Source organism: Rutidosis leptorrhynchoides, chromosome 10 (assembly GCF_046630445.1).
Source record: "Rutidosis leptorrhynchoides isolate AG116_Rl617_1_P2 chromosome 10, CSIRO_AGI_Rlap_v1, whole genome shotgun sequence".
In the NCBI taxonomy this organism is placed as follows: domain Eukaryota; kingdom Viridiplantae; phylum Streptophyta; class Magnoliopsida; order Asterales; family Asteraceae; genus Rutidosis; species Rutidosis leptorrhynchoides.
The window spans coordinates 309,111,167-309,183,255 of NC_092342.1; positions in this window are offsets into that span (position 1 = coordinate 309,111,167).

Consider the following 72,089-nt stretch of genomic DNA (forward strand, 5'->3'; position numbering starts at 1 on the left):
AAATGAGATCGATTTTAAACGTTTCGGTACCAAACACAACATTACAATCTTTACACACATCAACCCCTAGCACCGTCTTACCATCCGCTATTTCAACTTCTAACGGATGACTTAACTTAGCTAGTGGTTTGTTAAGCTTAGACACAAATCGAGGCGACACGAAAGACAAATTAGCACCGCTATCAAATAATATCTTTGCCGGATTAGAGTTAACCATGAAAGTACCTAAGACAACTTCATTGCAATGCTTGGCCTCATCATTGGTCATCAAATAATTCCGCCCCTTAGCCATGCCCACCGCCTTTTCTAACCTCTTAACATGATCACCCCACAAGTCAGGACACTCCGACCGCTTATGCCCTTCTTTACCACAATTAAAACAAGTGAGCTTGGTTGTGGATGATTGTTTCGGGCACTCACGAGCCATGTGCCCCCTTTGCCCACAATTGTAGCAAGCATAAGTAAAATCACCGGAAGCACCCTTCTTAACACTACCAACACTCTCGGAGCCCTTATTGTGCTTCTTGTTAGAAAAGTTCGAATGACTAGTAGCTTCAAACTTCTTTTTGCCGAAAGTAAAGCCACTCTTTCTCAAGATGAGCGACTCGAAACCTTTGGCCATATCAAACAACTCATCAAAACTCTTCACCACATTCACGCTTATCTTCTCTTGATAATTATCATTCAAGATTCGGTAAAAGTCTTCCTTCAACATTTTATCATTCCCGACATACTCCGGGCAAAATTGGGTTTTTGACAAGTAAACGGATTTAAGAGTGTTCAAATCCATCGACCCTTGCCTCAAGGAACGCAACTCGTCCTTAAGCCTAGTAAGATCGGCCGAAGTTCGGTACTCTTGGAAAAACTCCGTTTTGAACTCATCCCAAGTAAAATCCATGCATTGTTCTTCACCATAAACTAGGATTTTTTCATCCCACCATAGCTTCGCATCACCTCTTAACATGCTACAACCATACCTCGTCTTTTTATCAAGAGGGCATTCACAAGTTCGAAAAGCCCCCTCCATATCGGAGATCCACTGGGCACTCTTTAACGGGTCTCTTTCTCCCTCAAAAGTAGGAGGTTGAGCATCCTTGAAATTCTTAAAGAAAAAGTCACGCCTTCCCACATTATCTTCATGGAGAACGGCCTTAACTTGTTCCTTTACTACACCGACTAATTGTTCGTCGATTGAATCTAGGAACATCTTCTTAATATCCACGAGGTACTCCGCCTTTTGAAGTTTAAAAATGGCCTCAACCTTGGCCGTAAAATCGGCATCCTCGCTCGTACCTCCATTATCATGTTCGGTGTCGTGTCCGTTTCTCATCTTCATTCTATAAAACGAAAAAGATTAAACAACGAACAAAAGACATGACACACATATATATACCCATACACACCACAACGCCCCAGCTTGCTCAACAATCGTCGTACATCGCTCGTTTGACACGATTTAGACCCATAACAATGGTAGCTAGTCATAGCTACGCGAGCACGTCACATTAACTTGCTAGTACAACGCCTATCTCGCTTGATGATTACAACTACAACACAAAACAATTAGTGCAAGGTTAAATCACATAAACCTAAGCACTAACAATTCCCGATTCGACCCGAAGTCCTACAAGTCCCGCATAAAAGCTCATACACAATAAAGTCTAAGTCTAGGCACCTATCTCAAGTCTCCTAAATCCCTTAGACCATGCTCTGATACCACTTGAAACAACCCAACCCATATTCCATACGATAAATTTTTTTTTTTAGATAATACACATTTACGCGCCAATTAAATATGTAAACCATTCCACAAGTTCCATTTAAACGTACCACAATTTAAATGTTTACAAAGGCACGAAGGCCATTAATTAAGTTTATTACAAGTTTGACCCACTACAAATGATAGTTTATAATCCAAACGACACTTCGAGCATGGTTTGGGACTAAACTACCCAAAACGTTTGGCCAACTTCAAAGCTCCAACAAAACATCATCAAGGGATACCTAATGCCCGATAACCCCTTTGCCCTTGTCTGTACCTGTGATAAGGCTAAAAAGGAACATATATTTCATAGCATTATCCCCCAAGAAAGACAAGATTTTAGTTGCAATTGTTCCATTTTCAAGTAATATTCGTTTATTTTAAATAAGTGCGAAGACAAAAGGTGAAAACGACGATTTGAAGACAAAAAGGTCCAAAAAGCTAAAAAGTACAAGAACAATTAAAAAGGTTCAAATTATTGATGAAGAACGTCTAAAAATGACAAGAGTACAAGTTACAAAACGCAAAGTACAAGATATTAAATTGTACGCAAGGACGTTCGAAAATCCAAAACCGGGATATGAGTCAACTCTCAACGCTCGACGCAACGGTGTAAAAATTACGAGTCAACTATGCACAAGAATAAAATATAATATTTAAATAATTCATAATAAGAATAATATTAAATAATAAAAAGTTGTTAATTGAGCATAGTTCAGGGGTCATAAGTGAAAATTCAATTTCATATTTTGCCTATAAAAGGCGACGTATTTCGTTGAAATGGAGCATACCTTTTTTCTATCATATTTCTATCTATATATCGATCCATCTATCTATTATCAATATCAATTATCAATATCTATATTCTATATCTCTATCATAATGTTAACTTAATAAGATATAACAATAATCTTAATTTTAATTTTAAATTATGATAATAATAAGATTTATGATAGAGATCGTTTGAGTGTGTAAGTCGAAATTCTGTCCGTGTAACGCTACGCTATTTTTAATCATTGTAAGTTATGTTCAACCTTTTTACATTAATGTCTCGTAGCTAAGTTATTATTATGCTTATTTAATCCGAAGTAATCATGATGTTGGGCTAATTACTAAAATTGGGTAATTGGGCTTTGTACCATAATTGGGGTTTGGACAAAAGAACGACACTTGTGGAAATTAGACTATGGGCTATTAATGGGCTTTATATTTGTTTAACTAAATGATAGTTTGTTAATGTTAATATAAAGATTTACAATTGGGCGTCCCTATAAATTACCATATACACTCAATCGGACACGATGGGCGGGGTATTTATATGTACGAATAATCGTTCATTTAACCGGACACGGGAATGGATTAATAGCCACTAGAATAATTAAAACAGGGGTGAAATTATGTACAAGGACACTTGGTATAATTGATAACAAAATATTAAAATCTTGGGTTACACTCAGTCGACATCCTGGTGTAATTATTAAACAAAGTATTAAAATCTTGTTACAGTTTAAATCCCCAATTAGTTGGAATATTTAACTTCGGGTATAAGGATAATTTGACGAGGACACTCGCACTTTATATTTATGACTGATGGACTGTTATGGACAAAAACCAGACGGACATATTAAATAATCCAGGACAAAGGACAATTAACCCATGGGCATAAAACTAAAATCAACACGTCAAACATCATGATTACGGAAGTTTAAATAAGCATAATTCTTTTTTTTCATATTTAATTTCCTTTATTTTATATTTAATTGCACTTCTAATTATCGCATTTTTATTGTTATTGTATTTAATTGCACTTTTAATTATCGTACTTTTTAATTATCGCAAGTTTATTTTATCGCACTTTTATTATTCGCAATTTCATTATCGTTATTTACTTTACGCTTTAATTTAAGTCTTGTATTTTTTTTTTTTATATTTTACATTTGGTTTTAACTGCGACTAAAGTTTTAAAATCGACAAACCGGTCATTAAACGGTAAAAACCCCCCCTTTTATATAATAATACTACTAGTACATATATATATTTTTCTATTTTTCTATTTTGTATGCGTTAAACTTCTCGAGCTTTCCCTGTGGAACGAACCGGACTTACTAAAAACTATACTATAATACGATTAGGTACACTGCCTATAAGTGTTGTAACAAGGCTTAAGTATATCCCACTCGATAAATAAATAAATAACTTGTGTAAAATTGTAGCATATTTAATAGTATTTCGCACTAAAAATAATACTATTTTGTATTCACCCCCTACAACATCAAGTATTTTTGGCGCCGCTGCCGGGGACACGCCGAAGCGAAACGCCACATAAAAGTTTTTTTTTATTAAGTTTTTTTTAGTTCTTGTAAAATATATATATCAAAAAAAAAAAAAAAATTGTATAAAAAAAACGTTTTTTTTTAAGAAAAAAAAAATTCGTTTAAAAAAAAATGTATAAAAAAAAACGTTTTTTTTTTAAGAAAAAAAAAATTCGTTTAAAAAAAAAAAAAAAAAAAAAAAGTGTTAGTGTCCCAATCACAATTTCACCCACTTGACAAACGAGAATATTTATCTCCCATTCTTCAAATTTCTTTGCCTTTTGATAATTAAAAGCATTCTCAATTAATCATTGAGCCACCCACTTCCATTTTCTTCAGCCCACAAACGGACCTCTTCAACCCAAGTGGCGTAGCTACTTGTGTGGCACTGGGGTCAATTGACCCCATTCATTTCACTCGAAAGTCATTACATATGTATGTAAGTAATGTATACAGAATGTGACTATGAGCACGTGACCCCTTCCCAAACTTAATTTATATTTGTAAAAAAAAAATTAAAAAAAAATTATATTTTTAAGATTTTGTCTATAAAATTAAAAAAAATATATATATTTTAAGTTTTATTACCTTTAGTTTTTTTTTAGACTATAGTCACAACTTTTAGTATTAAATTTAGTTTTTTTTGCCGTAGTTATTTTTATACTACCAGATTTTTAGGCTTTGCCGTAAAATCCCTTAAGTGCTTATTCCTTAGACTAAGTTTTAGGTGCTTTAGAATTTTGCGACGCCATTTTTCGCGCTATTTTCTTATTTTTATTTTTCGACGCCGTTTACCTATGTATCAATTACAATTCCAATTAGTGATCTCTATTTGTAGTTTTAATTTTAAGATAGTGATAGTTATAAGGTTGGATTAACCGCGTGTTTACAAACCACTCTTCGTCTTTTTCATTTTTCGACACTTTTCGACGCGCAATATTTTTCTCTCTTATTTCTCGCCATTCTAGTTTTTAGGACTTAGAATTTTTTCTACTTCTTCTCTAAATTTCTTAAAATTACGAAAATTTATTTTAAGTGGTTAAATTGATAGACATCAAAATTTTCTGGTTCGTAGTAATAGTTGGATTTGTACGTGGACCGGGTTATTGGAGCCAAACAGTCCTCAATTATATTGAGACCAAACGAATCCTGCCCCTCTGCTGCATCTTTTGGCTATTCGAAACGTGGGCAAAATCAGAAAAGTCTATTGATTGGATAACTTATATAATTTTTCTTTCCTTTTTAAAAACTAATAGGATATTCAGTGAATGCACCGAGCAAGACGTTCACCACCTTTTGTACGTTCACCACCTGTAACTCGATCAAGACATCTAGCAAATATTGTCACCGTTGATTTTTCTTTAGAATCGTCATCCAGTCGACCAAGTACTCCAATTCAAATCTCCGATAATCCATTTTTTGAACCCAACCTCACAATTGAGAATCCAGAGAATATTCAGGAACGGTTCGTAGATCCTGAACCATTAAACTTTCCTCCGGAACCACCAATCATTCAAACAGAGATTGTTGAGGAACGAACCATTAAATCAGAATCATCTAGTGATACCGATTCAACAAATTCAATTATGGAGAATCTGGAACCTCTAAGTATGGAAGACCGAATGAGAGCTAAACGCACTGGCCAAGGTCACGCAATTACTCATCCTGACATTAATGCGCCAGATTATGAAATCAAAGGACAAATTCTACATATGGTGACTAATCAATGCCAATTTAGTGGTGCGCCGAAGGAAGATCCTAATGAACATCTACGTACCTTTAATAGGATCTGCACACTATTTAAAATCCGAGAAGTGGAGGATGAACAGATATATCTCATGTTATTTCCCTGGACTTTAAAGGGAGAAGCCAAAGATTGGTTGGAATCGTTACCTGAAGGGGCGATCGATACATGGGATGTTTTAGTTGACAAATTTCTTAAACAATTCTTTCCTGCATCTAAAGCCGTAAGACTTCAAGCAGAAATTGTTACGTTCACACAGAAACCAAATGAAACTCTATATGAGGCATGGACAAGATATGGAAAGTTGTTAAGAGGATGTCCGCAACATGGTTTAGACACCTGTCAAATAGTACAAATATTCTACCAAGGATGCGACATCACTACTAGGAAAGACATAGATATAGCAGCTGGTGGTTCTATTATGAAGAAAACCAAAACTGATGCTTACAAAATTATTGATAATACTGCTTCCCACTCACATGAGTGGCACCAAGAAAAAGATATCGTTAGATCATCTAAAGAAGCTAGAGCCGATTCTAGCCATGACTTAGATTCCATTTCCGCAAAGATAGATGCTGTGGAGAGACGAATGGAAAAGATGACTAAAGATATTCACTCAATACGAATTAGTTGTGAGCAGTGTGGAGGACCACATTTGACAAAAGATTGTCTCAGTATTGAATTAACAATGGAACAAAGAGAGAATATTTCATACATAAACCAAAGGCCTGGAAATAATTATCAGAATAATTATCAACCGCCAAGACCGATTTACTTTCAAAACCAGAATTATAACCGAAATATTCCATACAACAACCAACAAGGTCTTAGCAATCAACAAGTATCCAATAATAATTACAATCAGCAAAGACCGAATTTTCAAAACAAACCACCACAACAAACCGATGATAAAAAGCCGAATTTAGAAGATATGATGACGAAGCTAGTTGAAACTCAAACGCAGTTTTTCACATCTCAAAAACAAACCAATGAACAAAATGCTCAAGCATTTAGAAATCAACAAGCTTCTATTCAAAATCTGGAACAAGAAGTAAGTAACCTAGCAAGGTTAATAGGTGAAAGAAAACCGGGAAGTCTACCTAGTGATACAAATGCTAACCCCCGGAATGAAACAGCTAAAGCCATTACCACAAGAAGTGGTACAACACTTAAACCACCGGAAATACCTGTAACTTCTGATGAAACTATTCCTACTCCACAAGAACCACAACCTGATCAAGATAAGGAAAAAGAACCGGTAGTTGAAAAGGTTAATGAAGATAACATAGTTAAGGATAAACCTTATGTTAAACCATATCAACCACCACTTCCTTATCCGAGTAAAATGAAGAAAGAGAAACTTGAAGCCGAGCAATCCAAATTCTTGGATATGTTTAAACAGATAAATGTAAATCTTCCTTTCATTGATGTGATTTCAGGAATGCCTAGATATGCTAAATTCTTGAAAGATCTAATTTCAAATAGAAAGAAAATGGAAGAACTCTCGGCTGTTACTATGAATGCTAATTGTTCAGCAGTACTGTTGAATAAGATACCAGAAAAACTATCTGATCCAGGAAGTTTCACAATTCCATGTTTTCTGGGTAGTCTTAGTTCAATAGAAGCATTGGCAGACTTAGGTGCTAGTATAAATCTAATGCCGTATTCACTATACGCTAAACTAGACCTTGGAGAATTGAAACCAACCAGAATAAGCATACAACTAGCCGATAGATCAATAAAATATCCTAGAGGGATAATGGAGAACATGCTAGTTAAAGTTGGTACTTTAGTATTTTCAGTAGATTTTGTTGTTCTGGACATGGAAGAAGATTCTCAAGTTCCTCTCATATTAGGAAGACCATTCTTAAACACGGCTAAAGCAATGATAGACGTGTTCGGTAAGAAACTGACCCTAAGTATAGAGGATGAGAGTGTTACCTTTTCAGTTGATAGAGCAATGCAACAACCACAATCTGCAGATGATACATGTTATTATATTCAAACTATAGATGCACATGCAGAATTATTAGAAGAATTTCCAGAATTACAAGGAACAGGAGAATGTTCTTTAGGAGAAGGTAATGAACCAATTGATGAAGCTGAAATGTTAGCTACACTTATAGCTAATGGATATGAACCAACAACAGAAGAAATTCAAATGCTAAAAGAAGAAGACAGATATCGATACAAATCATCGATAGAAGAACCTCCGAAATTAGAGTTAAAGCCACTTCCAAACCATTTGGAATACGCTTATTTACATGGTGAATCTGAATTACCTGTAATAATATCGTCTTCTCTTACTGAAAATGAGAAATCACAACTCATTTCTGTGTTGAAAGCCCATAAACCAGCCATTGCATGGAAGATTCATGATATTAAAGGAATAAGTCCTTCATATTGCACACATAAAATCCTTATGGAAGAAGGTCATAAAATGTATGTGCAACGCCAACGAAGACTAAATCCTAATATGCAAGATGTAGTTAAAAAAGAGATTATTAAACTGCTAGACGCAGGTCTAATTTATCCAATTTCTGATAGTCCATGGGTAAGCCCAGTTCAATGCGTACCTAAGAAGGGTGGCATGACTGTCATTACAAATGAGAAAAATGAGCTTATTCCTACTAGGACTGTAACAGGATGGCGTGTGTGTATTGATTATAGAAAATTAAATGACGCCACCAGAAAAGATCACTTTCCCTTACCTTTCATTGATCAAATGTTGGAAAGATTAGCTGGAAATAGTTACTATTGTTTTCTAGATGAATTTTCCGGATATTTTCAAATTCCAATAGCACCCGAAGATCAAGAGAAAACCACATTCACGTGCCCTTATGGTACTTTTGCTTACAAACGCATGCCATTTGGACTTTGCAACGCCCTTGCAACCTTTCAAAGGTGTATGATGGCGATTTTTCACGACATGATAGAAGAATGCATGGAAGTATTCATGGATGACTTTTCAGTCTTCGGTGATACATTTAAATCATGTCTAGTTAATCTGGAACGAATGCTAATTAGATGCGAAAAATCAAATCTAGTACTTAATTGGGAGAAATGCCATTTCATGGTTAAAGAAGGCATCGTTCTTGGTCATAAAATTTCAAAAGAAGGAATTGAAGTGGATAGAGCTAAAGTAGATGTAATTTCTAAACTTCCACATCCCACCAATGTTAGAGGAGTTAGGAGTTTTCTAGGGCATGCCGGTTTTTACCGACGTTTCATAAAAGATTTTTCTAAAATTGCCACTCCTATGAATAAACTCTTAGAAAAGGATGCTCCATTCATCTTTTCAGATGAGTGTATCAAATCTTTTAATATTCTTAAAGAAAAACTCACTAATGCGCCGATCATGATAACACCAAATTGGAATCTACCATTTGAACTAATGTGCAATGCAAGTGATTTTGCAATGGGAGCCGTTTTAGGACAAAGGATTGAAAAACGATTTCAAAATATATATTATGCTAGTAAGACGTTACAAGGAGCACAAACGAACTATACAACTACTGAAAAAGAACTCCTTGCTATTGTCTTTGCTTTTGACAAATTTCGATCATATCTCGTTCTAGCAAAAACGGTGGTCTATACCGACCATTCTGCTCTTAGATACTTATTTTCAAAACAAGATGCTAAACCAAGATTAATTCGTTGGATCTTACTCTTACAAGAGTTTGATATTGAAATTCGAGATAAAAAAGGAGCAGAAAATCTCGCCGCTGATCATCTTTCTCGTCTTGAAAATCCTGAGTTAGAAGTTCTAAATGAATCGGCCATACAAGACAACTTTCCTGATGAATATCTATTGAAGATAGATTATAAAGAAATCCCATGGTTTGCAGACTATGCAAACTACTTAGTTTGTGGATTCCTTGAAAAAGGATTATCGTACCAAAGACGAAAGAAATTCTTCAGTGATATAAAACACTATTTTTGGGAAGATCCACATCTGTTTAAAAGTTGTCCCGATGGAATAATACGCCGATGTGTATTTGGAGATGAAGCTAGTAAAATATTAAACCATTGTCACACAGGACCAACAGGAGGGCATTATGGGCCTCAACTAACAGCAAGAAAAGTTTATGATGCTGGATTCTATTGGCCTACAATTTACAAAGACGCACACTTTCTTTGCAAATCCTGTGATGCTTGTCAAAGGGCCGGAAAAATAAGTCAACGTGATGAAATGCCACAAAATGTCATCCAAGTATGTGAAGTATTTGACATTTGGGGTATTGACTTTATGGGTCCATTTTCAAAATCTCATAATAATCTATATATACTCGTAGCCATTGATTATGTATCTAAATGGGCGGAAGCACAAGCTCTCCCAACTAACGATGCACGAGTTGTAGTCAACTTTTTAAAACGTCTTTTTGCAAGGTTTGGAACACCGAAAGCTTTAATAAGTGATCGGGGAACTCATTTTTGTAATAATCAACTTGAGAAAGTTCTCAAACGTTATGGAGTAACTCATAAAATCTCAACCGCATATCATCCACAAACAAGTGGACAAGTTGAAAATACCAACCGAGCTTTAAAACGTATTCTAGAGAAAACCGTAGGATCAAATCCGAAGGAATGGTCCATTAAATTGGAGGATGCACTCTGGGCTTTTAGAACAGCCTACAAAACTCCAATTGGAACCACACCTTTTAGACTTGTTTATGGAAAAGCATGTCATCTTCCAGTAGAAATTGAACACAAAGCATTTTGGGCTTTGAAAACATGTAATCTTGATTTACATGAAGCTGGACGTCTACGATTAAGTCAACTAAATGAATTAGAAGAATTAAGACATGAAGCATACGAAAATTCGTTAATCTATAAAGAAAGAACGAAGAAATGGCATGATAAAAGAATCAGAAGTTCAAAAGAATTTAAAGAAGGAGACAGAGTTCTTCTTTTCAATTCATGATTCAAGCTATTTCCTGGAAAATTGAAATCAAGATGGTCTGGACCATTCATAGTCAAAAGAGTTTTCCCATACGGAACGATAGAATTAATAAATTCAAATGGGATTGAATTTAAAGTTAATGGTCACAGAGTTAAACATTACATACATGGTCCAATGGAAGTCGACAACGAAGTTAATCACAATTTTGACACCACAGCTAACTAAGTGTGGGAAGAATCAAGTCTTTAAAGGATAATATGTATTTCTGTTAGAGTTAGATTTTCTGTTTTCGTGTAGTTCTCGAAAATGGAACCCGAATGGTCTTTCCCTAGCAGACCCTAAAGAACTAGTCTTCTCCCCCCATTCTGAATTTTTATTTTTTTTAGGTTTTTACAAAATGAAGACTGCCTGTGAACTAAATCATGGTCTAATGCTACACGCTTTGATCACTAAACGTAATAATGACATACTACCGAGTGAAATAGTATCAGTAATCAGAGAAAGAATGGACGGAGTTAGAAAAGAATCCAGATGCGAAGATAATAAGTTACAATTTGGTAAAGGGAAATCAAAATCCGCAGCGAAAAGAAGAGCACGACACCTTGAAAGATGTCACAAATGCGGAAAATGGTCACATGGAGGTAAATGTTCAAATAATCAAACCTATTCAAATACCGAATTTGTTACTTTATGCAGAGACGGACCATTCATATGTTTAGAAGAAAAGACACTGAATGCTCGAGGTTACGCCTATGTAGCCATGGAAAACCAATTAAACCGACTATCTTATGAATGGGATAGATCATATAACTAAGAAATCTATTTCACAGGTATGTCTGTACAGTTTTTATTTTTATTTTTAACCTTTTGATAATAAACGCTAATTTGTTCGCTAAAAAGTATTAAATTGGTATTGAATAAAATTAGGTTTGGCGACCGAAATTATTGATATCATTCAAAAATTTATTACGTCACTGCGAAATTTAACGTTTATTCTTAAGGTATAAATCTCTTTAATCAATCAACCCAAAAAATTTCAAAAATTCGTCATGAGTTAAATTAGGTCTTGGAACCGAAATTACTTTACCGAAAAGAGGGGCGCATATTTTTGATAATATTTGATTGATTAAAGTGGGATAAAAAGCCAAAAAGATTTTTAATTTTATTTTTACCATATTTTTAAAATTAATATATAAATCTTAAATTAATATTGTAAACTTTGTAAAAACAATATATTTAAAATTGTAAATATTTGAAAAATTAATATAAGTTTGGTGTGAATTTATAATATGAATTTTTAAAATTAAGTTTGGTGTGAATTTTTAATTTTTAAAATATGAATTTTTAATTTTATGCATTTCAAATTTTTAAGTTTGGTGTGAATTTTTAAATTTTGAATTTTATATTTAAATTGTGTGAATTTAAAAACAAAAATTTACTTTATCTCATTAAGTTAAAAATATGATTTTTAAAATTCGTCGTAAGTTGAAGACTAGGTCATTGAACCGAAATTGCTTTACCCGAGGGAGGGACGAGAATTTTTATTATCATTATTTTTAATCTTATTGATTTAAAGTATGCCAAAAAAAAAAAATTAAAAAAAAAAATCTTAAGCTTTTAAAACAATCGCTTGAAAATGACAAATTTTAAAATTTTGTCGAGGGCCGGACTAGGGCATCGTTCCGAAACGACCTCGTCCTAAAAAGAAACAAAATTTTAAAATTAATTAATATTTGTTTTATAAGTTAAAGGTTTTATAAAAAAAAAGTATGTATATATTTGTTTGTAGTTTATCTTATAAACAGGGTAAAACAACGCGTTTTCAAAGACTGGCATTAAGTTCAGCAAAAGTAACTAATTTTAATGACAAGATGCAAAATTATATGTGATGTAACAACAAACGGAATGAACAAATGACGTGCACCATTTATCATTCAAAACAAACGCCAATATGTTTGGAAGTTTTGGTAAAATTTAATCATTTTTCTACGCTAATCACCCTCAATAATTTAAATTGTTACTGATTTCTTGCAAATGAGGGCATTGCAAGATCTTAAGTGTGGGAAGGGGTTAAATTCTTTCGGATTTTAAAAAATTTTTGATTTAAACACTTGGTTACCAATAAAAATACTAGTAACGCAGTAGTTGTATTAGAATCTAGTGCTCTCCAATAACAAGGAACAGCCCTAGTCTTATATACTGACTACCCAATTCTAGTAAAAATTTTCAAAATTTTCAATAAAATGAACTCAAAATCATGTTTATACATATTTATGAACGATAAAACTAGGTTTTAACACCGAAATTATCGTTACCTCGGAAAGGACATAAATTGAGAAACAACCAAAATGTTAGAATTCATTTAAGAATGGAATAAAGGAGAAAAAGGCAAAGAAAAACATAAATAAAAGCCAAGTGTGGGAAAACTTTACCAAACTATTCAAAACATATATCACATATTTTTGTACAAATTTTTGAAAATACTTTTGTTTTGGAATGATAATCAACTGTTATATCCGATGAAAGAAAAGAAGAGATAGATCTACACGATGAATCAATTCCATCATTAAAAGGAAGTAAAGTCTTCTGAAAAAGACACGCGCTTCTTGATTTAGGTCATGAAGTTGTCGTCCAGACCAGCTGTAGGTTGACGAAAAATCTAGAAAAGTCATCACTAAAATCGGCTGGAAATCCACTGACCTCAGCATCAAACAGGGTCGCCATGTGGTCAGATTTATCCTAACCATGAGAAGGATTTATCTCGTACAATGGGGAGGCACCGTGCAAATTAGCTTGATAAGACTAATGAATCAGATCTCCAGAAAGGATAATCTCCTTAAAGATTAAAAATCAGCTTTTAAGACTGATATTATTCAATCCTAGAGATTGACCTTAAAGATTGAGAATTCAAACTCATGGAATTCAATGATATCTAAACTCGAGCTTGAACGAGAAAATATTTTGATCAAAAATTACAAACCGATTTGTTTTCTGAAAAACCATTTTCAATGCGTTCATTACCATTGAACGTAAAATCCTAGGAATTCACCTGGAATTCATTAGGTCACCTGAACCAAATCGGGTGTCAACCGTAAGAACGGTGGTTGCATAGCATGGTCGGAGACAGGACCTTGTGCCAGACCGAAAAATTATAGGATGATCTTTACTATTGCTCCTACCAAGGATAGTTCTAGCATCCGACACGTAATTAGACCATGAACAAATACATGTCATTAGACATTGCCTTAACAGTTTCTTGTTCATCGCTTTCCTTTACAACCGGACGGTAGTTTACCGAAAGGTAATATACGGAACAAGTAAACTGGATGTGTGCTATTCGATACCGGGATAGCAGTGGATTACATGAACCTAAAAGTTTTTGGCCAAAATATTGATCCACAAACATATTTTGCAACACCGATGGTGGATCAAATCAGAAAACTTGTCTAGGGTAAAATCTAGCTTGAATTTTCAAAAGATCAAATGTTTTCATAAAGATCCAATTTCCTTAAAGGATCTAAATTTTTATAGTCATGTGGGACTGTAAACCGCCTTTCAAATGTGCACTTTGCTTTGGAAACCGAAAGTAAATCGGCTATTTGATTGCAAGTGTCATTGACCTAAACCCAAGGCAACTGTGGATGACACATCCACCTTTAACCATATCGTTACTATCATTGTTTATACCGCCATATCAAAATCACTGATGTATAAAGTGTGAAGAATAAAGAAGTGATTTATATGTTTTTATTTCAAGACTATATTGCATGAGGACAAGCAACGCTCAAGTGTGGGGATATTGATAAGGCTAAAAAGGAACATATATTTCATAGCATTATCCCCCAAGAAAGACAAGATTTTAGTTGCAATTGTTCCATTTTCAAGTAATATTCGTTTATTTTAAATAAGTGCGAAGACAAAAGGCGAAAACGACGATTTGAACACAAAAAGGTCCAAAAAGCTAAAAAGTACAAGATACAATTAAAAAGGTTCAAATTATTGATGAAGAACGTCTAAAAATGACAAGAGTACAAGTTACAAAACGCAAAGTACAAGATATTAAATTGTACGCAAGGACGTTCGAAAATCCGAAACCGGGACATGAGTCAACTCTCAACGCTCGACGCAACGGTGTAAAAATTACGAGTCAACTATGCACAAGAATAAAATATAATATTTAAATAATTCATAATAAGAATAATATTAAATAATAAAAAGTTGTTAATTGAGCATAGTTCAGGGGTCATAAGTGAAAATTTAATTTAATATTTTGCCTATAAAAGGCGACGTATTTCCTTGAAATGGAGCATACCTTTTTTCTATCATATTTCTATCTATATATCGATCCATCTATCTATTATCAATATCAATTATCAATATCTATATTCTATATCTCTATCATAATGTTAACTTAATAAGATATAACAATAATCTTAATTTTAATTTTAAATTATGATAATAATAAGATTTATGATAGAGATCGTTTGAGTGTGTAAGTCGAAATTCTGTCCGTGTAACGCTACGCTATTTTTAATCATTGTAAGTTATGTTCAACCTTTTTACATTAATGTCTCGTAGCTAAGTTATTATTATGCTTATTTAATCCGAAGTAATCATGATGTTGGGCTAATTACTAAAATTGGGTAATTGGACTTTGTACCATAATTGGGGTTTGGACAAAAGAACGACACTTGTGGAAATTAGACTATGGGCTATTAATGGGCTTTATATTTGTTTAACTAAATGATAGTTTGTTAATGTTAATATAAAGATTTACAATTGGGCGTCCCTATAAATTACCATATACACTCAATCGGACACGATGGGCGGGGTATTTATATGTACGAATAATCGTTCATTTAACCGGACACGGGAATGGATTAATAGCCACTAGAATAATTAAAACAGGGGTGAAATTATGTACAAGGACACTTGGTATAATTGATAACAAAATATTAAAATCTTGGGTTACACTCAGTCGACATCCTGGTGTAATTATTAAACAAAGTATTAAAATCTTGTTACAGTTTAAATCCCCAATTAGTTGGAATATTTAACTTCGGGTATAAGGATAATTTGACGAGGACACTCGCACTTTATATTTATGACTGATGGACTGTTATGGACAAAAACCAGACGGACATATTAAATAATCCAGGACAAAGGACAATTAACCCATGGGCATAAAACTAAAATCAACACGTCAAACATCATGATTACGGAAGTTTAAATAAGCATAATTCTTTTTTTTCATATTTAATTTCCTTTATTTTATATTTAATTGCACTTCTAATTATCGCATTTTTATTGTTATTGTATTTAATTGCACTTTTAATTATCGTACTTTTTAATTATCGCAAGTTTATTTTATCGCACTTTTATTATTCGCAATTTCATTATCGTTATTTACTTTACGCTTTAATTTAAGTCTTGTATTTATTTTTTTTATATTTTACATTTGGTTTTAACTGCGACTAAAGTTTTAAAATCGACAAACCGGTCATTAAACGGTAAAAAACCCCCCTTTTATATAATAATACTACTAGTACATATATATATTTTTCTATTTTTCTATTTTGTGTGCGTTAAACTTCTCGAGCTTTCCCTGTGGAACGAACCGGACTTACTAAAAACTATACTATAATACGATTAGGTACACTGCCTATAAGTGTTGTAGCAAGGTTTAAGTATATCCCACTCGATAAATAAATAAATAACTTGTGTAAATTTGTAGCATATTTAATAGTATTTCGCACTAAAAATAATACTATTTTGTATACACCCCCTACAACATCAACCTGCATCTAAAAAGATAAACAACGAGAGAGGTAAGCTAATGCTTAGTGAGTGCAACAATTATACGTTTACATATACAACCTACTTACTTGCAATCACTTACGCATTTACCGCATACATGCTAGCATTATAAATAATCATACCATCACAAGTATAATACTAAATCTTCCACCATACGAGCTAGCATAACAATAGCATATAGTTTAAACAATATAATATGCTACAATCCACACACACACAACCATGGTTAACCAATCGAACGAGGGAACGGTGTTTAAAGACCGTCGGAGTTCACAACAACCATTAGTGCACTTAACACTTCGTATACTAACCCCACGGGTGGCATCTTAACACGTCGTTACTTCACCCCGGGTGGTGCCTTAACACTTCGACACTTCACCCCGAGTGGTGTCTTAGCACATCGACACTTCACTCCTTACTTCTCTCGGAGTGGCATCTTAACACATCGATACTTCACTCCCGAGTGGTGTCTTAACACATCGACACTTCACTCACCACGTGAGGAGTGGTGTCTTAACACGTTGACACTTCACAACTCAAATACACAAATAAATACATCATATATGCACGCATATAATTATTCCACTCACCTTAACACTTCGGTGATGATTATGCACTTCCGAAACTTCAAGGCAACGTACCTAATACATAAGTACACATTTAATTACACAACTAGTGGAACTTACCACACTACATAACACTTGAGCATTTAATGACCCATTTGCATTAAATAGCTCACCTACCTCAAAACCGCCCATAAATGGCCAAGACTCATATTAAATCACTAAAGCTAGTGATTTAAGTCTACTAATATTAATTAATCGCAACTTAGGGTAATTCATACCCATTTCACCAAAACTAGGTCAACATTACCCCTTTTGACCCATTTTAACACTCTTTCAACATTAAACAAGTGTTTTAAAGCTTAACAACACCATTAATACTTACAAATCTTAAATCATAAGGCCAAACCCTAGGTTATAGCTATTTAAGATTTCCTTTCACCCACATAACCCAAGTTCACCCATTTTAACCCCAAATGGGTCATACAAGTCTCTAGTGACCAAAACCCTAACCATAAACCAATAAAAACTCGAAACATAGAGTTAGGACTTACCTAGACTATCAATGTGTAGCTAGAGACACAAGGAACAACTTTAACACTTGGGTTCAGGCAAGATTCAACCTTCTTCTTCACCAAAATGGCCCCTCTCACTCTAAAAGTATCACTCTCTCTCTCTAAGATTGATTTTAATTAATTGGAAATGAAATGAATGATGAGAGGATAAGTTTGAACCAGCATTTACTCCCCCAAAACCAGCCATAGGTGAAAAGACAACAAAGCCCTCAAAAGATTCCATTTTAAATGGACAAAATTGTAAAACAGCGACAAATGTCGCGATCCGCGACAACATGTCGCGATACGCGATACCATAACGCGATAAACATTTTTGAAACGCGACACTTTCACAGAAGTGAGAAAACCCTAACCATCTCGTTCTAACATAGTTTGTCACGTTTCGCGACGAACTGGATCGTGACACACTAACCCAAAACGCGACAACCCTACTGTTGATTTTCCCAGATACCCATCGCATTCTAACCTGTTCCGTCGCTTTACACGACACACCAGGACGCGATAAACTCGCTTGAAACGCGATGATATGCCTGATTGAATATTTTCTACATTTTTAACTCTTAACCAAACATAATCAATTACGGATACAATAATTAAACGTTCATGAGGATAAATACGCACCTTACAACACATTCGGAAAGAATGGGATGTTACACGTTGTTAGTCACTCCTCAAAATTTCGGGACAAAATTTTCTTTAACAGGTAGGTAATGTAACGACCCGACTTTTTCGACTTATATTTTTATGCTCTATACTTTCACGAATCTGCGTATACGTGCGTACTGAGCTAGTTTATGCTCTGGGATCTTTATTCCTGATTAATTACTCTCGTTAATATCTTACAATGTGCTATTAAGTGTGTAATCACTTAACTTGATCCCCGAATGCTTTTACGACCGTTAGTGTCACTTGTCGTTTGAAACGAGCTATGTACTTGGTACACGTTTAACTTTGGTCATAATTGGAATATTATGACTACGTAATACTAATTGTTATTTTCTAATAACAATTACTTGGGTTATTGGATGCTTAATTACGCTTAGTAATTTAGTAATGCACACTAGTTAGTCTTGTTGGACTTTCTACCTTATTGGACTTTAGCCCACCCTACTCTAGCTAATGGACCATTTAATTAGCCCAATTTTTATGGACTAATGATCCATTAAGATATAGGACAAAAACCCATTTATAAGAGCCAACATACTAGCATTTTTGTTAACCATTACCACACATGTTGCATGGAATCCTAACAATAAGCACCACCTTTAGACCACCACTAACCAAAAAGCAAAAAGTTTTCCCCTTTTCCCCCATCTAAGGCCTACGGTTTTAGGGCACCCACCACCACCTCCACCACTATAAATACAAGCCTTATTTCACCCATTTTACACTTGATCTCATTCTCATTTTACACACACTTACTCTCTAATTTTCTCTCTAGTCTTTCTCACTCTAAAAAGTGTAAGTTTTAAATTTTCTTCTTCTTCTTTTCTCCTTCATAGAATCGACATCATCATCATCATCATGCAAGGATCAAGCTTTTTAGCTTTTTGATCTTGTTATATCTTGATGATTCAAACTTTGATTTGAATCCTTTAAGAACATGAAAGATTCAAGCTTTCTAGCTTTGAATTTTCATTATTTTGTTGGATCTAAGTTTTCTAGCTTATGATCCCTTTATTTTGTTAAAAAGATCAAAACTTGTGTTTATGATCTTCATGTAACTTGTAGATCTAGCCTTTTGCTTTAAGGATCTTCAAGAACATTAAAGATCCAAGCTTTCTAGCTTAGGGTTTCATTATTTTTTTCAAGATATTAGCTTTTTAGCTTATGGTCTCATTACTTTTACTAGATCTTAGCTTTCTAGCTTATGGTCTCATTAATCTTGTAAAGATCCAAGCTTTCTAGCTTAGGGTTTTCTTAATACTTGAGATCTAAGTTATCATTGTAGATCTCACTTACTTGGAACCTTTTTGTGATTGTTGTGATGATAAAGATCAAGTCTTCATCATCTCATATGATGAAGATGCATAAACTTGTGTCAAAAAGGACAAAGGTTGAAGCTTTATTGTGTTTATACAATAAAGAGGCAACCTTGATGTTCAAAGCTTGTAGAATGTTAGTTTTTACTCTTAGTTGTGTGTTGATGGTTTAAACTTGGTCAAAGTGATGCTAAAACATCAAGGAGTTGTACACTTGAAGCTTACACGCGTCAAGGATGAGAACCGTGATGAGCATCAAGCACCAAAAACCCACCGGAGCACTTGTTTGCTGTTTTTCGGGGTCTGATAAGACTCCTAAGACTTCTGGAAAATTGATTTTCAGATAGTTCGTTTCGATTAGATGACTTTTCGTTTAGGACTCGCCTAAATCCGATATACGGTTTAGTATTTATAGCCTTCCGAAAGTCACTACGCCGATGTAACGACGTGCTGAAAATTCTGACCTACTCGCGCTTGAACCGTCTCCACAGTCAAACGACATCGAGTTAGGATCTGAAAATTGGAGAGCGGTTAGAGGACTCACATACGGAGCCTTTGCAACTGACCATGTGTCTTTTCGGTTTGTATATAGGTCGTAACAGCTGTCCGAAGTCAGCCTTTTGTTTCGATCTCTATTCTTGTTAAAAACTTACTTTATCTTTTACGAATGATGATGATGATGATGATGATACTTAAGACTTAATTTATTCACTTTTAAACCTTTTGGGACAATATACTGACCTAGTAACCTTTGACTTAGGTTGAGGATCTTTTGGATCGACCAACTTACTTGTTTGGACCGACTTACTACTTGCTTACATTGTCGTATCGATTTTACCGCACAATCACTGTGAGTTATAGCTTCCCTTTTTACTTTACTATTTTTGGGATTGAGAATACATGCGCTTTTTATGTTTTACATACTAGACACGAGTACTTAAACTTTATATATGTGTGGGTAACATAACGGCACAAAGATTCCCCTTAGCTCGATAACGTTTAGTCATTGGTTTATGAACCGGTGAACGCTAATCTTAGATATGGATCCATAGGGTTTGACATCCCCACTCGGGCTAGTCGCGCTAGCATTCAACGGGTGTTTAATACTTCGTAAACAGACGCACTCGCCAAGTGTACTTTTAGGGGGTAATAATACGTTAAGTTAGTTACCGGGTGCCCACGGATAAACATATACTTTATCATACTGATTTGAAATACTGATTTAAACTGCTGGTTGAAGCACTGAAATCTCGTGGTCTACATTACATTACTGATTACAAACAAACTATAGCTCACCAACATTCGTGTTGACCTCTTAAGCATGTATTTCTCAGGTGCTTAGACATTGTTGCTTTCGCTGTTAGACTTGCTGTCTTGGTGTTATAGACTTGTTGTTACAGACTCGTTGTGTTAGACTCCTGCTGCATTACTTAGAGATGTCTCAATCATGGAACTTTTATTTTGCATTCACAACTTATGTTATTTTGAATAATGGCTTTGTAACGACCTTTGTGTCACGTTATCTTTTGTAAAACGTTATCCTTTCATGAATGCAAAACTCGTTTTATAACAGCATGTAGTATTATACCGTGTAATGGACCTGTTGTTGACGATTCGTACATGATGATTTTGTACGGGGCATCACACCGTGTAAGATACGGAGTATTATTTAATATTTAATTTAATTTAAGTGTGTTGCAATTGTTCATTGTTCAGTCTCAATTATATACGAGTGTGAACTGTGAAGGTCATATTACCTATTACAAATCAATTCCATTACAATGAATCACTACAACACCAACCAAACTTTAAAATCAATGAATATGTAAACTAGGGGTGTTCATCGGTTTGGTTTAAACTGAAAATCAAATCGAAACCAAGTTGAAAAATCTAAACCGTATGAAGAATAGGAAGTTGGATTGGCTAGTTTGGATCTCGGATCCTTGGTACTGTTTTGTTTAGTTCACTTTTGTAAAGTTACTATCTCTGCAACTCTTCCTAGTGTTTGTTTATTTCTTTCATGTAACAGTTTATAAGCTTAGACTCGTGTTTGGTCCCTTTAAATTGGGCTAATTCGTGTATTGGGCTGCCCGGCCTTATTGGGCTTCGTGATTAATAAACTTGCTTTTCGAAAAAAACTGTATTTGTAAAACGGTTTTCGGATCGAGCGAAACCGAAAACTAAATTAAAATTCGATTTTTGGTTCAGTTTTTGGTTTTGAAATTTCTAAATTTGGTTGACAGAAAATCAAATATAAAACCGAATTCGATTTATACATAAATAAATATATTTTTTTGGGTAAGCAAGGAAACCCTCCTATGAACGAGCACATTGGCTCTCCCATAGAAGGTAAAACCTCGGGTAATCAAGCCCCCTAGCGCGAGACCTGGTACCGGGTGAATTGCGCATTATGCGCACCCTCTAGTCACACTCCATTTTTGAACAATTTGGCATAGCCATGGATTGAACCCGGGTGGTGTGATTCATTAAGTTATTAATATTATTGTACACATGTGTTAGATATATGATTTGAGTAGATAATTTACCTTTTCAAGTCAAATTATGTTTACTAGGATTTAAAATTCTATTTAAATTATTAATTCATATTTTATCTAATTTCTTTCTCCACACATTTTTATACATGTAACTAATTCAAATCGACTTTACCTTAGTTATTAATATGTATTGTAATATGTATTGTATTTTGATATTTTATAAGCTTATATAAGCTTAATGTAATTTGTAAATTTGTATATATATATATATATATATATATATATATATATATATATATATATATATATATATACACACACACACACGTCCGATTATATATATTAGTTTAGTATGATATATTATAAAGTTAATACGATAATGTTTGTTCTCCTGTAGGGAAAAAATAAAAAAATTGATTTTCAAAGTTAAATTCGGTTTTAACCGAAACCAAACCGAATTCAAATTGGGTTTCGATTTTGATATTTGAATTCGGCTTAGGTTTGGTTTTCGATTTTTATTTTAAAAGTTTCAAAATCGAAAAAATCGAACTGAATAATTCGAAAAACCGAAAACCGAACCAATCTAAACTCGTAACTTCGTGCAAACTCAAACGAAGATTCACAAAGTATGATTGAATGAAAGAGTAGTTGGAGAAACATTTAAATTCACATGCAAATGTCCATAGTTATACAGAAATATCATCTATTTATTGGATCCACATGTACCCATCACCTTATTTATATTCAAACCCCCACCCCCCACAACTTCTTTATTTCTCACTTGGACCACAATGACATTCTGGTTCTATAAACTTATAAAAGGGGGATGATTCTCACACACTGTTTTTTGATCCTCACACACCCTTTTACCCTATTATTAGGGAGGAGTTCAAGTAAATTGGTGTGTGAGGATCAAAAAATAGTGTGTGAGAATCATCCCCCTTTATAAAATATCCATTAAATTAAATTATTATTATTTGTATGCTGATATACAAGTATTTAAATTTTAAATCTTTATAAAAACCCGCATAAAGATTTGTATACCATTCATCACTTTCCTTCTGTTATCCCATATGGCAAAAATGACAAAAACTGACGGAGCTTAACAAAGCGTCAGAACTGACGGAGTGAGGCGTCAGTTGGACTTCTAGACGCAAAAAGAAAATTCATCCACTTCCTCCTTCAACCAATCACTGATTATCCTGATTTAATAAATATATATTTTTTTATAATTAATTTATTTTTTTCACCCAATTTCTAATCAGATTTTACCACATCATCCTACCGAATATTTGACAAAAAAAAACTGACACAATAGTTAAAAAATGTCAGAAACTGACATAGCCTAGTCACATTGAAAGGACCCGTTCATATACATTATAAACGATTCACAATAGTTGATTACATCGCGAGGTATTTGACCTCTATATGATACATTTTACAAACATTGCATTCGTTTTTAAAAGACAAACTTTCTTTACAACGAAAGTTGACAGCATGCACACCATTTCATAATACATCCAACTATAATTGGCTTAATAATAATCTTGATGAACTCAATGACTCGAATGCAACGTCTTTCAAAATATGTCATGAATGACTCCAAGTAATATCCTTAAAATGAGCTAATGTACAGCGGAAGATTTCTTTAATACCTGAGAATAAACATGCTTTAAAGTGTCAACCCAAAGGTTGGTGAGTTCATAGGTTTATCATAACAATCATTTCAATATATTAATAGACCACAAGATTTCCGTTTATAAATATATGTACACTCGCAAGTGTATAAAAGTATTCTATAAGTTGTAGGCACCTGGTAACAAGCCTTAACGTTCATGTTTTACCCTCTGAAGTACACCAAATCAGGTGTGTTTAAAATAACCTCGAAGTACTAAAGCATCCCATAGTCAGGATGGGGTTTGTCAGGCCCAATAGATCTATCTTTAGGATTCACGCCTACCGTACATAGACAAGTAGTTTAATGTTACCAAGCGAAGGGTATATTTCTGGTTTAAACCCACGTAGAATTAGTTTTAGTACTTGTGCCTATTTCGTAAAACATTTATAAAACAGCGCATGTATTCTCAGCCCAAAAATATATATTGCAAAAGCAATTAAAAAGGGAGCAAATGAAACTCACAATACTGTACTTCGTAGTAAAAATACATATAACGTCATTTAACAAGTGCAAGGTTGGACTCGGATTCACGAACGTATCAATATTGAGATTCAATATTGCAGGAAAGTACGTAGACGCAACGGAGATGATAAACACTAGATTGACCTCACGAGCATACCCATGAACCATACCCATCACCTCCATAGCTATAACCCATAATTTCCTTAGCTTCGACTCATTCAAAAAAACTATTTTGAAATCACTCGGACAGCACTCCGTCGTAATATTTTATGTATACTAATAATATCTTGAAATAATACAAAGAAAATATATATATGTAATTCGATTGAGAGAGTTTAGAGAAATATATTTTCAAGTTTCTATGAAATAATGAAACCTATTGAATTCTATTTATAACAGATTTTTGAATTATTAAAGTGAATTATTAAAGTATGAATTATTAAAATGAATTATTAAAGTATGAATTATTAAAGTGAATTATTAAAGTGAATTATTAAAGTATGAATTATTAAAGTGAATTATTAAAGTGAATTATTAAAGTATGAATTATTAAAGTGAATTAATAAAGTGAATTATTAAAGTATGAATTATTAAAGTGAATTATTAAAGTAAATTATTAAAGTTAAAGTAAAATAAAAGTAAAGTAAAGGTAAAGTTAAAGTATAGTAAAAGTATAAAACTATATACGTATAATACGCGTATAAGTATATATAATATTAATTTAAATCGTTATATATATTTAATAAAATAAAATATAAATATCGTTATCTTTATCATACTGGTTAAGTAATAAGTTGTCAAAAGTGGTTCTAGATATTTATAAAAGATATATATGTTTTAATAATAAAGTTCTTTTTAAACTGAAAACGTTTTTTGTACTTTTGAAACTAAATTAATAGAATATTATGGAAACCAATTCTCCACTAACTTTTGTCTAACTTTCGTAAATGACACTTTTTGTTTTTATTTATAAATAGCTTTACAAATTATTCTGAATATCGTTAAGAGGAATAGATTTTCTCAAATCATAGTGGACCTCTCAACAGAGACTTGTATTCATAATTCAATGTTTCTGATAATTCAATCATTTAATATATTTTTTAATTTCATCAAAAATCATATTGAAACAAATACGTTCATGTAAAGTATTATACGTTTAATACTTTATTAATATTCTCAAGTTATAATATATATATATACATATACATATCTATTTATATATAACGGTTCGTGAATCGTCGGAATTTGGTCAAGGTTATAATGAATGTATGAACACAGTTTAAAATTCTTGAGATTTAACTTAACAAACTTTGCTTATCGTGTCGGAATAATATAAAGATTAAAGTTTAAATTTGGTCGAAAATTTCCGGGTCGTCACAGTACCTACCCGTTAAAGAAATTTCGTCCCCGAAATTTGATAGAGGTCGTCATGACTAACAATGAGAATGTTATTATAACGATTATAGAGTTTTATCATGTTCAAGAAGCATGGATAAAATAATTCGATTACACGAAGCATGTGAGTGAAGTTATCGTAAATCAATGAAATAAGATAATAGTGATTCGTCGTATCTTTTAACGTCATCACGATTGATCTCTGAAAAGAAAATCTTTGTAATCTATATTGGATTTGATTATTCGGCGATTAAGGAAATTATGTTCCTCTTCGAATTAATGCGATAATCCATTTTGATTTCTCTGTCGGATATTTCACTATAAATCCACCTCCTTTGTTTTCTTACAACTCATACCTTCTCAACTCAAATTTTAAAGTATTTGTCAATATGCTTCATCCAGTGCTGATTCTTGATATACTCCTCACTTTCATATCTGTCGCTCTTCTTTTTCATCTGCCTCCGGAAAAATCTATTTACTTCTACAATACTCTTGGTTTTATAGTGTTTTTAGTTCTCCCGTGTCTTTATATTGCTATATGCATTGATATATACGGTTTGTGATTTATGGGTTGTTGTTAGGTTTTATATCTTCCCTTATATTTCAAAGTCCTTGCTTCTTCTATAATCATTATCATCCACAGTTAATGCTCTCTTCTATTTGCTATGATTTATACTCCCATTTCTAGTTCGGAGCTTTGTCCTTTCGTTTCTTCTTCTTGCGATTAAGCACCGCTTGTAATGGTCCAGAATTCGCATATATGAATTTCGGAATGAACATTGTTAATGTTCTAAGAAGTAAATTGTAATGGCACGATCTTGACTTGTCAAATTACTAGAATACCTCGAAAAAGACCGAATCATCAAGAAATATTTTCTTGATATTTTAGAGGTTAAAGAGAATACAAGAGTCGTGTAACATAGCACATGATGACGTTATGATCTGTGAATCATCATGTTCCATTTAGAAACTCAGCATGAATTACTGTAATATAATCACGTTGATCAAGTGTCATTATATTATACTAACTCATGCTTCAGCTCCCAACACTTCTTCAAGAATATTCCTATTTTAAACTCGAATGTTTCAGAATTTAGAAACTAAAATAGTTTCTTTTATGATATAATACAGATAGCGCGAAGAGGTAAATGATTTCAGATAAGAATAATTATAAAAATATCTTCAGAAGTATGGATGATATTTATAATGAAAGATACGATGATATTTTAGAATGTCTAATATCAGAGGATGATGAAGGATATTGTCTGCAGGGGTTTAGAGTCAGGAGCAAGGTATTCGTTAATGACTTCAGCAAGTGCTGAATCATTTGAATTCTTTGAAGGCAGGTTCAGCCTTTGTGATTTGTCCACAGCCTCCTTCATACTTTGCTCAATCCGTTTTTCAGTTCCAAAGCTTCTCTTTTTCTGAGCTTTGCCAATATACTATCTTTTATCATTCAACTTTTTACTGTTAAGGTCGTTTACAGTTTTTGCTGCTTCATCAGCTTTTTTCAAAATTTCGAGAACTGGTTCGCAGTTTAGGGTGTTTTTCAGAAATTTCTCATTCAAAGAATGTAAGTCTTGGAGGTAGACGTTGTGTGTATATGTAATTGTTGATGTAGACATGCTGCGAGGTTTCAAAATACTGATTGCTGATTCTCAATAATTGGTATGGCAATTCTTGTTATAAGGTACGAATAAGTATATGATAGGGTTTCGATAATTATAATGATTTTTTTTTTGAAAGTCAAAGATCAGTGAAGTTGTTGGTAAGTTTATTGCTAATGTGGTGAATATAAACGATTCCCCGGTAACGTTGGTGAAAGGGCAACGTATCTATTGAGGTTATAATATGACTGTTTTGATTGAGAAGTCGAAGTTGACTTGCTGGAGCTGTGACAAAACTGTCTATTTTGAAACGGAATTGAAAAGTTATTTTAGCTAGTAAATGCCAAAGGGTCTAACACGGATACATGTCGAACTATGACTTCGGTTTTGAGAGTTTTTCAGGTGTATAACTGTGGGTAACATGTGGTTGGATCATCATCTCGATTGTTCCTTAGTTGAAGTGTCTTCAGGAATTTCGAAGGGTTTGAGCACATATTGTAATCGTTAATACATATGATGTTCTAACACAGTTTTGAAGTCAAAGTATAGCCTTGAAAGATATATGAATCTAAGAGTGATGATACTGGTTATATTTCGAATTGAATTATGCGATTTCAAAATCAGAATATGTAATTGAATTTGAATGAGTATGATTGTTTTGATTTATATGAAAGAATGGATATCATTGTGAAAGTAGGGAGTATAGTTGATGATTGCTGAATCAGTTTCGAAAAATGTAATATATTAATTGTGAATTTATCTATCTCTCGAGTATTACCTACCCGTTAAAAAAATTTCACAATTAATATTTTGTACAAAAGAAGTTTATTACAGTCTTTATGAAAATATATGTGTATATTTTCTTTAGATGTAATATAGATTTAATGAGTTAATATTAAATTAAACTCATTTGTTTTATGGTTGGAACTATAATTGAGTAATCCCTAAAACTTTATAAATTGCATAAGTATTTCTTCAATAATATTGAAATTATGAATTATTACTTTGTTATTTGTTGGTTTTCGTGAAATTCTTGTGAACTTCGCAAGGTACGAATGATGTTATTTGAAAAGTTTCGAGTACATCGATGATGAAAGTGTAAAATCAAACATATATTCGAATAATACACTTGATTTATTATGAATTGGAATTTTATTGAATTGAGACAGAGATTGTAATTAACGATGTTTAAGTTGCGGACGAAGGACGTACATCATTGCATATTTGTAATATGAATTAACTGAGTAGTTAAGATTCACACATAATAGCTTAGTACGGGAAGATTTATTATGGTTTAAAAATTTATACATATAAAATATACATATAAATCTTTCGATTGGAAATGAGTTAATACTTCATAACTCGTTGATACAATATATTTGTTGTTGATTCGTAATGATGTCCACAATGATTCTTGAACTGATAGAGTTTGTGATGTTACAGGTGCTGTTGATTCTGACGATACTGACGGCACTGACTGTGTTGATGACGCTACGGTCCTGTTGATGCTGTTGGTAAAACAATTCTAGCTTGTAAATCGTACACCATTTTCGATCAAAGTTTCTACTCTACCATCTCCGTTCACTCATCCGATTTACAGTCAGAATTAAATAATCTCTAAGATTTTGGAGATTACATAGCTGCCGCAGAGATACCTCTTCAATGAAGTTTATGAATTAATACTTCATCGTTTGTTGTTGTTGATATTCCTGGATATTTACAGGGCGCATGACGTTGATGTTTGAGATACAGATTGTGATGTTGCGGTGTGGGATGTGGATGTTGTTGTTGGTGGTGGTGATGGTACTGTTGGTGTTGCTGATGGTGTTTGTAACCTTTGCACCATATTCTCCAAAGCCACTACCCAAGTGCAAAGCTCGTTGACTTCTTCTATTACACCGGGGTGATTGTCGGTTCGGACGAGCGGATAAATAAGATCTAGAATTTGGTGTAGTATGTAATCGTGACGAGACACTCTAGAAATAAGAGAGAAAATGGTGTTTCGGATAGGTTCGCCGGTAAGTGCTTCAGGTTCTTCGCCAAGAGGGCAATGCGGTGGATGGAAGGGATCACCTTCTTCTTGTCTCCAATGATTAAGGAGGCTACGAATCCATCCCCAATTCATCCAGAATAGATGATGACTAATTGGTTGATCCATTCCGGTCACACTGCTTTCGGAACTTGAGTGGGATTCCATTTTGGAATCCGAGGGACTTGAACTAATGACGAATTCCATTTCGTACGATTGAATAAAGAATTTTTCGATATGAAATGATTTTCCGGCTATCAGGTGGTATTCTAATTATATAGAGCAAAATGTTTCGTAGATTACGGAGGAATTTAAGGAATATGTGTAACGACCCGGAAATTTCTGACCAAATTTAAACCTTAATCTTTATATATTTCCGACACGATAAGCAAAATCTGTAATGTTGAGTCTAGAAAGTATGAAATTTATATTCAGATAATCAATTACCCTTTTGACCATGTCCGACGATTCACGAACAAATGTGTGTAAATAATTATGTAAATATATATATATATATATATATATATATATATATATATATATATATATATATATATATATATATATATATAAATTATTACATGAAATTTGTTACCTGTAATTTATTATATTATTATTAATATTATTATGATTATTATTAACATTATTGATTATTAATAATGTTATCATACTATAATTATCTTTATCAATTTAAATAAATATATCAACTATCCTATATTTGTATATATACATGTAAATTGTTTTTATTATTATTATTATTAATTAATATTATTATTATTATTATATATAATATATAGACAGTGATGTATAACAAAGTGTCACGATCTCCTTTATTTATTTTTGTTTTGTTTCTTCCCGTGACTTTTCATTTTCCCATTATCACACTTGATCAATTATAATTAATACCTCAATTAACTGTTCTACTTTTGATTTCAATACACTAACATCTAATAGACACGTAGAATTCTATTCTTTGTCTGCATACATCCATCTATTCTACCTTTTCACTCTATAAATCTAACTATATAGATATATATATATGTGATCTTCATATCTAAACCATAAAATCACCTTAATCATCGATAACCACCATATTTGAACACCCGGCACCACACTATGATCCTCCATTATTATCTTTTAAACCACCATTTAAAACTCGATACCACCTTCACAAAAGTATTCATCACCACTGTCAAGCATTCTTGCTGCAGCTACCTTATGTTTTCTGCTCCAATCTCGTAAACCGCCACATCACCCAACACCTTAAACCGTCACCCACCTTCCACCCTACAACCACTCTTTTGTGTAGCCTTTTACTGCTACCCGTTTTTTGTTTACAGCCCGTTACCAACCATAACACCACGAACTATAGTCAAAGACTCATCAAACGTTCTCAGCTCAATATCATAAACCATAATCCATCACCACCCATCGTCACTCTAACAACCGCCACTTGATTTTTCATGTTTTCTCTTCGATCAACACCAACCAAACTCCACCATTTATAAGTCGCTGTAGCTGCAGCCATATAGCTATTTTTTTTCTGTCGAGCCACTTTACAAGATATTGGGTAAGACTTTCAACATAGTTATATAGGAAATTATTATTTCAATAAAAGTTGCAAGTGGAAGCTAGTGGAACCAAATGGCCAACACTTAATTAAAGAAAAGGTTACATGGAATGATTAGTCAAAAGCTTGTGGGACGAAGGGATGGCCAAGGGAAAGAATGGACGGCATATTAAATTATACAGCTCACGAACAAATCCAAACTTTCTATTTGAATTAATATCCACGAATCATAGATGGGCCATGGGTCGCTGTTGTTTTTTTTTGTTTTTATGAAGAAACCGTGACTTGGGGAGTCACTTTTGAATGTTATGATTCATCTCCTATTTGGGGTCCAACACCATATTAATTAGGATAGTAACGTTGGGATTTTATGTTGAAGCCGAGATCGTGTTCATTTGTTAGACCGTAAACCTGGTTTTATAATTGGGCCGTATCATTTTGCTGCTGATAAGATGATATTAAATAGAGTGACAAGGTCAGGTTAATTAACGAAAATGGTGGTAGAAAGATGAAGAGGTTAAATGGTTTTCGTACAAAATAAATAATTAGAAACACAACTATATGTTGAAAGAATTGGACAGAGCATTGGTTTAGGGGTGTGTGGGGTGTTTTTGGATTAATGTAAGGTCGCGAGTTTGAGTCCCGTTGTGGGTAATTATTTTTGGAAAAGCTTTAAGAAAAAAAAAGGTATACACTTTATTATTTTCATTTTATTATTATTATGATTATTATTATCATTATTAGAAAAATTAACATTTTTATTAAAATTTACGTTTTCATTAAAATTATCATTTTCATTAAAAATTGACATTTTTATTAAAACTATCATTTTATTTATCATTACTAGTATTAATATTTTTATCAATAACATGATTTTTATTATCATTATTAACATTATTTTATCAAATAAAAATTAAACACATAGGAACATATTTGATACAAAATTATATTAGTATTACATAAAATCTTGGATTAAAAATATTAACATTAATTATATAAATATTACATATAACAAATTATTGACTATTTATACATATATTAATATAACTATATGAATAAATATTAATTTTTATTATATACAAAATAAATACAAAATAAATATATATAACATATAATATAACTTAAGATATAAATAAAAATATATATAGAGATTTAGTAAAAATGTTATATAAATTACAAACATTAAATATATAAATATTATATAATTACTAGATAAAATTATATGATTACAATTATATGTGTTAATATATATATATATATACTTGATATAGGTTCGTGAATCCGAGACCAACCCTACACTTGTTCAATGATGTTATATGTATTTTTACTACAAAATACAGTATGGTGAGTATATAGATCCCTTTTAAACTTTAAATATTTTTGGGCTGAGAATACATGCGCTATTTTTATAAATGATTTACGTTATGGACACAAGTGATCAAAAATAAATTCTACGTTGAGTTGTACCATGGCATATCTCTTTATACTTGGTAACTGCTAATTACGTGAGGAGCGTAAACGCGAATCCTGTTGATAGATCTATCGGGCTGACATCCCCAACCGGGCTGGACGACCAGCATTTAACGGTTGCACAGTACTTCGTTCTCGTTACTACACTTGGTACGGTGTAGGGTTTATTTAAGAATATGCTGCGATGACTTTTAGTTAAGTATGGTTACCAAGTGCTCAACTGCTTTTCTATACACGAGGAGTGTATTATGTATAAACTTTAAATCTTGTGGTCCATAGTTATAACTCTGCTAGCATCAAACCTATATATCTCACCAACTTTATGTTGACATTTTAAAGCATGTTATTCTCAGGTACGAATTAAGTCTTCCGCTATGCATTAGTTCATATTAAGGACATTACTTGGAGTCGATCATCGCGATGGGACCAACTGTTGATGATTTCGTCCGGGAGGATTAGGACCGGTCCTTTCAGTTGGTATCAGAGCGGTGGTATTAGCGAACCATGTCTGCATTAGTGTGTCTAACTGATAAGTCGTTAGGAGACATTAGTGAGTCTGGACTTCGACCGTGTCTGCATGTCAAAAGTTTTACTTATCATTTTGTGTCAAAAATTACTTGCTTATCATTCTTAGTCTAGACACGTTTTACTGTATTGACTACATGAATAATGTATAGACAAAATTCATATCTTAGCATATCTGTTACTGTAGATCTTGCCTGATATCTTCCGTAAATTTCTCCGTAATTTAAGGGAACCTGGTACTATATATCTATGCATATTATGCATTGAGAATACCATCCAACTATCAATTGCTGTCACTAAACTTTTCATACCAAATTTTTTTCTTCTGAGATCGCGTAAGATGGCCTCTACGAACCAACCAAGTTCATCTGACTCCGAAGATAGCGTGACAGGAGCTCACCAACCAATCAACTACCGTGATTACTGGAGAAAATGGGGGTGGGTTCGAGACATACTCACCCTATGGAGAAGGGAAGAAGGTACTCCATATCATGAACCGAATCTACCACCTAACCTTGGAGTACTTGACCCGCTCACCGGCGAACCCGTTCGCAACACCGTTTATACCCTTCTTGCAAGAATTTTTCGTCTTGAGGCTACCATTTACGGAACTAGAGAAGATATCCGATCACTACCTCACACTGATAACCAACCAGGGTTAGTAGAAGAAGTTAAAGAACTTCGAGCTCGAGTGTTAACTTTAGAGAGCATGGTACACAATTTGCAAGCACTATCAGTATCACCAACACCAGTAACATCACCAACCTTAGCACCAACAGCATTAGTACCACCAACAACAACATCCGCACCACCAGCTTCGACATCTCATTCTATACCTCAAGTATAATCATCGTTCTACGTATCGTTCTATCTATTTTATTTTCGTTCGACATGGCGATTATGTAATCTCTAATGTTTTAGAAATTACATATTCTTGTTCTAATGATAAATCAAATGAGATCAATATCACATTAACTCATTAAATTCATGATTACATCTGAAGAAAATATATACGTATATATGTTTTCATAAAGATTGTAACTAAAAATTCTTTTGTACAAACTGTTAATGGTGAAAATATTTTAACGGGTAGGTAATACCCGAGGAGTATTTAGATTTCACATTAATAAGTTACTCTGTACATTCTTCGGAATTGATTCAACGATCATTTACTATCCTATTTACAACCACCGATTTACGTATCCGTTCACCAAAGAACAACTATTTTCATTCAAATTCAATTTCATATTTGGATTTTAATCTATCAGAATCCAACAAGTGGCATAATGAAGAAATAATGGACACAATAAAAATTGATTAGAAACAGACTAATTGACAATATGAAATTTTTGTTAAGAAACCACGCTAACAAAATCCTAGCTAACTGTTCCTAGCTAACTGTTAATTCCACATTACATTTTATTTATCGCAATTTATTTTATCGCAATTTTAATTCTCGCAATTTTATTTATCGTTATTTAATTTCTGTTATTTACTTTACGCATTTTATTTATCGTCATTTAATTTCTGTATTTATTTTACGCACTTTAAATATCGGGACACGTATACAAAGTTTTGACATATCATATCGACGCATCTATATATATTATTTAGAATCACCATAGAGACTCTATATGCAGTAATGATCGAGTTCTCTATATAGGGTTGAGGTTGATTCTACAATAATATATATAGTTTGAGTTGTGATCGAGTCTGAGATGTATACGGGTCACGACACGTATTAATTAATTCGTATATTATATATTAAACTATATATGAATTATTGGACTGTTACTGTAGACTATCGACTGTGGACTAATGACATTGGACAATTAAAATGAATTAAAATATTGATTATAACATATGAAACTAAACATTTCTTCAAGATTGTCACTTGATTTCATCTTAAACCTCATTGTATCTCGACGATTACAATCAGCGTTCAAATCTATCATGATTCTTAAAAACACCTCAATCGAGAGGATAAACCAACCGCACTTCATCTACGGAAGAAAAGATTAATGCATATAGTTATGCACCTGAAAAACCCTCGGAAACTGAGTAAACGTTTGACACGTATCTGTTCTAGTTCCTTTGACATTGTTATTACCGAAGATCGTTTTGCAATCCCTTTCCAAAGTAGCTAATTTTGTCACAGCTCCAGCAAGTCAACTCCGACTTTTCATCCGAAACAACTTTATTATAACCGCGATATATATGCGTACTCTTTATTGTTACTGGAGAACCTTTTATATTCCACAATATTACCATCAGCGATTAATCATTCTAAAAACACAATTCTCCTGAAACTACCTCGGTTTGATAACCGATGACCCAGATCAGTTAACTTTGAAAATGCTGACGAAGCAGCATGTTGTAGATAATCATAATGGCCAAAAGTTTGATGATAAAGAAAGGAGTGTTAGGAACGCTCGATAGAAAATTTAGTACCGAAAAGCGGATTATGCGAAACTATGAAGAAAGCCGTGGACAAATCACAAAGAATAAGTTTGCCTTCAAAGAATCCAAATGATTCTGTGCCTGCTGAAATCGTTAACAAACATCTTATTTCTCATTCTAAACCTTCACAGACAAATCTTCTTCATCATCCATTGATATTAGAAATTCTAAGATATTCTCGTATGTTCTATTATAAATATCCTCCATATTTCTGGCGATATTTTCACAACTATTCTTATCTGAGATCGTTTATCTCTCCGTAATATCTGCAACATAAAAGAAACTGTGTTAGTTTCTAAATTCTGAAACCTTCGAGTTTAAAATATGAATGTTTTGAAGTAGTGTTGGGAACGGAAGCATGGATTAGTATAATATAATGACACTTGATCAACGTCATTATATTATAGTAAGTCATGCTGAGTTTCTAATGAAGCATGATGATTCACAGTACCGTCATCATGTGCCATTTACACGACTCTTACATTCTATCTAATCTCTAAACATATCAAGAGAATATTTTTCTGGATGACTCGGTCTTCTCCAGGGTATTCTGGTAATTTAACAAATCAAAATCATTCTATTAACATTTTCTTCTTAGAGCATTAGCTATGTTCATTCTGAATTTCATATCTACAAATTCCAGACCATTACTCGCTTGACTCGAAGTCGAGAAGAGAAAACGAAAGCATGAAGCTCTGAAAAATAATGAAGAATATAAACTTCGATAATAACCCCGAAATTACAAACCGTGTATATCGATGCAGATAGCAATATAGAGACATGGGAGAATTAGAAACACTATAAACACAAGAGTATAGTAGAAGTAAATAGATTCTTCTTGTGGTAGATGAAAAAGAAGAATGACAGATATAAAAGTTAGGAGTATATCAAGAATCAGGACTGGATGGAGCATATTGATGAATGCTTTAAAGTAAGAATCAAGGGAGAAAGAATAGAAGGTGTGAGTCGTGGAAAATAAGGAAACGAAGGGGTGAATTTATAGTGAAATATCCGACAGAGCAATCGAAACAGATTATTGCATATAATCAAAGAAGATCCTGATTTCCTTAATCACCAAAGAACCAAATCTTATTACATAAGATTCTCTTTAAATCCATTAAATCCTGGAAATCAATCATAACTACGTCATCGGTTAAGACGAATAAATTTTACTCATCTCACTCTTTTATGATAGTCTCATTTATATTCTTCGCATAATCGAATCGTTTTATCTACATTACTCAATGATGATAAAACTCCATTATCACCTTATATTTGTCATGAAAACCCTCTTATTGTTATCCATAACAACCTCTATCAAATTTCGGGGACGAAATTTCTTTAACGGGTGGGTACTGTAACGACCCGGAAATTTCCGACCAAATTTAAACCTTAATCTTTATATATTTCCGACACGATAAGCAAAATCTGTAATGTTGAGTCTAGAAAGTATGAAATTTACATTCGGATAATCAATTACCCTTTTGACCATGTCCGACGATTCACGAACAAATGTGTGTAAATAATTATGTAATATATATATATATATATATATATATATATATATATATATATATATATATATATATATATATATATATATATATATATATATATATATATATTATTACATGAAATTTGTTACCTGTAATTTATTATATTATTATTAATATTATTATGATTATTATTAACATTATTGATTATTAATAATGTTATCATACTATAATTATCTTTATCAATTTAAATAAATATATCAACTATCCTATATTTGTATATATACATGTAAATTGTTTTTATTATTATTATTATTATTAATTAATATTATTATTATTATTATATATAATATATAGACAGTGATGTATAACAAAGTGTCACGATCTCCTTTATTTATTTTTGTTTTGTTTCTTCCCGTGACTTTTCATTTTCCCATTATCACACTTGATCAATTATAATTAATACCTCAATTAACTGTTCTACTTTTGATTTCAATACACTAACATCTAATAGACACGTAGAATTCTATTCTTTGTCTGCATACATCCATCTATTCTACCTTTTCACTCTATAAATCTAACTATATAGATATATATATATATATATATATGTGATCTTCATATCTAAACCATAAAATCACCTTAATCATCGATAACCACCATATTTGAACACCCGGCACCACACTATGATCCGCCATTACTATCTTTTAAACCACCATTTAAAACTCGATACCACCTTCACAAAAGTATTCATCACCACTGTCAAGCATTCTTGCTGCAGCTACCTTATGTTTTCTGCTCCAATCTCGTAAACCGCCACATCACCCAACACCCTAAACCGTCACCCACCTTCCACCCTACAACCACTCTTTTGTGTAGCCTTTTACTGCTACCCGTTTTCTGTTTACAGCCCGTTACCAACCATAACACCACGAACTATAGTCAAAGACTCATCAAACGTTCTCAGCTCAATATCATAAACCATAATCCATCACCACCCATCGTCACTCTAACAACCGCCACTTGATTTTTCATGTTTTCTTTTCGATCAACACCAACCAAACTCCACCATTTATAAGTCGCTGTAGCTGCAGCCATATAGCTATTTTTTTTCTGTCGAGCCACTTTACAAGATATTGGGTAAGACTTTCAACATAGTTATATAGGAAATTATTATTTCAATAAAAGTTGCAAGTGGAAGCTAGTGGAACCAAATGGCCAACACTTAATTAAAGAAAAGGTTACATGGAATGATTAGTCAAAAGCATGTGGGACGAAGGGATGGACAAGGGAAAGAATGGACGGCATATTAAATTATACAGCTCACGAACAAATCCAAACTTTCTATTTGAATTAATATCCACGAATCATAGATGGGCCATGGGTCGCTGTTGTTTTTTTTTGTTTTTATAAAGAAACCGTGACTTGGGGAGTCACTTTTGAATGTTATGATTCATCTCCTATTTGGGGTCCAACACCATATTAATTAGGATAGTAACGTTGGGATTTTATGTTGAAGCCGAGATCGTGTTCATTTGTTAGACCGTAAACCTGGTTTTATAATTGGGCCGTATCATTTTGCTGCTGATAAGATGATATTAAATAGAGTGACAAGGTCAGGTTAATTAACGAAAATGGTGGTAGAAATATGAAGAGGTTAAACGGTTTTCGTACAAAATAAATAATTAGAAACACAACTATATGTTGAAAGAATTGGACAGAGCATTGGTTTAGGGGTGTGTGGGGTGTTTTTGGATTAATGTAAGGTCGCGAGTTTGAGTCCCGTTGTGGGCAATTATTTTTGGAAAAGCTTTAAGAAAAAAAAAGGTATACACTTTATTATTTTCATTTTATTATTATTATGATTATTATTATCATTATTAGAAAAATTAACATTTTTATTAAAATTTACGTTTTCATTAAAATTATCATTTTCATTAAAAATTGACATTTTTATTAAAACTATCATTTTATTTATCATTACTAGTATTAATATTTTTATCAATAACATGATTTTTATTATCATTATTAACATTATTTTATCAAATAAAAATTAAACACATAGGAACATATTTGATACAAAATTATATTAGTATTACATAAAATCTTGGATTAAAAATATTAACATTAATTATATAAATATTACATATAACAAATTATTGACTATTTATACATATATTAATATAACTATATGAATAAATATTAATTTTTATTATATACAAAATAAATACAAAATAAATATATATAACATATAATATAACTTAAGATATAAATAAAAATATATATAGAGATTTAGTAAAAATGTTATATAAATTACAAACATTAAATATATAAATATTATATAATTACTAGATAAAATTATATGATTACAATTATATGTGTTAATATATATATATATACTTGATATAGGTTCGTGAATCCGAGACCAACCCTACACTTGTTCAATGATGTTATATGTATTTTTACTACAAAATACAGTATGGTGAGTATATAGATCCCTTTTAAACTTTAAATATTTTTGGGCTGAGAATACATGCGCTATTTTTATAAATGATTTACGTTATGGACACAAGTGATCAAAAATAAATTCTACGTTGAGTTGTACCATGGCATATCTCTTTATACTTGGTAACTGCTAATTACGTGAGGAGCGTAAACGCGAATCCTGTTGATAGATCTATCAGGCTGACATCCCCAACCGGGCTGGACGACCAGCATTTAACGGTTGCACAGTACTTCGTTCTCGTTACTACACTTGGTACGGTGTAGGGTTTATTTAAGAATATGCTGCGATGACTTTTAGTTAAGTATGGTTACCAAGTGCTCAACTGCTTTTCTATACACGAGGAGTGTATTATGTATAAACTTTAAATCTTGTGGTCCATAGTTATAAGTCTGCTAGCATCAAACCTATATATCTCACCAACTTTATGTTGACATTTTAAAGCATGTTATTCTCAGGTACGAATTAAGTCTTCCGCTGTGCATTAGTTCATATTAAGGACATTACTTGGAGTCGATCATCGCGACGGGACCAACTGTTGATGATTTCGTCCGGGAGGATTAGGACCGGTCCTTTCAATATGTCAGGCAAAGTTTACAGTAACAGATACGCTAAGATATGAATTAGCAGATACGCTAAGATATGAATTTTGTCTATACACTATTCATGCAATCAATGCAATAAGATGTGTCTAGACCAAGAATGATAAGCAGGTAATTTCCGACAAAAATGATGAGCAAAACTTTTGACATGCAGACACGGTCGAAGTCCAGACTCACTAATGCATCCTAACGACTATCAGTTAGACACACTAATGCAGACATGGTTCGCTAAGACCACCGCTCTGATACCAACTGAAAGGACCCGTTCATATACATTATAAACGATTCACAATAGTTGATTACATCGCGAGGTATTTGACCTCTATATGATACATTTTACAAACATTGCATTCGTTTTTAAAAGACAAACTTTCTTTACAACGAAAGTTGACAGCATGCACACCATTTCATAATACATCCAACTATAATTAGCTTAATAATAATCTTGATGAACTCAATGACTCGAATGCAACGTCTTTCAAAATATGTCATGAATGACTCCAAGTAATATCCTTAAAATGAGCTAATGCACAGCGGAAGATTTCTTTAATACCTGAGAATAAACATGCTTTAAAGTGTCAACCCAAAGGTTGGTGAGTTCATAGGTTTATCATAACAATCATTTCAATATATTAATAGACCACAAGATTTCCGTTTATAAATATATGTACACTCGCAAGTGTATAAAAGTATTCTATAAGTTGTAGGCACCTGGTAACAAGCCTTAACGTTCATGTTTTACCCTCTGAAGTACACCAAATCAGGTGTGTTTAAAATAACCTCGAAGTACTAAAGCATCCCATAGTCAGGATGGGGTTTGTCAGGCCCAATAGATCTATCTTTAGGATTCGCGCCTACCGTACATAGACAAGTAGTTTAATGTTACCAAGCGAAGGGTATATTTCTGGTTTAAACCCACGTAGAATTAGTTTTAGTACTTGTGCCTATTTCGTAAAACATTTATAAAACAGCGCATGTATTCTCAGCCCAAAAATATATATTGCAAAAGCAATTAAAAAGGGAGCAAATGAAACTCACAATACTGTACTTCGTAGTAAAAATACATATAACGTCATTTAACAAGTGCAAGGTTGGACTCGGATTCACGAACGTATCAATATTGAGATTCAATATTGCAGGAAAGTACGTAGACGCAACGGAGATGATAAACACTAGATTGACCTCACGAGCATACCCATGAACCATACCCATCACCTCCATAGCTATAACCCATAATTTCCTTAGCTTCGACTCATTCAAAAAAACTATTTTGAAATCACTCGGACAGCACTCCGTCGTAATATTTTATGTATACTAATAATATCTTGAAATAATACAAAAAAAATATATATATGTAATTCGATTGAGAGAGTTTAGAGAAATATATTTTCAAGTTTCTATGAAATAATGAAACCTATTGAATTCTATTTATAACAGATTTTTGAATTATTAAAGTGAATTATTAAAGTATGAATTATTAAAATGAATTATTAAAGTATGAATTATTAAAGTGAATTATTAAAGTGAATTATTAAAGTATGAATTATTAAAGTGAATTATTAAATTGAATTATTAAAGTACGAATTATTAAAGTGAATTATTAAAGTGAATTATTAAAGTATGAATTATTAAAGTGAATTATTAAAGTAAATTATTAAAGTTAAAGTAAAATAAAAGTAAAGTTAAAGTATAGTAAAAGTATAAAACTATATGCGTATAATACGCGTATAAGTATATATAATATTAATTTAAATCGTTATATATATTTAATAAAATAAAATATAAATATCGTTATCTTTATCATACTGGTTAAGTAATAAGTTGTCAAAAGTGGTTCTAGATATTTATAAAAGATATATATGTTTTAATAATAAAGTTCTTTTTAAACTGAAAACGTTTTTTGTACTTTTGAAACTAAATTAATAGAATATTATGGAAACCAATTCTCCACTAACTTTTGTCTAACTTTCGTAAATGACACTTTTTGTTTTTATTTATAAATAGCTTTACAAATTATTCTGAATATCGTTAAGAGGAATAGATTTTCTCAAATCATAGTGGACCTCTCAACAAAGACTTGTATTCATAATTCAATGTTTCTGATAATTCAATCATTTAATATATTTTTTAATTTCATCAAAAATCATATTGAAACAAATACGTTCGTGTAAAGTATTATACGTTTAATACTTTATTAATATTCTCAAGTTATAATATATATATATACATATACATATCTATTTATATATAACGGTTCGTGAATCGTCGGAATTTGGTCAAGGTTATAATGAATGTATGAACACAGTTTAAAATTCTTGAGATTTAACTTAACAAACTTTGCTTATCGTGTCGGAATAATATAAAGATTAAAGTTTAAATTTGGTCGGAAATTTCCGGGTCGTCACAACATGCAGATTGCACTTTTTGGTCAAAAAGTGCATAAACTGCACGTAATATCACATGCACCATTAGAAATGATCTTAGAACAATATGAGTGGCCAGTGTCTCAGCAAAGTCCAGTTTTGGAAACACTGGGAATGGTGTTCTCTCACTCCCCACTGAAGTTTCCATCGATGTTTCTGTCGAAGTTTCACCGAAGTTCCTACTCCGAAGTTCTTCTACGGATAACGAAACACTACTTTTTCTTTTTCTTATCTTTCTTAATTTTTTCCCTAATTAATTGATATATATATATATATATATATATATATATATATATATATATATATATATATATATATATATATATATATATATATATATATATATATATATATATATATATATATATAAAAGTGATCAAGAGAGAACTAAGGGTGAGAGATAACCTATAGAATTCACAAATTGAGTTCAGTCTGCACATAAATTGAGTGAGTTCTCTGAATTCTACTCATACCATTGGTTCTCTCTTAATCCTCGACGTATTTTCTTTTTTACTTTTAGTGTTTAAAAAATACTGAGTTGAACACTGAACTGAATTAAGTCAGTTATAGCTCCTATTATTTAATGTTACTCCGTATTAATAGCAACTAGTGTAATACCCGCGAATTCGCAGGCCTACGTAGAAAAATCTGTTACAATGGAGTATACATATAAGGAACCATGCATATTTTTTTATTTACTTACATGGTAGTACAAAGTAACCTTAAATCAATGAAAAATATAATCACTATCATTAAGCATATTTTTAAACATGCAACTCTTTATGATTTAAATGTAATATAATCGGTTGTCGTAATAATTTTCGAGTTACATTCATTTCACAAGTTGAAACTAACTTGTATTCATATAAAAACGAATAAAAGCAATGACGTACTTAAATTGTTACTGTATGCATAAAATATTTATTTATAGACAAATATATAGAAATATATGTATGTAAGAATGAACACATTAGTATGATTCAACGATCTATGTAATTTTGTAAAATGTAGAAAGATATAAAATAGATCAAGAATACAATGCCTTTATATGATTTTAGTAACACAAAATATATCAAAAAATACAAATAAACTATAAAGCAAATATTAGCATAAAAATCAACAGAGTTTCATGTATAGATACGATTTTGAGATATATGAACTCTCTATATAAGCAAACCTTCAAGTACCACACAATCAGTGAGTTTCATGTATAGATACGATTTTGAGATATATGAACTCTCTATATAAGCAAACCTTCAAGTACCACACAATCAGTAGCTTGTGCCCAACAACAATCATTAGATTACATCTATCTTGTAAGTTCAGTAAAACCAATAACTTTTTTTTTTTTTTTTTTTTGGCAAAAAAAACGAAAACTCATAAATAAATAAATAAAAAAAGTAAAACCAATAACTTTACCACTATAATTCTCATAATATTGTATTATTTGTATTACTAAAAAATTCAGACACAATATGGCAATTTTGACCCATCTTCGTCATTTTGTATTAAAAAAATTTCCCAAACTTCATAACCAAGTTAACAGACCCTACATTATTAAATTATTAATTTAACATGTATGAAATAAAACCATACCTTAATTTCATAACCATGTGGAGGGCAATGTGTTTGAATTATCTCTTCTTTTAATATAAGACCATTCATTTGGTGGCTGCAAAAGTATAAAAACAAATAAACGAAATATTATGAAAGCTCTAAAATCAAGTCGTGTATGATCACCTTGCTAAGAACTTATGACAATTACAACAGAAAAACTACACAATCTTTTTACCTTCAACCTGAGATTTGCAGGATTTGCTGTAATGGAAGCCCCATCATGAAGAGGAACTAAAGCTTTGTTAATATCAGTATTGTATAAGGGTTGTCAGTAACCTCAATATCAGCTTTTACTAAATTGGGTAATGCTAAAAAACAAATAACGCAATGAAACGATTGAAGCTTTATACATAATCCATATTGTGGCAATTCCACAAACACCACAAAGCCAATAAAATGTTTTAATTATTTTAGTTTCATTATTTATCTTGATATATAATTAAATTGTTTTGATAATATAAAATCAGTGTAAGCAGGTTATCATCTTTTAAAGAGATTCTAGGTATGTCATAATTCTTAATCAACAATATATTGTAGTCTTTATCTGCTCATTTCTTATAGGTGACTATATTGACCCATATAAAAAAAGTCATTTTGGGTGGTGATTAAAGACTACTAATTACTTTCCAAAAGCATAAATATCAGTAGTAAAGTCGTGTTCAACTAACAAAGATTGATTGAAGTTGCAAATATCAAAATAAATACGACCCACAAAACATGTATCCAAATGGTTTACACATGCTTCACTTTGAAAGGTTTTCATCTTCATTCGGATTTGTTATTTTACAGAAATAGATGAGTGTTTGTACTAAATATATTGAATCCCATAGAAAATTATGGTCGCCTGTAACCAAATCTAATTTTCAAAACTTTTCTCAATATGAAATTTAGATAAACCAAGTCAATTAAAAAACACAAAAGAATAGCAAGATCACGCCAAAAAAGTTGATAGGATAAAGAAGGAATAATACCATCGCAAGATTAGAACTTTTCCTCAAACGATCGTTTCTATCGGAAACCCTAAAACCCTAAAGAAGACAACTAAGATATCAACAATTCAAATTCAAATACAATAATACGGATGTATATCGCACCTCAAGAACTGTAAAATCGAGATGATCCGCAACAAATGTTCAATCAATCTGCACATTGAACACACAAAAACCTAATTTTGATTGAAGCGATAATAAATCGGTATAAAATTGTCGAAATCGGATTTAATACATGCCTGGATATACATCCTTGTATAAAACGAATTAAATTCATCCTTGAATATACGATTGTAGATCAACGATGGCTGAAAGAAATAATTCGTATAAGACATAAATCTGATTATAAAATTGACGCACTTTCTGATTTGTTTAAAACGAAAATGGCTTTGGTATTTAGGTATATGATGATTATATGAAAGATTTAGAAACTGAAAAGCAGTTAGAGACATTCAAGCGACAAACATGTTTGAGGGTTTACTAATATTGTGTTTTGGGAAGAGGTTAATTAGCGGTTTTTGAGATGGTAAGGGTAATCTAGTAAAATTCTCTTAACCTTAGTGTGAAAGAGACAAATCTAAACTAAGGTAAATAGGAACCATTAGATCTCCATGTTAAGAATCCATCCTAAGGCTGCTGTTGTTTCTTGATTGGATTGTTTTTGTCATCTTAATTAATTAGGACCGTGCTTTAATATATAGAGGAGAGAGGAGATTGAAGACTGAAGTGTGAATTATAGACATGTGGTGAATACATCAAAAATTACCTACCTTTTTGTACACCAAGACATGTACACCAAGACATGGGTATCACACCCCTTCGTTCCAAGAACTTTGCTCTTTTAGCAAAATGGTGGTCAAAAATGAACTCCAACAAAAAACATGTTTGGCAAGCTTTAGTTTGCACCTCTTTTGGTAGTTCATTCTCTGGTAAATTAATGCATAATGTTTCCATGATTTCAACCTCTAAAACCTCCTCCATTTGGAAAGATTTGTTAAAGTTACACCATGAAGATAGTATGGCTCATGTTATTGGAGACAATACGTGGAGTTGGAAATTAGGAGACGGATTACAAATTTCCTTTTGGAACGATCATTGGGTCGGGCATTTTTCTCTACGGGTACGTTTTCCTAATCTTTTTAGAATTTGCTCATTTCAAAATGGAAACGTGAGACAGTTTAGATGGCCCTTTAATGTAGACACTGTCCAATTTTCATGGAACCTTAATCTTTATGGTCCATTAACCGAATTCGATAGCATTTATGAGGCGGAATTAAAGGGTCTATTATCTTCATTCAAGTTGAATGATTCTGTTGAGGACTCCGTGATTTGGAATCCGTCGACTTCAGGAGAATTTAGTGTGGCCGAGGCAATTAGAATCATGGTGGTTTCCGATAACTCACAAGGTACAAATTGGAGGAAATTAATTTGGAATAATCGAGTCCCTTCAAAAGTTTCAATTTTCCATTGGCTAGCTTGTAAAAAAAGTATTCCGGTTAGAGATGTTCTCATTCGAAGGCATATACTTCCACAAAATCACTCACCTCTTTGTGTTTGGTGCGAAACCGAGATAGAAACAATTGAACATCTTCTTCTTCATTGCCCGTGGACGTTCAAAGTTTGGTCCGCCCTTTTTCAGTGGTGGAATATTAGATGGATTATTCCGGGTTCCATTTTGAGTTTTTCGGCCGATTGGTATAATGGTATGGGTATTGGTGATAAAAAATTTTGAAGATTAATAGGTCCGGCGACTATTTGGGCAATATGGTTGGCAAGAAATGACTTTATTTTTAACGGGAACTACACTTGTTGGGCTTCCATCGTTCGTCAAATCAAGCTCAAAGTCTTTTTGTGGGCTACTTCGTTCAAGTTGTGTTATGCTCATCAATCTTATGTATGAGATATCAATCCCGGGCTTTTGTGTCATTCAAGTTGATAGTCTTTTGTAATAGGCTTGTTATTAGTTTGTTAACAGATTGGTCGTTCGTCTGTATTACTTTGTACTTGTTCTTTTCATCATTTTGATGAAAGAGCTTTGTTATTTATAAAATGTTCTTCGCCGAAAAGAAAAAAAAAACTATGAAGAATAAGTACAATTAAACTACGGAGTACTCGTAATACATTAAATTGCAATCTAAGCAAAAAAAAAAAAAAAAAAAAATCATTTTCAAACTAACTTACACGTGTCCTTGATTTTCACAACTGTTGATAATTTTCTTAATAATTGTTAAATTAAGGTTATTGTTTTTCTACTTATTACTCCATAAAAATTAAAAATTAAAATAAAAAATAAAAAAAGAAGATATTTACGTTGAATAAAAATTGCTGAAAAAGGTTCTTTGATTCATGATTTTGTTTCACTTTTCCTTAACCATTACTGATGCTACATCTTAGAATAATGTACCGTAATACGCTTATATATATAAATAAAAATTGTTATACATAAGACATTACAATTTCATAAACAATTGTACTTGTATTATTAAGTGATTGAGTGGTAATTGATAAATCTGGAGAGAAATATTCAAATGAAACCAAATTTTAAGTTAAGATTCAAGGGACCAATCAGAGTGCGACATGTGGCGCGATAATCATATGTGATTGAAGAAAAATTAAAAAAAATTTATTTTTCAAAAAAATTTAAAATTTCAAAAAAAAATTTCAAAAAAAAATTTTAAATTTTTTTTTTCGAATTTTTTTTTTTTTGCTTTTTCATTTTTTTTTTCAATCACGACATGCAGTAAATCACATGTGATTCTGCATGCCAATCACATGTGATTGTAAAACCCAATCACATATGATTCTGTATGTCAAATCCAATCACATGTAATTAAAACAAATTTTATTTAGTAAAATGATGAGTTTCAGTAAATTTGTGCTAAAACCTTTAAACACCAAATTTTTGATCAAAACTTGATCAAAACGCCGAATTAAAGTCTGAAATTTTGAAGATATGATCACGAAACGCTAACAAACTTAATCAAATCACCGAATTAAAGTCTGTTTCCTGTTGAATTTTTTTTTTTTTTTTTTTAAATTTGAATTTTTTTTTTCAATAACATTTTTTTTAAACGGCTCAAATATTATTAAAAAGCTAGCAAGACGCTAGAGAACAAAGTTACAAGGACATTAACGGAAATAATAACCATAAATTCCAATTAAGTCTATCTTTCTTATAACGAGATGAAATCCAGTCGTACGAAGAAAAAACAACCGAATCTAGTAAATGGCACTTCCGAAACTTATTAGGATTAAAGATGACTCCATTTCGATAGCGCCAAATTGTCCAAAGAGCCGCGTAGCACACCACTTCCGTCACCATGACCTTCTTGAAATCATTGGATGAGGCCATACACCATTGCCAGAAAGCGTCAAAGTGTTGCCACCGAGGTATATCGATCTCGAGCCATTGAGCAACAAAGGACCAAACTTGCGTTGCGACTTCACAATCAAAGAATATGTGAGAAGAGTCTTCGATCTGGATATTACAAGATGAACAAAGGAGGTTAGAAGCAACCACCCCACGATCTAGTAAATTGCATTTATCTGGTAATCGATCCAACTGAGCCCTCCAAAGGAAGAAGTTAACTTTTGGAGGTATAATGTTACACCAATGAGTCGGCCAATCACATGTGATTGGATTTGACATGCAGAATCACATGTGATTGTGTTTTACAATCACATGTGATTGGGTTTGACAATCACATGTGATTTGATTTTAAATGCTAAATTTAAAAAAAAATTCCGAAAAAAAAAATTTTCGAAATTTTTTTTTTTAATTTTTTCACAAAAAAATTTTTTAAAAAAAATGTTTTGAATTTTTTTTTCAATCACATGTGATTGTCGCGCCACATGTCGCACTCTGATTGGTCCGTTGGATTTCAAGCAAATTATTGGATTCAAAGTATTACAACTCACTCCGTATCTTACTGAATTTGATTAATTTATCATAATTACACTAAATGTTTATACATAAAAATATGTTATTAATAAAAGAATATGAACGTATTACTATAAACTAATGAATATTAAATTAATTAATAATTTAAAATAAAGAAATATTAATATTAATTTTACTAGATCAATGTATTGAAAAAGGATCTGAATAATGCAGGAGCTAGCATACGCACTGTTACCAAAAAAGTAAGAAAAAGATAGTGGCATGAACAAGAAAGTTGTTTTCTTTCACAAAAGCACCTTCAATAAAGACAACTTAACATCCCCGACACCTCGTCCCTTTCCTTTTTTTTTTCCTTTTCCTTTCATTTTTAATAGATACGGAGTAATAGATAAATTTTGACTCTTGAATTCTATACAAGTTTTCGATATTCGTTTTCAACTTACGAAGGAATTTCAAACACATGGTGCATTTGTTTAACTCCAATTCAATAGTTTAGCGCTGAATGCCGAATAATTTAATTTAACATTTAGTGCGTTTGTTTCTAATCTTTAAATGACATATATTATTGAATTATTGAATGATTCAACATTTAATGGAGAGTTAAACACTTAAATTCTACTAAGATCTTCTTTAAATTATATAAATGACATTTATTAAAAAACTATATTATTTTTAATTCATATAAAAAGTTCATAAGAAAATTGTACGTCATTAACATTATTTATTCAAAATAATTATTAAAGTATTATTATAGTTCATAACTAACTTTAGTAAAAACTTTTAAAACTTTCAGATTATTAATTATCCAGTACTTAATCATCTAGTTTTATTAAATGAATAATAGATGATGTAATTGTTAATTGATATTTGAAACTAAATTAACAATCAATATTTAATATTTTAAAGAATTTATGAAAATTTATGAATATATTATTTGGCTACTACGTGGTATAACAACAGAACACATTTAAGTAATTTGATTATGTGTACTAATAATAGTCTAAGATCTCTTTCAACCATTACAGACTTCTTCAGTACTTCGTATTATATACTGTCATATCAGCGTCACATAAAGGTGATTCTACCATGTAGCATGTAGGGTCCTTTGACTCCACTACTTTTTGAATTCTTTTTACAAAATTACTATTACTATAAAATTTGATATGACGCCATTAAATTTATTGAAAGAGCCTTATATATTTCTAAAATCAATGGATCATTTTAGCTTAAACAATCATATTTTGGAGAAAAAAAAAAAATACAAAGTACCACTCAAATTGTATATGATCCCATAGAGTCAGTTCTAGATTCGCCAATGGGATCACGTCAATATTTTCTTCTCATAACCCCAAGGAGTGGTCTAGTGGTTAGGTGCTTGGAATCTCAAAAGGAGATCAAGGTTCAATCCTCATTATCCACACTTTGAGAGGCTTGCATTTCAAAAAAAAAAAAAAAAAAATTCTTCTCATCACTCATTCATCAAATTTCACTACGCACCATCCATCACACATTTCTTAACCATTATATTAACTCACTATATTATGTAACTAAACAAATTTACATTTAATAACGCGAATTGTATAAGTATTTAAAACATTGTTCCCTGCCAAACATTATGTTATACGCGAAAATGAAGTAGACACCAAATTAGCAGTCAGGATAAAAGTCCACCTGTTTTGAAAAGCGATTATCGGATTGGAAAGCACGCTCGATGTCATTTGGTGGACGTTTGACTCTCGTGAAATCGGTGTTAAATAGTTTACCCTTGTATTACTTTTCGCTCTTCCGTGCCCCGCCATGCGTGCTAAAAAAACTCGAGAGTGCAAGACGTAATTTTTTTTGGGGCGGGACGGGTAGTGAGGCTAAAATTGCGTGGGTCAAATGGGACAATGTTATTCGTCCTTTCGAGGAGGGTGGGTTAAATTTGGGGTCCTTAAAAAGCAAAAATATGGCATTAATCGGCAAGTGGTGGTGGAGGTTTAATACCGAAGCCACTTTCTTGTGGGTTAATGTCATCAAAAGTATATATGGGGATTCGCCTTAAATAGTTGTGCCGAGGAATTCTGACCGACTCTAGACAAGATTTCATCAATCATGTCTCCGGGTAGGTCTCTTAAAATATTGGGTTGTCTATCCATTTTGTGTTTTTATACTGTAAAATAGACAAGAGTTAGATTCATAAATAAAAAATACTTATTAATACAAGCAATTTTTACATATATCATAAAGCATAAGCACACTATATTACATATATTACACCACACGAATACAACTATCTTATTCCGACTTGCTCGTTTCTTCTTCTTCGGTTTTGGTTCGTTTTGCCAAGTTTCTAGGGATATATGATGTTCCCCTAATACGAGCTGTCGTTTTCCACAACGGTATAGAAAAACCTGGTGGTTTAGAGGTTCCCGGGTCATTGTTACAACTTAAGGGCTTCAGGGGTTGACGATACATATAAAGTTCATCGGGGTTGGAATTAGATTTCTCTATTTTTATGCCCTTTCCCTTATTATTTTCTTTTGCCTTTTTAAATTCAGTTGGGGTAATTTCTATAACATCATCGGAATTCTCGTCGGAATCCGATTCATCGGAGAATTGGTAATCCTCACAATATTTTGCTTCCTTGGCGGAAACACCATTGGCCATAATTAACCTTGGTCGGTTGGTTGAGGATTTTCTTTTACTTAACCGTTTTATTATTTTCCCCACCGGTTCTATTTCCTCCTCCGGTTCCTCCTCTTCCGGTTCTGATTCTTCTTCCGGTTCTGATTCTTCTTCCGGTTCTTCTTCGGGAACTTGTGAATCAGTCCAATATATATTCGACTCTTCGTTATTATTAGGTGAATCAGTGGGATTTGTGCTAGAGGTAGACATCTATCACACAATATCAAACATGTTAAGAGATTAATATATCACATAATATATACATGTTAATAATATATAGTTTCCAACAAAAATGTTAAGCAATCATTTTTAAAGAAAACACGGTCGAAGTCCAGACTCACTAATGCATCCTAACAAACTCGATAAGACACACTAATGCAAATTTTCTGGTTCTCTAAGACCAACGCTCGGATACCAACTGAAATGTCCCGTTCTTATTGATTAAAAACGTTCCATATTAATTGATTTCGTTGCGAGGTTTTGACCTCTATATGAGACGTTTTTCAAAGACTGCATTCATTTTTAAAATAAACCATAACCTTTATTTCATAAATAAAGGTTTAAAAAGCTTTACGTAGATTATCAAATAATGATAATCTAAAATATCATGTTTACACACGACCATTACATAATGGTTTACAATACAAATATGTTACATCGAAATCAGTTTCTTGAATGCAGTTTTTACACAATATCATACAAACATGGACTCCAAATCTTGTCCTTATTTTAGTATGTAACAGCGGAAGCTCTTAGTATTCATCTGAGAATAAACATGCTTTAAACGTCAACAAAAATGTTGGTGAGTTATAGGTTTAACCTATATATATCAAATCGTAACAATAGACCACAAGATTTCATATTTCAATACACATCCCATACATAGAGATAAAAATCATTCATATGGTGAACATCTGGTAACCGACATTAACAAGATGCATATATAAGAATATCCCCATCATTCCGGGACACCCTTCGGATATGATATAAATTTCGAAGTACTAAAGCATCCGGTACTTTGGATGGGGTTTGTTAGGCCCAATAGATCTATCTTTAGGATTCGCGTCAATTAGGGTGTCTGTTCCCTAATTCTTAGATTACCAGACTTAATAAAAAGGGGCATATTCGATTTCGATAATTCAACCATAGAATGTAGTTTCACATACTTGTGTCTATTTTGTAAATCATTTATAAAACCTGCATGTATTCTCATCCCAAAAATATTAGATTTTAAAAGTGGGACTATAACTCACTTTCACAGATTTTTACTTCGTCGGGAAGTAAGACTTGGCCACTGGTTGATTCACGAACCTATAACAATATATACATATATATCAAAGTATGTTCAAAATATATTTACAACACTTTTAATATATTTTGATGTTTTAAGTTTATTAAGTCAGCTGTCCTCGTTAGTAACCTACAACTAGTTGTCCACAGTTAGATGTACAGAAATAAATCGATAAATATTATCTTGAATCAATCTACGACCCAGTGTATACGTATCTCAATATTGATCACAACTCAAACTATATATATTTTGGAATCAACCTCAACCCTGTATAGCTAACTCCAACATTCACATATAGAGTGTCTATGGTTGTTCCGAAATATATATAGATGTGTCGACATGATAGGTCAAAACATTGTATACGTGTCTATGGTATCTCAAGATTACATAATGAAAGGACCCGTCCTAATCCATCCGGACAAAGTCCATATCGATTATAAACGATTCACAACAGTTGATTACATCGCGAGGTACTTGACCTCTATATGATACATTTTACAAACATTGCATTCGTTTTTGAAAAGAAAATCTTTCATTACATCGAAGGTTGACGGCATGCATACCATTTCATAATATATCTAACTATAATTGACTTAATAATAATCTTGATGAACTCGACGACTCGAATGCAACATCTTTTGAAATATGTCATGAATGACTCCAAGTAATATCTTTAAAATGAGCAAATGCACAGCGGAAGATTTTTTTCGTACCTGAGAATAAACATGCTTTAAAGTGTCAACCAAAAGGTTGGTGAGTTCATTAGATTAACATAAATAATCATTTCATAATTTTTAATAGACCACAAGATTTCATATTTCCATTTCTCATAAACATACCTCCAATGCATAGAGACAAAATAATCATTCATATGGATTGAACACCTGGTAACCGACATTCACAATATGCATATAAGAATATCCCCATCATTCCGGGATCCTCCTTCGGACATGATACAAATTTCGAAGTACTAAAGCATCCGGTACTTTGGATGGGGCTTGTTGGGCCCGATAGATCTATCTTTAGAGTTCGCGTCAATTAGGGTGTCTGTTCCCTAATTCTTAGATTACCAGACTAAAAAGGGGCATATTCGATTTCGATCATTCAACCATATAATGTAGTTTCGATTACTTGTGTCTATTCCTTAAGACATTGATAAAAACAGCGCATGTATTCTCAGTCCCAAAAATATATATTATGAAAGCATTTAAAAGGGAGCAAATGAAACTCACAATACTGTATTTTGTAGTAAAAATACATATGACGACATTGAACAATACAGGGTTGGCCTCAGATTCACGAACCTATATCAGTTTAATATATATTAAAACACATAATAACAATTAACATATTTATACATTAATAATATTAGTATACATCTTTTATTAATAGTTTGTATGTTATATTAATAAATAATTTAATTATATCTATTTTATATATTTTAGATGCTTAATATGTATATAACAGACTCTAATTAAAGTATTTTAATTATGTTAAAATATATGTTATTTATCATTAGTATTATATATTAGTGTTTGAAAATATTATATAATGTATTAGAATTAGTATTTATATATGCTTTAAAATATATTTATATATTATTTGTAACTTAATTATAATAACAATTTAGTAAACAAAATAGTATCTAATATTAATATAGATGTAAAATATATTTTTATATAAATGTCATTTGTTTATTAAATTAATATTTATAATACTAAGATAGTGATAATAATAATAATAGTGAATATAATAATAATAATCTTGATAATTCCATTAACACTACTGATAATAATAATAATGATCATAATTTTAATAATAATAATAATAATAATAATAATAATAATAATAATAATAATAATAATAATAATAATAATAACAATAATAATAATAATAATAATAATAATAAGACTACCTTAGGAGGAATAGCTCCAAAAAGAAAAATAAACTGTCTTAGCCCAGGCTCGAACCTAAGACCTTTCGTTTCCCCTACGCGCACCCAAACCATCACTCTATCCAATTCATTTATGTTTTAATCCCAGATTAAATATATACAAACTGTACGCCTGTCTTCTTCTTCATACTCAGCATCCTCATTCTTCATCATATATTTCATGAACATAACATCGTCATTATTTTCATACCCTAATACTAAACGTTATCATCTTATCATCTTATCCTAATAATTTCCTCATAATCATACCCATATTATCTTATCGTTCTCATAATAATGAACTTAAATGGATTGCTTCATCATTCAACTTATATTACTAACATAATCTCCTCATCATCATTGTCTAATCATTATATCATCTTCAATGATTTAAAACAGAAGATCAAAGGCGGTAGTAGCAGCATCATATAGTCGTCAACTGGTCTGCTGTTCTCGGATATATACAGCGAACAAAACAAAAAAAAAACAAAAAAAAAACAGAACCTATGCACTTGCAAGTCTTGGTCCACAATTACTAAATTCATTAGAGTAAAAGAATCCCAATTAGTTACTATCTTTATCTACTTTACAGCTCATCTTAGCATGATACAAAAGCATACCGTTTCATTATAAAATTATCATCATTGTGACACCAATACTCATCATCTTGGCCCCATAATACCCGGAAAAAATAAACAAAAAAAAAAAAGTTGTAACTTGATATTGGCCGTTTCTTTTCAAATTGTTTTAATAAATTTCACACTCCTTTTATGTGATTATATTTTACTTGTAACCCACTAATGAGTATAAAGATTAGTGGGGTATTTGTAGCTTTAAAGTTGTCGCCAACCCAAGGATAAAATACACAATGGTATCATTTCATTCGCATGCATTTAGCTCACAAAAAATTCAATATTTCATTTTACCTTGAGTGGTTTTTGCCTTGTATATAAAACAAATATAGAATGGTAAGGTGCAGCAGAAACGGAGAATGGAAAATATAGTAGTAGCAGGTGGTTAAAAGGTGGTTGTTTGTTTGAGAGTTTGATGGTGATCGAATACTTAGAAATGAAACAAGGTGGTGTTTATGGTTCGATCAATCTTGCAGCAGTAGTTCGAGGTTTGTCTGGGTCTGGCTGACACGACTCAAACACGATTGCAACAATATTAATACAATCGTAGTTCAAAAAGGTGGCGGTTCAAGAAACAGAAAAACAATGGTAACAGTGGTGGTGATGGAATGGGTGGTGATGAAGATAAAACAAGACAGAAATTGAGTAATACGAGTAGTTTGAATGTGGTGGTGATGGTTCTTGTTCGAGATGTACTCAAAAGAGCAAAAGTAGCAGCGAGAATTAGCGATTATAGATGGTAGTGTTCTTGGGATGATTATTAATGAACTCAAAGAGAAGAATGAAAATGAAATGGGTGTTATTAAAGAAGGTAAGAGTCATTTGATTATACCCCAAGTGTTTATATCTAATAGACGGAATAGGGATGATCGACAGATGGAATCGTTCCAAGAAGAAGAAAATAGAAAATGAAAAGAAGATAGAGACTCTCAACTAATCTGTACTACCGATTGGGATGTGTTAGAATTTAGAGGATTCAAACAAAAAATTAGATACAGTAATTGATTGAGATATGAAATTTAATTTGATCCTTTTATTCATATATACTTACAATTATATTACTAATTATTAATACAATAATAATACTGATTTATGTATATATATCCGTATATAAATACGTATATGACAGTTTGTGTACATATCGGTATAAGTATTTATATATGATATGTATATCATAATTGTATATCTCTTATATTTATATATTTATATTTGATTTATAGATTATAATTAATCTTATTAATAATTATAAATATAATATTAATACCCTTTAATATTATAAATAATAGTAATACACTATAATAGTAATAATATAATAATAATACTATTTCGAATGATAATGTTGTTAAATACAATGAAATGTATAATATTAATATTAATATTAATAACAATTATACTAATTTTAACAATAATATAACAATTTATACATATATACATATATGTATATCAATTTTCATATCTATATATTATCTATTAATAATAATAATATATCTAACACTGATTTTAATAATGATAATAAATATATTAATATTATTAATAGTATGAATGATATTATTATAATAGTTGTTAATTTTATTGATAAAATAATATTAACAATAATAATATAACAACTTATTCTTATCAAATTTCATATGTATATATACGTACTTATTATAATAATATTGATAATACAAATATTAATATTAACAATAATATTAATGAAAGTAATGATATTAATATTTATACAGCATTTATAATTCTAACTTGTAATTACATATAATATATTACTATTTATTATACTATATCTATATACACATAAATGTTCGTGAATCGTCGGGAATAGTCAAATGTTAAATTGATTGTAGGAACATAGTTCCAAAATTTCAGAGACTCACCATTACAGACTTTGCTTATCGTGTCGAAATCATATAAAGATTAAGTTTAAATTTGGTCGGAATTTCCCGGGTCATCACAGTACCTACCCGTTAAAGAAATTTCGTCCCGAAATTTGAGTGAGGTCGTCATGGCTAACAATAAATATGTTTTCCTGACGAATATGAGCTGATAAATAGAGTTTTATCATTTTTGATTATTATGGATAAAACAATTCGATTATTCGAAGAGTACGAATGAAAATGAGAAACAAAGATTTGTTTTTAACTTTTGACGTAGTCAGATTTGAATTCCGGAATTCAAGGGATTTAAAAGAAAATCTTGAAGATCTATAAGATCTGATTCTTCAGGATTTATGGAAATTAAGATCTCTTTAATTAAATACGGTGATCTGCCTCGATTACTACGTCTGATATTTCCTTTATAAATTTACCTTTTCCGTTCCATTTGTTTTCACCACTTCGATACTCAATTTCTAATTTCAAAAGATTTATGAAAATGCTTAACCCTGTTCTGATCCTTGTTCTTATTCTAACTATCGCAATGATCATTCTTCTTTTCCAACTACCCCCTGAAGAATCTGTTTATTTCTATTATGCTCTAGGGATTATTGTACTTATAATCTTCCCGTGTCTTTATATTGCTATACGTACTGATATTCATGGTTTGTAATTTTGGTGTTGTCATTGGGCTTTATATTTTCTCTTATATTTTGGATCTCTTTACCTTTCTATTATCCTCCCGTCCTCTAGTAAAGCGAGTAACGGTTCAGAATTCGTAAGTATGGAATTTTGAATAAACATCATGTTCTCAATAAGAACTAATGTATTAGCACGATTTGATTTATCAAATTACCAGAATCACTGAGAATAGAACTATCAAGAAAATACTTTCTTGATATGTTCAGAAGTTAAGCATAATAAAAGAGTTATGTAACATGGCACGTGATGACGTTAGGATCTGTGAATCATCACGTCCCATTAGAAACTCATCATGACTTACTGTAATATAATCACGTTGATCAAGTGTCATTATATTATACTAACTCATGCATCAGTTCCCAACATTACTTCAATAACATTCATATTTTAAGTTCGAAAGTTTACAGAATATAGAAACTAACAGTTTCTATATGATGTAATACTGATAGCATGAAGAGATTAATGATTTCAGATAAGAATAGTGATAATGCTAAAAATGAACATATAATTCATAGCATTATTCCTCAAGAAAGACAAGCTTTTAATTGCAATTGTTCTATTTACAAGTGATATTCGTTTAAATAATAAAAGGTGAAGACAAAAGACAAATTCGACGAATTGAAGACGCAAACGACCAAAAAGCTCAAAAGTACAAAAGACAATCAAAAAGGTTCCAATTATTGATAAGAAACGTCTCGAAATTACAAGAGTACAAGATTCAAAACGCAAAGTACAAGATATTAAATTGTACGCAAGGACGTTCGAAAATCCGGAACCGGGACCAGAGTCAACTCTCAACGCTCGACGCAACGGACTAAAAATTACAAGTCAACTATGCACATAAATATAATATTTAAATAATTCTTATAATTATTTATATATTATAATAAATAATAAAAACCGTCGGCAAGAAAGACTCCAAACTGATATGAGCTGTAATTTCAAATGCCGCGACTCGCGGAGTTTGAAGGCAAAAATGCCGCGAGTCGCGGAGCCCCTAAAGTCGAAAATCCCTATAAAAGCAACCGAATTCTGATCGCAAATCATCATCTTTTTCTTCTTCTCCTCATACGTAAAATATATATATATTTATAATTTATATTTTAATTTTAATTATAATTCTAATAATAAGGGTATGTTAGCGAATGTTGTAAGGGTGTAAGTCGAAATTCTGTCCGTGTAACGCTACGCTATTTTTAATCATTGTAAGTTATGTTCAACCTTTTTATATTAATGTCTCGTAGCTAAGTTATTATTATGCTTATTTAATCCGAAGTAATCATGATGTTGGGCTAATTACTAAAATTGGGTAATTGGGCTTTGTACCATAATTGGGGTTTGGACAAAAGAACGACACTTGTAGAAATTAGACTATGGGCTATTAATGGGTTTTATATTAACTAAACAATACCTTGTTAATTTAATATACAAACTTATAATTTGACGTATTTATATATAACCACATACGCTTGACTGGGTACGGTGGGCGGGATATCTATAAATACCAATAATTATTCATTTTACCGGATACGGAACTGGATTAATAGTTAATAAACTTGTTGAAACAGGGGTGAATTACATTCAAGGGTAATTGGTGTAATTGTTAACAAAGTAGTAAAACCTTGGTTTACACGCAGTCGATAACCTGGTGTATTCATTAAACAAAGTATTAAAACCTTGTTACAATTCGAATCCCCAATTAGTTGGAATATTTGACTTCGGGAATAAGAATAATTTAACGAAGGCTTTCGCTCTTTATATTTATGACTGATGGACTATTATGGACAAATCCGTATGGACATATTAAATAATCCAGGAGAAAGGAAAATTAACCCATGGGCATAAAACTAAAATCAACACGTCAAACATCATGATTACGGAAGTTTAAATAAGCATAATTCTTTTATTTCATATTTAATTTCCTTTATTTTATATTTAATTGCACTTCTAATTATCGCACTTTTATTTATTGTTATTTAATCGCACTTTTAATTATCGTACTTTTTAATTATCGCAATTTTATTTTATCGCACTTTTATTGCAATTTCATTATCGTTATTTATTTTACGCTTTAAATTAAGTCTTTTATTTATTTAATATTTTACATTAGGTTTTAACTGCGACTAAAGTTTTAAAATCGACAAACCGGTCATTAAACGGTAAAAAATCCCCCTTTATAATAATAATATTACTTATATATATATATATTTGTATTTTTATAAAAGTAAACTAATATAGCGTTAAGCTTTGTTTAAAAAGATTCCCTGTGGAACGAACCGGACTTACTAAAAACTACACTACTGTACGATTAGGTACACTACCTATAAGTGTTGTAGCAAGGTTTAAGTATATCCGTTCTCTAAATAAATAAATATCTTGTGTAAAAATGTATCGTATTTAATAGTATTTCCTGCTAAAATTAATAACTATTTTATATACACCCCGCTGCACATCAAGTATTTTTGGCGCCGCTGCCGGGGAACTCTCTTAAAAGCCGGAAGTGCAACGCTAATATATAAAAAAAAAAAATTTAGTTAACTTTTATTAAAATTCGTTTTTGTAAAAATACATTTTAATTATTCGAAAATATAAAAAGAAAAACAAAAATTTATGTATTTTTAGGAGTTTGATAAATATAAGTTTTATTTTGTAAAAATATGAGTTTTATTTAATTTATTTTATAAATATATTTTATAAATATAAAAAACCGAAAAAAAATATATATATATATAAATCTATTTTTTTATTGTTATAAAGTATTTTATTTTTATCTTAGTTATTAAAGATAAGTTTTATTTAGATTACATAAATATTTTAATAAGATAATATAAACATAAAATATAAAAACAGAAAACAGAAAATAAAATAAAAATAAATAAAGAAAAACGCGTCTAATTTAATTAACCTGTCAGCTGAATTTTGGAACCCCGCGACTCGCGGGGTTTGATGCTTTAAATACCGCGACTAGCGGAGATAACCTGACACGCCGACAGAAGCCCTAATTCAGCATTAATTACGGGTAATTATTAATTATTATTATTATAACCCTAACTAATTATTATTATTATAATTACTTTTACTTTTTATTTAATTTATATACTTTAGTTAAATTAGTTTTAATTAAATTGTAAAATTAGTAGTTTTATTAAAAAAATAATATAAAAATAATATTTTTATAAAAATTGTACTTTTTACAACTTTTTGTATATTTTTATATTTTGTCCCTTTTTAATTGTTTTAGCGTAATATTTGTATTTTTAGCTCATATTTAGTTTTAAACTTAGATTTTGCCATAGATATTTTTACTTCTAGATTTTTAGTCTTTGCCGTAGAATTCCTTAAGTGCTTTTTCTTTAGACTAAGATTTAGGTACTTTAGAATTTTGCGACGCCTTTTTAAGTTTTAGTTTCTTTTTAAGTTAATTCCATTTGGGATTTAGTTTTCCTGTAAGCTTTAATATTTTTAGACACCTTTTACTATGTATCAATTATCATTCCAATTAGTAATCTCAATTTGCGATTATAATTTTAAGTTAGTTGTAGTAATAAGGTTAGGTTAATCAAGTATTTTTAAGTCTTATAAGTTTCTTTTATTTTTCCGTCACCTTTTATTTTTCAACCATTTTTCCTTTTCCGACGAACTCTTTTTCTTTCTTATTTCTCGCTATTCTAGTTTTAGGACATAGATTTTTATTCTACTTCTTATCTAAATTTCTTAAAATTACGAAAATTTATTTTAAGTGGTTAAATTAATAGACATCAAAATTTTCTGGTTCGTAGTAATAGTTGGATTTGTACGTGGACCGGGTTATTGGAGCCAAACAGTCCTCAATTATATTGAGACCAAACGAATTCTGCCCCTCTGCTGCATCTTTTGGCTATTCGAAACGTGGGCAAAATCAGAAAAGTCTATTGATTGGATAACTTATTATAATTTTTATTTCCTTTTAAAAACTAATAGGATATTCAGTGAATGCACCGAGCAAGACGTTCACCACCTTTTGTACGTTCACCACCTGTAACTAGATCAAGACATTTAGCAAATATAACCGCCGTTGATTTTTCTTTAGAATCGTCATCCAGTCGACCAAGTACTTCAGTTCAAATTTCCGATAATCCATTTTTTGAACCTGACCTCACAATTGAGAATCCGGAGAATATTCAGGAACGGTTCGTAGATCCTGAACCATTAAACTTTCCTCCGGAACCACCAATCATTCAAACAGAGATTGTTGAGGAACGAACCATTAAATCAGAATCCTCTAGTGATTCCGATTCAACAAATTCAATTATGGAGAATCTGGAACCTTTAAGTATGGAAGACCGAATGAGAGCTAAACGCACTGGCCAAGGACACGCAATTACTCATCCAGACATTAATGCGCCAGATTATGAAATCAAAGGACAAATTCTACACATGGTGACTAATCAATGCCAATTTAGTGGTGCGCCGAAGGAAGATCCAAATGAACATCTACGTACCTTTAATAGGATCTGCACACTATTTAAAATCCGAGAAGTGGAGGATGAATAGATATATCTCATGTTATTTCCCTGGACTTTAAAGGGAGAAGCCAAAGATTGGTTGGAATCGTTACCTGAAGGGGCGATTGATACATGGGATGTTTTAGTTGACAAATTTCTTAAACAATTCTTTCCTGCATCTAAAGCCGTAAGACTTCAAGCAGAAATTGTTACGTTTACACAGAAACCAAATGAAACTCTATATGAGGCGTGGACAAGATATGGAAAGTTGTTAAGAGGATGTCCGCAACATGGTTTAGACACCTGTCAAATAGTACAAATATTCTACCAAGGATGCGACATCACTACAAGAAAAGACATAGATATAGCAGCTGGTGGTTCTATTATGAAGAAAACCGAAACTGATGCTTACAAAATTATTGATAACACTGCTTCCCACTCACATGAGTGGCACCAAGAAAAAGATATCGTTAGATCATCTAAAGCAGCTAGAGCCGATTCTAGCCATGACTTAGATTCCATTTCCGCAAAGATAGATGCTGTGGAGAGACGAATGGAAAAGATGACTAAAGATATTCACTCAATACGAATTAGTTGTGAGCAGTGTGGAGGACCACATTTGACAAAAGATTGTCTCAGTATTGAATTAACAATGGAACAAAGAGAGAATATTTCATACATAAATCAAAGGTCTGGAAATAATTATCAGAATAATTATCAACCGCCAAGACCGATTTACAATCAAAACCAGAATTATAACCGAAATATTCCATACAACAACCAACAAGGTTCTAGCAATCAACAAGTATCCAATAATACTTACAATCAGCAAAGACCGAATTTTCAAAACAAACCACCACAACAAACCGATGATAAAAAGCCGAATTTAGAAGATATGATGACGAAGCTAGTTGAAACTCAAACGCAGTTTTTCACATCTCAAAAACAAACCAATGAACAAAATGCTCAAGCATTTAGAAATCAACAAGCTTCTATTCAAAATCTGGAACAAGAAGTAAGTAACCTAGCAAGGTTAATAGGTGAAAGAAAACCAGGAAGTCTACCTAGTGATACAAATGCTAACCCCCGGAATGAAACAGCTAAAGCTATTACCACAAGAAGTGGTACAACACTTAAACCACCTGAAATACCTGTAACTTCTGATGAAACTATTCCTACTCCACAAGAACCACAACCTGATCAAGATAAGGAAAAAGAACCGGTAGTTGAAAAGGTTAATGAAGATAACACAGTTAAGGCTAAACCTTATGTTAAACCATACCAACCACCACTTCCTTACCCGAGTAAAATGAAGAAAGAGAAACTTGAAGCCGAGCAATCCAAATTCTTGGATATGTTTAAACAGATAAATGTAAATCTTCCTTTCATTGATGTGATTTCAGGAATGCCTAGATATGCTAAATTCTTGAAAGATCTAATCTCAAATAGAAAGAAAATGGAAGAACTCTCGGCTGTTACTATGAATGCTAATTGTTCAGCAGTGCTGTTGAATAAGATACCAGAAAAACTATCTGATCCAGGAAGTTTCACAATTCCATGTTTTCTGGGTAGTCTTAGTTCAATAGAAGCATTGGCAGACTTAGGTGCTAGTATAAATTTAATGCCGTATTCACTATACACTATACTAGACCTTGGAGAATTGAAACCAACCAGAATAAGCATACAACTAGCCGATAGATCAATAAAATATCCTAGAGGGATAATGGAGAACATGCTAGTTAAAGTTGGTACTTTAGTATTTTCAGTAGATTTTGTTGTTCTGGACATGGAAGAAGATTCTCAAGTTCCTCTCATATTAGGAAGACCATTCTTAAACACGGCTAAAGCAATGATAGACGTGTTCGGTAAGAAATTGACCCTAAGTATAGAAGATGAGAGTGTTACCTTTTCAGTTGATAGAGCAATGCAACAACCACAATCTGCAGATGATACATGTTATTATATTCAAACTATAGATGCACATGCAGAATTGTTAGAAGAATTTCCAGAATTACAAGGAACAGGAGAATGTTCTTTAGGAGAAAGTAATGAACCAATTGATGAAGCTGAAATGTTAGCTACACTTATAGCTAATGGATATGAACCAACAACAGAAGAAATTCAAATGCTAAAAGAAGAAGACAGATATCGATACAAATCATCGATAGAAGAACCTCCGAAATTAGAGTTAAAGCCACTTCCAAACCATTTGGAATACGCTTATTTACATGGTGAATCTGAATTACCTGTAATAATATCGTCTTCTCTTACTGAAAATGAGAAATCACAACTCATTTCTATGTTGAAAGCTCATAAACCAGCCATTGCATGGAAGATTCATGATATTAAAGGAATAAGTCCTTCGTATTGCACACATAAAATCCTTATGGAAGAAGGTCATAAAACGTATGTGCAACGCCAACGAAGACTAAATCCTAATATGCAAGATGTAGTTAAGAAAGAGATTATTAAACTGCTAGACGCAGGTCTAATTTATCCAATTTCTGATAGTCCATGGGTAAGCCCAGTTCAATGCGTGCCTAAGAAGGGTGGCATGACTGTCATTACAAATGAGAAAAATGAGCTTATTCCTACTAGAACTGTAACAGGATGGCATGTATGTATTGATTATAGAAAATTAAATGACGCCACCAGAAAAGATCACTTTCCCTTACCTTTCATAGATCAAATGTTGGAAAGATTAGCCGGAAATAGTTACTATTGTTTTCTAGATGGATTTTCCGGATATTTTTAAATTCCAATAGCAACCGAAGATCAAGAGAAAACCACATTCACGTGCCCTTTTGGTACTTTTGCTTACAAACGCATGCCATTTGGACTTTGCAACGCCCCTGCAACCTTTCAAAGGTGTATGATGGCGATTTTTCACGACATGATAGAAGAATGCATGGAAGTATTCATGGATGACTTTTCAGTCTTCGGTGATACATTTAAATCATGTCTAGTTAATCTGGAACGAATGCTTATTAGATGCGAACAATCAAATCTAGTATTTAATTGGGAGAAATGCCATTTCATGGTTAAAGAAGGCATCGTTCTTGGACATAAAATTTCAAAAGAAGGAATTGAAGTGGATAGAGCTAAAGTAGATGTAATTGCTAAACTTCCACATCCCACCAATGTTAGAGGAGTTAGGAGTTTTCTAGGGCATGCCGGTTTTTACCGACGTTTCATAAAAGATTTTTCTAAAATTGCCACTCCTATGAATAAACTCCTAGAAAAGGATGCTCCATTCATCTTTTCAGATGAGTGTATAAAATCTTTTAATATTCTTAAAGAGAAACTCACTAATGCGCCGATCATGATAACACCAAATTGGAATCTACCATTTGAACTAATGTGCGATGCAAGTGATTTTGCAATGGGAGCCGTTTTAGGACAAAGGATTGAAAAACGATTTCAACCTATATATTATGCTAGTAAGACGTTACAAGGAGCACAAACGAACTATACAACTACTGAAAAAGAACTCCTTACTATTGTCTTTGCTTTTGACAAATTTCGATCATATCTCGTTCTAGCAAAAACGATGGTCTATACCGACCATTCTGCTCTTAGATACCTATTTTCAAAACAAGATGCTAAACCAAGATTAATCCATTGGATCTTACTCTTACAAGAGTTTGATATTGAAATCCGAGATAAAAGAGGAGCAGAAAATCTCGCCGCTGATCATCTTTCTCGTCTTGAAAATCCCGAATTAGAAGTTCTAAATGAATCAGCCATACAAGACAATTTTCCTGATGAATATCTATTGAAGATAGATTATAAAGAAATTCCATGGTTTGCAGACTATGCAAACTACTTAGTTTGTGGATTCCTTGAAAAAGGATTATCGTACCAAAGACGAAATAAATTCTTCAGTGATATAAAACACTATTTCTGGGAAGATCCACATCTGTTTAAAAGTTGTCCCGATGGAATAATACGCCGATGTGTATTTGGAGATGAAGCTAGTAAAATATTAAACCATTGTCACACAGGACCAACAGGAGGGCATTATGGGCCTCAACTAACAGCTAGAAAAGTTTATGAAGATGGATTCTATTGGCCTACAATTTACAAAGACACACACCTTCTTTGCAAATCCTGTGATGCTTGTCAAAGGGCCGGAAAAATAAGTCAACGTGATGAAATGCCACAAAATGTCATCCAAGTATGTGAAGTATTTGACATTTGGGGTATTGACTTTATGGGTCCATTTCCAAAATCTCATAATAATCTATATATACTCGTAGCCATTGATTATGTATCTAAATGGGCGGAAGCACAAGCTCTCCCAACTAACGATGCACGAGTTGTAGTCAACTTTTTAAAACGTCTTTTTGCAAGGTTTGGAACACCGAAAGCTTTAATAAGTGATCGGGGAACTCATTTTTGTAATAATCAACTTGAGAAAGTTCTCAAACGTTATGGAGTAACTCATAAAATCTCAACCGCATATCATCCACAAACAAGTGGACAAGTTGAAAATACCAACCGAGCTTTAAAACGTATTCTAGAGAAAACCGTAGGATCAAATCCGAAGGAATGGTCCATTAAATTGGAGGATGCACTCTGGGCTTTTAGAACAGCCTACAAAACTCCAATTGGAACCACACCTTTTAGACTTGTTTATGGAAAAGCATGTCATCTTCCAGTAGAAATTGAACACAAAGCATTTTGGGCTTTGAAGACATGTAATCTTGATTTACATGAAGCTGGACGTCTACGATTAAGTCAACTAAACGAATTAGAAGAATTAAGACATGAAGCATACGAAAATTCGTTAATCTATAAGGAAAGAACGAAGAAATGGCATGATAAAAGAATCAGAAGTTCAAAAGAATTTAAAGAAGGAGACAGAGTTCTTCTTTTCAATTCACGATTCAAGCTATTTCCTGGAAAATTGAAATCAAGATGGTCTGGACCATTCATAGTCAAAAGAGTTTTCCCATACGGAACGATAGAATTGATAAATTCAAATGGGATTGAATTTAAAGTTAATGGTCACAGAGTTAAACATTACATACATGGTCCGATGGAAGTTGACAACGAAGTTAATTATAATTTCACCACCACAGCTACCTAAGTGTGGGAAGAATCAAGTCTTTAAAGGATAATATGTATTTCTGTTAGAGTTAGATTGTCTGTTTTCGTGTAGTTCTCGAAAATGGAACCCGAATGGTCTTTCCCTAGCAGACCCTAAAGAACTAGTCTTCTCCCCCCATTCTGAATTTTTATTTTTTTTTAGGTTTTTACAAAATGAAGACTGCCTGTGAACTAAACCATGGTCTAATGCTACACGCTTTGATCACTAAACGTAATAATGACATACTACCGAGTGAATTAGTATCAGTAATCAGAGAAAGAATGGACGGAGTTAGAAAATAATCCAGATGCGAAGATAATAAGTTACAATTTGGTAAAGGAAAATCAAAATCCGCAGCGAAAAGAAGAGCACGACACCTAGAACGATGTCACAAATGCGGAAAATGGTCACATGGAGGTAAATGTTCAAATAATCAAACCTATTCAAATACCGAATTTGTTACTTTATGCAGAGACGGACCGTTCATATGTTTAGAAGAAAAGACACTGAATGCTCGAGGTTACGCCTATGTAGCCATGGAAAACCAATTAAACCGACTATCTTATGAATGGGATAGATCATATAACTAAGAAATCCATTTCACAGGTATGTCTGTACAGTTTTTATTTTTTTATTTTTTTTTATTTTTAACCTTTTGATAATAAACGCTAATTTGTTCGCTAAAAAGTATTAAATTGGTATTAAATAAAATTAGGTTTGGCGACCGAAATTATTGATATCATTCAAAAATTTATTACATCACTGCGAAATTTAACGTTTATTCTTAAGGTATAAATATCTTTAAACAATCAACCCAAAATATTTCAAAAATTCGTCATGAGTTAAATTAGGTTTTGGAACCGAAATTACTTTACCGAAAAGAGGGGCGCATATTTTTGATAATATTTGATTGATTAAAGTGGGATAAAAAGATAAAAAGATTTTTAATTTTATTTTTACCATGTTTTTAAAATTAATATTTAAATCTTAAATTAATATTGTAAACTTTGTAAAAAAATATATATTTAAAATTGTAAATATTTGAAAAAATTAATATAAGTTTGGTATGAATTTATAAATTTTTAAATTAAGTTTGGTGTGAATTTTTAATTTTTAAAATATGAATTTTTAATTTTATGCATTTCAAATTTTAAGTTTGGTGTGAATTTTTAATATTAATTTTGAATTTTATATTTAAGTTGTGTGAATTTAAAAACAAAAATTTACTTTATCTCATTAAGTTAAAAATATGATTTTTAAAATTCGTCGTAAGTTGAAGACTAGGTCTTTGAACCGAAATTGCTTTACCCAAGGAAGGGACGAGAATTTTTATTATCATTATTTTTAATCTTATTGATTTAAAGTATGCCAAAAACATTAAAAAACCAAAAATCTTAGCTTTTAAAACAATCGCTACAAAAAGACAAATTTTAAAATTTTGTCGAAGGACGGACTAGGACATCGATCCGAAACGACCTCGTCCTAAATAACAAGGGAAACAAAATTTTAAAATTAAGTACTTAATTGTTTTATAAGTTAATGATTATATATAAAAAAAAAAATAGCAAACTCCGCGAGTCGCGGAGTTTGAAGAGTAATTCACCGCGAGTCGCGGAGGGGTCGAATTACAGAAAAAAATAAGAGCTGAAACAGCTCAGTCCACACAAAACTCACAGAAGAAAAAAAATACTGCGAAAACCCACGAAAAAACCCGAGAAAAAACCCCCAAAATCACAATTTTTAACCGTTAATCACCAAATCTTTTACTAAAATCATGTTGAGAAGGATGCTATCTAGGAATTACTCAAGAAAAACGGTAAATTTCTACACCTAAACACCATTTAATCCGAAATTTGGTGTTCTTGAGCAATTTTTTCCCCAATTTGATTTTGATGCTTTTTAGTGTAATTGTGATTAAATTGTTTATGTATTATGCTTGTATAACCTAGATTGATGCTGTTTAACATGATGAGAAGCCTTAAACTTCAAATTTAGAGTAATCTAGGGTTTGTGTTCTTGAGCAAATTTGGGGCATTTTGATATAAACAGGTTATGGCCGATTTTTGTCATGAATTGTTGCTAAATTAAGTAGTGTAACATGTCTAGGTAGTTAAATGATCCAAACTTTGAGCCTAAACATGATTTTGAGAATTAAAGTAGACTTTTTCAAGTCTAAAATTCATGAACTTGATTTTTGAAAGATAATGCCATTTGAAACTTGTTTAATTGCTAGTAATGATTATTTTGACATGTTATTTGAGTTGAATGCTTATGAACTTGGCGAACATTTTCGTATATGCTTATTTGAAAAAGTGTAGATTTGATAAAAATGTGAAAATAAGCTTAAGTTTAATATAAATTGATAATGTCATTGTAATTATTTTGATTGATGATTTTGCTGACACTAATGCATATTTGGATGCACAAAAATTGTGTTTGATGTGTTTTGCAGACTGAAAGGGGTGAATCTTCATCCCAAGCCCGTAATGCTCCTGCTGAGAATGCAGAACAACAGGAGGTGGATAACTACTACAAGCAGGATATACCTCATCCAGTCATGACCTTTTCTGATATGCACTTGGAAGAGTTGCACCCGAACCTGAAATTTGGCAGACTTTGGATAGATTATCCAAAATATCAAAGGGGTTTGCATACTCTTCATTCTAAGGTTGTTGAGGTACCGAGGGTCATAGAATGGGGACCCTTAGAAGCTGTAGAATTGGCCGGGCCAATTAGGGAATTACTTGTACAGAGGTATGGTAATTCTACTTTTAATGACTGGGTACGTTTATTCACCATGCGTAGACCTGTATATAAAGTATGGTGTGAAGAATTGTTATGTAGTATAGAGTTGAATGATCGGGTAGCTAGTTTAACCGATCGTTCTTTTATTAGATTTTTGTTAGGCGGTTCGATGCGCCACATGTCTTTACTGGACATGGCTCAGGCTTTACGTATATATACGCCTGAGGAGTTAGCATCTGCCGATTGTAGAGGATTGATACTAAACGGTAGAAAGATAGATGAAAATTTTGATACACACGGTGTGTGGAGTCAAATGACAAGCCATCACCGTTTCAAAGGGGGAAATTACTCTTATTTGGATATAGATAGAGCCGAATTAAGAGTAATTCATAGGTTTTTAGCTAATTCGATTACACAAAGGGTAAAAACAAGGAAAAGGTAAATGAACAGGATTTGTTTTACCATATGTGTATTCGAGACCCACAAAGCGCTGTAAGTATACCGTATTGTGTGGGTTATTATTTATCAGCTATGGTTCGGGGGATGCGACCGCATAGCATAATAGGAGGTGGTATTTTTATTACTTTGATTGGTGAATATCTCGGTGTGGATATAATTCGGGGGGGATTATTAGTAGAAGAACCGGAACCCCGCGATACTATAGGTTTAAATGTATACCATGGTGCGAAAGTTTTGAAGAGGCGAAATAACGCCGCAGTACGATACCATGGTAGACATCCACAGGTGGAGAGAAACCAACAGCAAGGTAATGTAGGAGGGGGAATGAGATGCAAGAAATGCAAAGGTTTATAGCTTCTCAGGAATACGAAAATGCTAGACAGAGAGCATTTGAAGATTGGCAAGTTCATCAGAACCAAATCATAGCTCATTGCCAACATATAGGTAGAAACTATATTCCTACACCGAAACCCATCTTCCCTCCCTGGTCTATAGAGATGCAGCCACCATATCCTACGTATAACCCTGCCGAAGCATTCTATAGCACCTATGGTTATGCCTGGAACCCCTATTGGTACCAGTATCATCCCTAGTATACTTATTTTTTTTTTTTTGTAATTTGTAATGATTGATACGTTTAATACTTTTGTTAATATTGTAATAGTTTTTATAATTGTCTAACTTTTATTCTTAGATTTTAATAATTTTTGAATGTGGGGTAATATACCAAACTTCAAAAATATGTATATATGTTTGCAGTTTATCTTATGTACACAACAGGGTAAAACAACGCATTTTCAAAGACTGGCATTAAGTTCAGCAAAAGCAACTAATTTTGACGACAAGATGCAAAATATATGTGAAATAACAACAAGACGGAATGAACAAATGATGTGCACCATTTATCATTCAGCAAACAAACGCCAATATATTTGGAAACTTTGGTAAAAATTTAATCATTTTCACACTAATCACCCTCAATAATTTAAATTGTTACTGATTTCTTGCAAATGAGGGCATTGCAAGATCTTAAGTGTGGGAAGGGGTTAAATTCTTTCGGATTTTAAAATTTTTATCTTAAACACTTGGTTACCATTAAAAATACTAGTAAAGCAGTAGTTGTATTAGAATCTAGTGCTCTCTGATAATAAAGAACAGCCCTAGTCTTATATACTGACTACCCAATTCTAGTAAAATTTTTCAAAATTTTCAATTAAATGAACTCAAAATCATGTTTATACATATTTATGAACGATAAAACTAGGTTTTAACACCGAAATTATTGTTACCTCGAAAAGGACATAAATTGAGAAACAAACTAAAATGTTAAAATTCATTT